Source organism: Hordeum vulgare, chromosome 3H (assembly GCF_904849725.1).
Source record: "Hordeum vulgare subsp. vulgare chromosome 3H, MorexV3_pseudomolecules_assembly, whole genome shotgun sequence".
Taxonomy (NCBI): Eukaryota; Viridiplantae; Streptophyta; class Magnoliopsida; order Poales; family Poaceae; genus Hordeum; species Hordeum vulgare.
Window position 1 is genome coordinate 43,999,334 of NC_058520.1, and position 72,089 is coordinate 44,071,422.

Genomic DNA, 72,089 nt, shown 5'->3' on the forward strand with positions numbered 1-72,089 from the left:
ATGAGTCACATCCGGCATAATCATCCATCATCGATCCAATGCCTACGAGTCTTTCCTACTTGTCCTTGCTACGTTACTTTGCCACTACCGATGTCACTTCTGCTACTGTTACTCTGTTGCTATTGATGTTACTTTGCTGCTACTGGTTACTGTTGCTACTGTTGCTATCATACTACCTTGCTACTGATACTTTGCTGCAGACACTAAATCTTTCAAGTGTGGTTGAATTGACAACTCAACTGCTAATACTTGAGAATATTCTTTCGCTTCCCCTTGAGTCGAATCAATAAATTTGGGTTGAGTACTCTACCCTCGAAAACTGTTGCGATCCCCTATACTTGTGGGTTATCAAGACCTTTTTCTGGCGCCGTTGCCGAGGAAGCACAACTATATTTTCTGAGTCACTTGTGATTTACGTATGTTGGTCACTATGAAGAATCGAAGAGATACAAGAACTGAAGTCTTGCCCTCAACTACGAGGATAGGTAAGGAACTGCCATCTAGCTCTGCACTTGATTCACCTTCAGTTATGAGTAAGTTTGTGACACCACCTCCTACTAGAAATCTTGATATGTCGCCTGTGCTTGATGATGTTACTTCTGCTGCCCATGATGCTTATGATGATGCTATGCTTTATACTGCTTTGCCTGATGATGTTATGCTTGATACTGCTTTGCCACTAGGTGCATTCCTTGATGCACAAATTGCTAGAGTTGCTGCTACATGTGATGATACTTCTGAAACTGCTGATACTATTGAAGTAGAACCTGCTATTTTGCCTGCTAGAACTAGCTCTCCTATGCGTGAATTGCCTGTTATACCTGATACGCGTTATGTTATGGAGGGATAGATAGCTGAGGATTTTCTTGCGTGTAAGGATAGCTATGATGTTGAGAAATTACTGCGCAAGTGGAAAGAAAAATCTCTGAACGCTAGGATGAAATATGACCCGAAGTTTGCACTTCGCCTATCTTTGTGACCGATAAGGATTATGAATTCTCTGTCGACCTTGAGTTAATCACTCTGGTCGAATCTGATCCTTTTCACGGTTATGAGTCTGAAACGGCTGTAGCCCATCTTACCAAACTACACGATATAGCCACCCTATTCATGAATGAGGAAAAGATCTGCCACTACTATATCCTCAAGTTGTTTCCTTTCTCACTAAAGGATGATGCTAAGACCTGGTTCACTTCTCTTGCTCCTGGATGTGTGCATAGCCCCCAGGATATGGTCTACTACTTCTCTGGAAAATATTTCCTTGCCCATAAGAAGCAAGCTACCTTGCAGGAAATATACAACTTTGCTCAAGCTGAAGAAGAGAGTCTCCCACAAGCTTGGGGGAGGCTCATCCAGCTGTTGAATGCTTTGCCTGGTCACCCTCTTGAGAAGAATGAAATACTTGATATCTTCTATAACGGACTTACCGATGCTTCTAAAGACCACCTACATAGTTGTGCTGGTTGTGTTTTTAGGGAACAAACTGTAGAACAAGCTGAGATCCTATTGAATAACATCTTGTGCAATGAGAATGCTTGGACTATTCCCGAACCACCTCCTAAGCCAACTCCAAAGAAAAGAGGTATTCTATTCCTCAGTCCTGAAGATATGCAAGAAGCTAAGAAATCTATGAAAGAGAAAGGCATTAAGTCCGAAGATGTCAAAAATCTACCACCTATCGAATAGATCCATGGTCTCGATAACCCGATACATGTAGTAGAAGTAAATTCTCTGCGTAGGTTTGATGAGAGTGATATTCCTTTTGATAAACCTGCTAGCCTATGCCTGGATGAATTTGATAACTTTGTTGGCAAACAATAGAGTTTCAACGATTATGTTAGCAGACAATCGGAACAAAATGCTTGTATGCTTAGTCATTTAAGTGCTTGTGTGGACAGAAATGTCAATGATCTTAAGCTCCTTAGTAAACATGCCTCTATGGCTACTACTCAAGTAGAACAAGTACTTAAAGATCAGAATGACTTGCTCAATGAGTTGAATGACAATTCTGTCAGAGTCGTTACTAGAGGCGGTAGAATGACCCAGGAACCTTTGTATCCTGAGGGTCATCTGAAGAGAATTGAACAAGATTCTCAAGGAGTTAGCACTGACGCACCTAGTCATCCTAGAAAGAAGAAGCAAGATGATAGGAACATGCACGCTAGCAACCCTGTTACTGCTACACCTGAGAGTCCAAATGATGCCTTTGTTTCTCATGATGAGACACAATCTGGTGATGAACATGAGCCTGATGATGATATCAATAGTGATGTTCATGTTGATGTGCTCAACCTAGCAATGATAAGGATGTGGAGATTGAACCTGTTGATCTTGATAACCCACAGCATAGGAATAGAAGATATGATAAGAATGACTACACTGCTAGTAAGCACAATAAAGAAAGGGAACCATGGGTTCAGAAACCCATGCCCTTTCCTCCCAAACCATCCAAGAAAAAGGATGATGAGGATTTTGAGCGCTTCGTTGAAATGATTAGACCTGTCTTTCTGCAAATGTGTTTGACAGATATGCTCAAAATGTCTCTGTATGCTAAGTACATGAAGGATATTGTGACTAATAAGAGGAGGATACATGAGGTTGAGATTTGCACCATGCTTGCGAACTATACCTTCAAGGGTGGACTCCTAAGAAACTAGGTGATCCCGGTGTGCCCACTATACCTTGCTCCATTAAAGGTAACTACGTTAGAACTGCTTTATGCGACCTTGGAGCCGGTGTTAGTGTTATGCCTCTCTCTCTTTATCGTAGACTTGAACTGGATAAGTTGACACCCACTGAAATCTCTCTGCAAATGGCCGACCAATGAACTGCTTTCCCTATCGGCATTTGCGAGGATGTTCCTGTCGTGGTTGCCAATGTCACTATCTTGACAGACTTTGTTATCTTCGATATTCCCGAGGATGATGCCATGGCGGTCATCCTTGGAAGACCCTTTTTAAACACTGCAGGGGCTGTTATAGATTGCAACAAAGGCAATGTCACTTTCCATGTCAACGATAATGAGCATACGGTGCACTTTCCGAAGAAACAATATCGAGTACATTGCATCAATGCTATCGAAAAAACTTCATCGATTCTTATTGGGAGCTTTGAATGCCCTATACCTCCTGTTAAGATGAAGTATGATTTGCTTGTTGGGGAGATACACATCCCCATTGAGGCGACCTAGTGACTATTCGAAAATTCTCCGTTCTCTTTTGCGATTCGAAAAGGTTTGTCGAGGAGACTTGATCAACCTAATTGACAGATTTCTTTCGATGACCATGAGATGGATGAATCGAGGAGTCACAAACCTCTGTTCCAAGCTTTCACCTTCGGTTGCTTAGAAGAAAAATGATAGGTTTAGTTTAGTTTTCCCTGTTTTCTGTTTTAGCGTCCCATAGAAAAGTACCCCGAAAATAAAAGTTCTCTAAACGTCCTGAAAATCAAGTATGATTTTTTCTGGAATTTTTGAAAAATACTGAGACGAATAGCTAGTCTGGGAGATGCGCCAATGGGTCACAAGCCCACCAGGCCCGGCCACCCCCCCTGGCTGGGGCTGGCAAGCTTGTGGGGCCCACATGCACCCCCTCCACTCATTCTTGCTCTCATCCACTTCTCCTACCTCCAGAAAAATTCATTTCGCGGCTCAAACCCGTGTTCTTGCTCCTCTTGCTGGGATTTTCGATCTCCTTGCTCAAAGCACCATTCTCCGAACTGTTTTGGGGAAATCACTCCTTGGTAAGTGAAAGTGCGTTATATCGACTAGAGGGGGGTGAATAGGAGATTTTTAGAATTTCATCACTGAGGAAATTCCTTTTGAGGAAATTCCTCACTGATGACTAACTTACAGCGAAAACAGTAAAGGATCAGAAGGGCAAAGTTTCACAATAGCAGTTTTTCAGAGTGAAGAATGTGAAAACAGATTGCATAGTGAGCAGGCACGCAGAATACAGATGAGAAATAACTAATGTGAAGAATTTGGGGTTGAGGAAATTCGGAGAAAGTCTTCAGCAAATTCTTCAAACAGTCAGAGTGAAAGTCATCAACACATAATACGGGAAAGTAAAGAGTTGAGGAATTAAAACCCGTTTCTCAGTGAAGACAGTCGTTGATGACCCAGTTCCAACTGTTGTGACAGTCGTACATCTGGTTTGGAGCGGCTTGGTATTGAAACCAAAGGACACCCAGTCCCGGGACACACAGTCCCTACCGTATTCTCCTTGAGCTAAGGACACACAGTCCTCGCCCAACACTTGTGGTAAGTCTTCAGGGCACACTTCCAAACCCTCACAAACTTGGTCACCCGGAGATCCACAATTGACTGCTGGAAAGCTCTAGACCATGACGCCTAACCGTCTGGAGGATGCAATGTCCTCAAAGGTAAAAGGCTTCAGTCCCACACAGGAACAACTTCTTCAGTGATGCTCAATCACTAGGTTTGGTTTGTGGTTTCGGTGGGTGGTGTATTTCCTCACTGATGAATTTATCTCGAAGGCTCTGAGGAATTGGGTTGCTCATATGACAAGTGTCAGTTTATAACGGAGCAACCAACCAGCTAGTTGTTGTGGGGGTGGCTATTTATAGCCTGGGAGCATCCCGACATGATTTGACACTAATGCCCTTAAATAATATGACCGTTGGAGTGGATAAGACCAGTCACTTGGCGTGGCTATCAAAGCGGTCGGAACCCTCAACTATGAGAGTCCTCATGTCACTCATATTCCTTACTCGAGGCTTTTGGTAGGATTAGGCTTGGGTTGAGCATCATGAGGAAATTCATTCCATAGTGTAACTTCGACCCCCTTTAACAGTACGGTGTTCCTATTAATCAAATGCGAAGAAAGTAAAACAGAAAGTGTAAATCTTCATGCTTCAAATTCTTCAGAATGATTTTCTTCAGGAACCACCGGTCTTCTCAATATCAGTATCTTCATGAGGAATATCAATTTCATCGCAGATTCCTCGCGATTCATTTCTTCAGCTTCAGACCAATTTCTTCAACTGAAGACATATATTTTTAGGGGTCGATATTCTTCAAATATCTCAAACTCCTTAATGACTTATAGATCCTGTGTATACTCATAAACACATTAGATACTTAACCTATAAGTCTTCAAACCACCAAAATCACTAAGGGGCACTAGATGCACTTACAATCTCCCCCTTTTTGGTGGTTGATGACAATTAGGTTAAGTCTTCAACAGGGGTAAAAAATATGAAGTGTAAATACTCATTTTGAGGAATTTGATATCAAGATTCAGAGAGACTCCCCCTGAAGATGTGCATATCTTGAGGATTTTGCTTTTCACAGCAAATGCACATTGATGATTTATATCATGGAGATCTCCCCCTGAGTCTTGTAAATCATGCATACATGTAACATATCATATGAAGAAAATGAAGATGCATGATGACAAATGGTATCTGACGAATTCCAGCATGCGTGCATTAAAACTTGAGGAATAAGCATGCGAAAAAAAACGTTCAAAAGCGTCAGAGTACCATCGGGCTTAAGTTACAACTCATTACATAAAAACTTCAGAAGAGCCAAGAGTTTGTAACTTAAATATAGTTTATAAGCCCCCAAAAAAATATCCCGCTTGAAGACTAACTCTCGAGTTTCTCGCCCTTCGTCATCAAGTGACAAAAAGGGACAAACTGAGGACTAACGCCTGTGAAGACTTCACTTCTTGGCGGTTGAGGAAGAGCCGTGATGCTTCTTGGGAGTAGTCTTCTTCCTTGGGCCGGTAGCAGTGTCAAGCTATTCTTCATCAGATTCAGCAGTGCGGAATGAAGAAAAGGAGCTGTCTTCAAGGTCTGGCACTGGAATGGGCCTGAACTTCTTCTTGGGAGGCCACGGCCAGTCAAAGTCTCGCTCAAAGTCCATTTCTTCAAGCTCAGTCTGAGTCTTCAGATGTGCAAGTGTAGCCCAGCTGCGATCAAAAATCTCATGCAGATAGTGATGGTTAATCTTCACAGAGTTCTGTGTTTCAGTGAGAGTTTTCACAATGGCACCGAACTGGCGTTTGACCCATTTGTGGTTGTGATCCACCTTCTGGTGAAGACTGAGGAGGAGCTCTCTGGTATTTAGCACGCGAGGAGGAACGAGGCTTGCTGGACGAGTCTCAGTATCGTCTCATGAAGAATAAGCTTCTGGCTCTCTGAACTGGCCATCAAGGGGCCTACTGCCTTCTTCAATCACAAATTTTCCTTTTCCTTCAATGGGCTCGAAGGTCTTCTTGTTGACCCGAATAGGAGGCATATAACCAACATGGTTTTGACAATCAGCGTGAAAGTTGATGCCTGTCCTTGTCCTGATGAATCTCATTATCCATGGGGCATATATTTTGTGATCAAAAGGACACATAGCATTGTTGGCCAAAGTCCTCAAGAAGAAGTCATGGATGTTGATAGGAATACCATGAATGATGTTGAAGAGGATATTCTTCATGAGGCCTACAACATCTTCTTCATCGTCATGGCCTTTTATTGGCGCGAGCGCACTGCAGAGGATTCTGTAGACATACCTGGTTGTGTACTTGAGCTCGTGGACGAGGAAGGTTGTTCTTGGAGATTTTCCTTCAGCCAAAGGCTTCATGAGGACTTCCATCATTCCATTTGGCACCTCACGCTCACCATAAAGTTTCACAGCCTCATCTGAGGGAATTGGTACGGGCAGTTCTCTGAGGAGTTCAGTAGCAGGAGCCTTATAGTGAGTGTTTTGGGTCATCCAATCAAACGCCCATGTGTTAATGTCTTCAGGGTTGCCAGATATGTGAAGAGTGGCATAGAACTGAAGAATTAACTCGTTGTTCCAGTCAGATATGTCGGAGCACATTGGGAGTAAGCCTGCATCATGAAGGACACTGAGGACTGACTCCAGGCAAGGTATTGCTTCAAGCTCAACATGAGGAATATGCCTGTGCTGGAATATCTTGTTTCGTCCACAGAGCACAGAGGCATAGTAGTTCATCTGAGTCCTAGTCCAAAACTTCAGATGCCTCATTTGAGGCTTGTCATAGGGGTTCTCTCCGATGAAGTACATGCGTTCTTCAAAGAAATTTTCCTTTTGAAACTTTGGACGCTTGGAGAACGGCTGACGCTGAACTGGCTGAAGATTTTGCTGAGGAATAGGAGGGGAGACAACAATAGCAGTCTCTGGGTTGAGCACAATGAATGCATTGTCTTGAGCAGGTGCATTCTCTTCAACATTTTCCTCAAGGTGAGGAATTTCAGCAGCTGGTACTTTAGTCTGAGGAGATGGTGCTTGCTCTGGCTGAGCTTCAGGCTGAGGAATTTCTGCTTCTTTCTCAGTTGGAGGAGTTGGATCAGCCTGTTCCTCATCTTGAGGAGTCTGCTCAGAGTGTTGAATTTCGTCAGCTTGAGGATTTTCAGCTTGTTTTTCCTCAGCTGGCTTTGTCGCAGAGGCAGTTTCATCAGCTGGTGCAGCTGATGCTTGAACATTTTCTGTCTGAGGAATGAGAGGTTGAGGACTGTCGTCTATCTGAATTTCCTCATCAGTGTGTTCCTCAGGGGCGACATCTTTCATTTCCTCATCTGCCTTTTTCGCTGGATCATCAATGATGACCATCTCATAGGAAGGAGCGACATTCAGGGGCACAGGGTCCAGAGGAGCAGATTCTTCAAGTGCTTTGAGGCGCTTCGCCTCTGTTTCTTCTTCTGCTGAGGAGACCTTTCTCTTTTTGGCTTCCTTTTCAGCAGCCCTTGTTTTCTTCACGTCTGATGCAGACGGAATCATCTTCTTCACCTTTGAAGCTTTTGGTGAAGGGGTTCTCTCTAGAGATTCTTCAGCTGGTATTGAGGAACCAGCTGGAACAGAGTCATCAACCTGCTTTGATGAAGCAGCTGGATCAGGAGCAGTCTCATCAGCGGCAGCAAATTCATCAGTTGGAGTTTCCATGATGATTTCTTCAATGGCCGGTTCATCAACACGACGCTCTTGGTGTACTTCCTCAGCTTGAGGAGTTTCTTCCTCATGAGGAGATTCATCTGCTGGCTCCTCAATCAAGGGATGGGGAGTTGGTGCTGGGGGTGCGGCCTTTTTGTTGTAGTCATCAACAACACTAGTGGCCAGCTTGATGAAATTGCTCTTTCGGCTTTTGCGATCTGACAACTTGGAGTACTTGTCAGTCAATTTCTTCAGCTCTGCGTGTGTTGACACCAGTGCATCATGAGTTAATTTGAGGAGATTCTGCTTGAGGAATTTCTCCTTTTTAATTTTTGCAACTTTGGCCTGTCTGGCCTGCTGTTCTTTCCACTTGGCTTCATTTATGAAAGTGGCCACCATGTGGCTGATGTCAGGGGGAAGTTTCAAGTCATCAATAGGAGTGTTTGGGTCCTCATACCAGATGTTGATGTAGTCAAGGAGGACCTCGGGGTCCATGGCCAGAGGAATGGCACTGCCTGATGCTTGAGCTACTCTTTCTTGCTTGTTTCTGATGATGGCTTGCAGGGTTTGATCATCATATTCATCATTGTCATCTGATGCAGATGGGACGGTGATGATTTTGCTGGGGCTTGGCAGAGTTGCATGTTCAGCAGTTACCAAAGTCTTCGCAGGAGGTGGTGAAGACTTTGTCTCCGAGCTGGTTGCAGCTGGGAGTGAGGAGCTGGAGCTGGCGGTTGTAGGCTTCATGACCTGCTTCTGTACTGGTTTCTCTTGAGGCTTTGGAGGTGGAGCTGAGGATTTTGGTACTGAGGAGATTGGCGCTGATGGTTTTGGCGCTGATGGTTTTGGTGTTGAAGGTTTTGGTACTGAGGGTTTTGGTGCAGAGTGTTTTGTGACTGAGGCCTGAGCAGACTTCTCTTGAGGCTTTGGAGCCCTTGGCCTTGATGGCACAGACTGCATTTGAGGAATTTCTGAGCCTGAGTTTTCTGCGGCAGAGGAAGTAGCAGCACCTGAGGCAACAACTGAGGATTCATTGAATTTCCTCACTGCAGCTTCTGCCTGTTTCTTGAGCTTGGCCAAATGCTTTTCTTTCTCATCTGGATAGTCATCAATAGTCATGAGGCTTGAGGGATGTGCTACTTTATGATCCTCAAGTGGGGCCCTTCTGCCAGGAGGCTTCAGAGTGAATTTCTTCGCATATTTGGGAGTCACAAACCTGTACTCCTTCCATTCCTTCGCCCATCGGCGTTCAATCTTCTGCAGCCGTATCTTTCTCTTGGCCATTGTCTCATTTTCATCAGGCGTGCAATAGTCCAAGTAAATATCCTCAGGGATATCAGCAGCTGTGTTTTGCTCAAGTTTCTTTCCTCCCTTCTGTTTTCTGTCTTCCTCCATTTTCTTCAGTTGAGGATTTTGCTGATGAGTTTGAACTCTTGAGGATTCTGATGAGCCTTGAAGAGTTTCTTCCAGAAACGCCTGGAAGGTGCGCACGAAGAGCACAGAAAGTTGTGTGTAGAGAGGTTCTTCGTTCGAGTGTCCAATGCACCCTAACTCGGCGACAGAGGACGTCTACGGCGGCGGCGGACGAAGATGGTCCGACTCCGGCGTGGTTCCGGCGACGGAGAAGTCGAGGCAGTGAAGCTCTTCCTCACCGGCGACAAGACTACCAGCGATGGTGCTAGGGTTCGGTGGTGTATGCAGTGGCAGGAGAGCGATGGAGCGAAGAAGAGTATGCTGAGAGTGATAAGGACATATTTATAGCCAAAAGTTACTGTTGGCATGAAAATTTCGGACCAAACCGCCCCTGCCTCTTCGTCTCCGCAGGACACGTGTAGCTCCCGTACGATGCGGTGGAGATAGTGGAGATCGTGGTTATCCGATCGTGGGAAGTGGGGGTTCAGTTACTGTGTCCTTAAAGAAACAATTTTTGAAGATTTGAGGATTTTCGTTATAAAATCATCAGCTGACAAGGACGCAGTGAGGGTTTTGAACAAAGTTTCAAGTAGAACGCATATGGAGAATTGAATAGACTGGATGAGTATAGCATAGAGGGAAAATAGGGTCCGATCACATTCACTTAGCAGAAACATCAACTTGAAGAAATAGCAATAAGTGAATGCTGTTGAGGACTAGAAATCACAGTCTATCTAGTCAAATGAAAGTCATCAAGTGTTTTTGAGGATTTTTGTAATAAATCATCACAATGAAGAACAACTGTTTTGAAGAAAAATGCATTGTGAGGAAATTTATCATTTGAAGAAAAACAACTTGAGGAATTTCACATTGGGCGGTGGCGTGACCCACCATATAAGAATGTTGATTACAGACGCCGCGTACAATTGTCGTAGGGCCCTGAGAATCAATTTCTTCGTTAATTTCTTCACATTCAGAGTGACATTCTTCATCAGTTGAAGAAAATCGATTCATCATGTGTTGCACATCTAAGTCATCAACTTTGCGTAAGTGTTAGGATGTGTGCATGTTTTTACAAAATATTTGAAGAGTCTAAGATATTTAGCTCACACCGCAACTTGCAAAACCTTTTCTCATCCAAGAGCTTAGTGAAGATATCTGCCAGTTGATCATCAGTCTTCACAGGGTCGATGAGGATATTGCCCTTGAGGACATGGTCCCGAAGAAAATGATGACGAATCTGGATGTGCTTGGTTTTCGAGTGCTGTACTGGGTTGTATGCAATCTTGATAGCACTCTCATTCTCACAGTAGAGAGGCACATTCTTCATGTTGATGCCGTAGTCCTTGAGGGTTTGCTTCATCCATAGCAATTGAGCACAGCAAGAACCAGCAGCAATGTACTCAGCTTCGAGAGTGGAGAGTGATACGCAGTTCTGCTTCTTTAAGGACCAGCAAACTAGTGATCTTCCGAGGAAATGGCATGTGCCAGAAGTTGACTTGCGATCCACACGGTCACCAGCATAGTCTGAGTCAGAATACCCTACCAGATGAAGATTGGAGCCCTTGGGATACCATAATCCTAGTGTTGGTGTGTGAGCTAAGTATCGAAGAATATGTTTCACAGCCTTATGGTGTGATTCCTTCGGTTTTGCTTGAAAACATGCACACATGCAAACACTAAGAATTATGTCTGGCCTAGATGCACATAGATACAATAAAGAGCCAATCATAGAACGATATACCTGCTGATCAAAATCTTTACCATTTTCATCAGTGCCGAGGTGGCCGTTGGTAGGCATTGGAGTCTTGGCACCTTTGCATTCGTGCATGTCGAATTTTCTCAGAACATCCTTGATGTATTTCTCCTGTGATATGAAGATTCCATTGCTTTGTTGACGAATTTGAAGACCTAAGAAGAATTTCAGCTCCCCCATCATGGACATCTGATATTCTTCACTCATCATGTAAGCAAATTCATCATTGTATCGTTTGTCAGTACAGCCAAATATGATATCATCGACATATATTTGACATACAAACAGCTCATTATCATAGGATTTTGTGAAAAGAGTTGGATCGAGTGAACCAGGTTTGAAGCCTTTCTTCATCAGGAATTCCTTCAATGTATCATACCATGCCCGAGGGGCTTGCTTGAGACCATAAAGAGCCTTTTTGAGTTTGAAGACTTTGCCTGGATTCTTTGGATCCTCAAAACCTGGGGGCTGAGCAACATATACTTCTTCCTCAAGCTTACCATTGAGGAATGCACTTTTCACATCCATTTGATATAAGATGATGTTATGATGATTAGCATAAGCAAGTAGTATTCGAATAGCTTCAAGTCTAGCAACAGGTGTAAAAGTTTCATCGAAATCTATTCCTTCAACCTGGGTGTAGCCTTGGGCTACAAGTCGTGCCTTGTTCCTCACCACTTGACCGTCCTCATCTTGCTTGTTTCGGAAAATCCACTTGGTGCCGATGATATTGTGCTTGCGAGGATCTGGTCGTTTGACAAGCTCCCATACGTCATTCAGCTTGAACTGAAGAAGTTCGTCTTGCATAGCTTGGATCCACTCCGGTTCCAGAAAAGCCTCAACAACTTTTGAGGGTTCTGTGATGGATAGAAAGGAAAAGTGCCCACAAAAGTTAACTAAGTGTGAAGCTTTTGAGCGAGTGAGAGGACCTGGCGCGTTGATGTCGTTGAGGATTTTGTCAAGTTCTACTTCGTTTGCAATCCTCGGATGAGCTGGTTGAGGATTTTGTCTGGGTTGAGGAAGTGGTGCTGGTGCAATTTCCTCAGGAGCATCTTCTTGGTTTTTATCAGCGATGGGGATCGTTTCTTCACCAAATTCCTCAGTGGGGACAATGTCTTCAGTAGGCTTAAGATTTATAGCTTCCTTAGGGGACAGTTTATCTGGATCAGAAGGCAATTGCTCTCTTTGCGAGCCATTAGTTTCATCGAACCGCACATCTACAGTCTCAACAACTTTGTTGTGATAGTTGTTGAAGACTCTGTAAGTGTGCAAGTCCTTTCCATAACCGAGCATAAAACCTTCATGTGCCTTAGGTGCAAATTTTGAGCTATGGTGAGGATCTCTAATCCAGCATTTTGCACCGAAGACTTTGAAATAACTTACATTCGGTTTCTTGTCAGTGAGGAGTTCATATGAGGTTTTCTTGAGGAATTTGTGGAGATATACCCTGTTGATGATATGGCATGCAGTGTTGATTGCTTCAGGCCAAAAGCGACGAGGAGTCTGATATTCTTCAAGCATAGTTCTTGCCATTTCAACCAGAGTCCTGTTCTTCCTTTTGACGACACCATTCTGCTGAGGAGTATAAGGAGCAGACAATTCGTGAGTAATACCAAGTTCATCAAGATAATCATCAAGACCAGTGTTTTTGAACTCGGTTCCATTATCACTCCTGATATGTTTGATCTTGATGCCAAAGTTCGTCGAGGCCCTTGAAGAAAATCGTTTGAAGATTTCCTGCACTTCAGTTTTATACACTATGATATGCACCCAAGTATATTTGGAATAATCATCAACTATGACGAAGCCATATAAAGATGCTGCATTGGTTAGTGTGGGATAGTGAGTAGGTCCAAATAGATCCATATGAAGCAATTCGAATGGACGTGTAGTGGTCATGATAGTCTTAGAGGGATGCTTGGATCTGGTCATTTTCCCAGATTCACAAGCACCGCAGAGATGATCCTTGAGGAATTTGACTGATTCGATGCCGATGACATGCTTCTTCTTCGCGAGCGTGTGCAAATTCCTCATGCCTGCATGACCTAGTCTTCGGTGCCACAACCATCCTTCTGAGGTTTTTGCTAGTAAGCAAGTGGCTGGTTGAGGACCTGTAGAGAAATCAACAATGTACAAATACCCTCTTCTTACACCTTCGAAGACTTTGGATCTGTCAGTTTCCATGATGACTACACATCTATATCTACCAAAGATAACAATCATATCAAGATCGCAAATCATCGAGACTGACATAAGGTTAAAACCAAGGGATTCAACAAGCATCACTTTGTCCATATGCCTATCCTTGGAAATAGCCACTTCTCCAAGTCCCAATACCTTGCTTTTACCTTTGTTAGCATATGTGATTTGCTTCAGAGGTGATGGAGTTAGTGGCATATTCATTAGTAAGCTTTTATCACGAGTCATGTGATGTGTGTAGCCACTATCAAGAACCCACTCAGTATTCTTGGGTTTGTCATCCTGCAGATGAATTAGTACAACTTACCATCTCATATGCTTCAGATTTGAAGAATATGATACTAATTTCATCAGATCAGTAATTTCATCATAACAGAAATGTAAGGACGTGTGAAATATTTCTATTTCATCAATCATTAGCTTGCGTCCTATCAAGCGTTTCCTCAGGTCTCCAGCAAATTCTTCAGATGATGATTTTCATCTAGAGACCTGACCTGCAGAGGTGATTAGTTCAATTTCCTCACCACCCACATCTGAAGGGGTGGCAAAGCATTCATCATCCTGCGAGCACCATATGAGAAAGGTGGCATTGAAGCCAATGCACTTCTCTTAAAAGTAGGGGGATTAAAGTACTCATATGAATATGCAGAGAACTGGTTTGAGGATTTATGAACATAATGATTTGAGGAGTAACGCTCACATTCATATTCCTTGTAGTTTCCCTGCATGTTAGACGCATTAGCATGGGTACGAGCATAGTTTTGACCAGTTGAGGACTTTGATCCTCTTGAAGACTTTCGTCCTCCTCAGGAATTTGATCTGGGGTTTAGATTCTTCAGTGGTGGTGTCATGAGGACATTCACCTGAAGATTTTCAAGACAGCTTTTGGGAACCCAGATTTTCCTCAAGGGAGGGCCATTCCTGCAGTTAGTTCCAACATATCGAGCAAATACTTCACCAGATTGATTTTTGAACAGTTTATAGTTGGAGTCAAATGACCATCTGAGGAATAGGATAATTCACATGAAAAGCCAGTTAGATTAGATGGATCAAAAGGAGGCCCAGTAGCAGCAACCCATGAGGTTTTGGGATACTGCTCAGGTTTCCAATAAGATCCATCAGCATTTAATTTCCTCTCAAAGGCAATTCCTTCTTTCCTCGGGTTCCTGTTCAAGATCTGCTTTCTGAGCACATCACAAAGGGTTTGATGTCCTTTGAGGCTTTTGTATATGCCTGTCACGTACAATTCCTTCAACCCTGCATTTTCATCAGTAACATTTGTGTTTTCCTCAAGTGAGGAAATAGACACAACCGGTGCAGTTGAAGAATTTGTAGCAATGGTAGCATTTGATGATTCTCGTGAGGAATTAGCAGTTTCACGTTCAATGCATTTAAGACATGGAGGAATAAATTAAACTTGACTAGCGCTGATCTGTTGAGCTAGTAATGAATCATTTTCCATACGAAGATCATCATGAGACATCCTCAGCTTCTCAAGATCAAGCTTCCTTTGAAGAAATTCATAGGAAAGCTTCTCATGATCAGTGAGGAGTGTATCATAACGATCCTGAAGATTATCAAATCTAGACTGAAGACTTTTCACATCTTCAGTGAGGATTTGGGTAAGGTTCATTTCATCATTCAACAGATCGTCACTTTTATCTAGAAGTTTCTGAAGCTTTTCCAGGGCAGTTTGTTGTTTAGTGGCAATGATAGCAAGTTTACTATAACTGGGTTTCTTATAATTATCAGGTTCACAGTCACTTGAATCAGAGGAGGAGGCATTATTTGGTACCTTTGAACCCTTTGCCATGAAGCAATAGGTTGGAGCGAAGTCATCAGCATAGTCATCAGTATGGATGGTGCAATCATTTTCTTCAAGGTTGAAGATTGAGTTGCTGAAGAAAGTGGTTGCCAGTGCAAGACTAGCCTGTCCAGATTCTGAGTCTTCATCAGAACCCTCTTCTTCATCACATTCCTCTGATTCTGCCTCGGAGTCCATTTCCTTGCCAATAAGTGCCCGAGCCTTTCTGAAACTAGTCTTCTTGTGCGATGAGGGCTTTGAAGATGAGGATTTTGAAGATTTCTTCTTCTCCTTCGAGTCATCAGAACTGTCATCCTTGTATTTCTTCTTCTTTGATTCCTTTCCCCAACGGGGACAATCAGCAATGTAATGACCTGATTTCTTGCACTTGTGATAGGTTCGTTTCTTGTAGTCCTCAGATGAAGATTCTGATTTCCTCATGTCTCTTCTTGAAGATTTACCGAACTGACCACATCGTGTATATCTCTGGAATTTCCTCACGAGCATTGCAAGCTCCTGTCCAAATTCTTCAGGGTCACAAATGTTGTCATCTGTGTCTTCGTCTTCAGATGAGGAAATTGCTCTAGCCTTCAGTGCACGTGGTCTGGAATAGCTTGGTCCATATAGATCTCTCTTTTCTTCTAGCTGGAATTCATGAGTATTTAGCCTTTCTAGTATATCAGCTAGATCAAGCATCTTGTAATCTGGTCTTTCTTTAATCATCAGAACTAAAGTATCAAATGAAGAATCCAAAGATCTCAGCAGTTTCTTCACAACTTCATGATCAGTGATGTCTCGAGCTCCCAGTGCTTGCAATTCATTTGATATGTCAGTGAGGTGATCAAAGGTGTCTTGGCAGCTTTCATTGTCATGTCTCTTGAAGCGATTGAAGAGATTGCGAAGAATATCAACACGAGAGTCACGCTGGGTTGATGCTCCTTCATTTACCATGCACAGTCTCTCCCAGATCAGTGTTGCAGAGCCCAAAGCACTTACTCTTCCAAACTGGCCTGGGCTCAGATGGCCACAGATGATGTTCTTTGCTTGAGAATCGAGTTGCTTGAATTTCTTCACATCAGCAGCAGAGACACTGGCAGAGATGATGGGGACGCCATGTTCCACAATATACCAGAGATCATTATCAATAGCTTGTAGATGCATTTGCATTTTGTTCTTCCAGAAGGGAAAGTTCTTTCCTTCGTAGGTAGGACATGCTGCAGTCACCTTAAATATGCCTGCAGTTGACATAACTAAAACTCCAGGTGGTTAAACCAAAATCACACAGAACAAGGGAGTACCTTGCTCTGATACCAATTGAAAGTGCGTTATATCGACTAGAGGGGGGTGAATAGGAGATTTTTAGAATTTCATCACTGAGGAAATTCCTTTTGAGGAAATTCCTCACTGATGACTAACTTACAGCAGAAACAGTAAAGGATCAAAAGTGCAAAGTTTCACAACAACAGTTTTTCAGAGTGAAGAATGTGAAAACAGATTGCACAGTGAGCAGGCACGCATAATACATATGAGAAATAACTAATGTGAAGAATTTGGGGTTGAGGAAATTCGGAGAAAGTCTTCAGCAAATTCTTCAAACAGTCACAGTGAAAGTCATCAACACATAATACGGGAAAGTAAAGAGTTGATGAATTAAAACCCGTTTCTGAGTGAAGACAGTCGTTGATGACCCAGTTCCAACTACTGTGACAGTCGTTCATCTGGTTTGGAGCGGCTTGGTATTGAAACCAAAGGACACCCAGTCCTGCGACACACAGTCCCTACCGTATTCTTCTTGAGCTAAGGACACACAGTCCTCGCCCAACACTCGTGGTAAGTCTTCAGGGCAGACTTCCAAACCCTCACAAACTTGGTCACCCGGCGATCCACAATTGACTGCTGGAAAGCTCTAGACCATGACGCCTAACCGTCTGGAGGATGCACAGTCCTCAAAGGTAAAAGGCTTCAGTCCCACACAGGAACAACTTCTTCAGTGATGCTCAATCACTAGGTTTGGTTTGTGGTTTCGGTGGGTGGTGTATTTCCTCACTGATGAATTTCTCTCGAAGGCTCTGAGGAATTGGGTTGCTCTTATGACAAGTGTCAGTTTATAACAGAGCAACCAACCAGCTAGTGGTTGTGGGGGTGGCTATTTATAGCTTGGGAGCATCCCGACATGATTTGACACTAATGCCCTTAAATAATATGACCGTTGGAGTGGATAAGACCAGTGACTTGGCGTGACTATCGAAACGGTCGGAACCCTCAACTATGAGAGTCCTCATGTCACTCATATTCCTCACTTGAGGCTTTTGGTAGGATTAGGCTTGGGTTGAGCATCATGAGGAAATTCATTCCATAGTGTAACTTCGACCCCCTTTAACAGTACGGTGTTCCTATTAATCAAATGCGAAGAAAGTAAAATAGAAAGTGTAAATCTTCATGCTTCAAATTCTTCAGAATGATTTTCTTCAGGAACCACCGGTCTTCTCAATATCAGCATCTTCATGAGGAATATCAATTTCATCGCAGATTCCTCGCGATTCATTTCTTCAGCTTCAGACCAATTTCTTCAACTGAAGACATATATTTTTAGGGGTCGATATTCTTCAAATATCTCAAACTCCTTAATGACTTATAGATCCTGTGTACACTCATAAACACATTAGATACTTAACCTATAAGTCTTCAAACCACCAAAATCACTAAGGGGCACTAGATGCACTTACAGTAAGTGACTCCTCCATTGGTCCAATTAGTTTTTGCTCTAGTGCCTTATACTCCGCGTATTTTTGTTGCGTTGGTGACCATGTTCTTGAGCTTTGCATGTTAATTTTAGCTGGTCCCAAGTAGTTTTGATGCGTAATATGGCCTCTAGGCACTTGTGGGAGTAGTTGCTATGAGTTTTGTTGAGGTTTATTCACTTTTCCTTAGAATCACTAAAAAATTCAGAAATTTTCAGAGATAGAAAAGGGAAAAGATGAGGAGGTTCTTAAGAGGCTCTTCAAGCCGTGACCCCAAGGATGATGGAAGTGAGAAGAAGCCCAAGTATCCAGTCCCTCGAGTCACAGAAGTTCGAGCGTGCGAATGGCCAAGTGATGTGTTCTTACGCGCTGCCGGACTTTATGAGGACTTTCACTACGTGGTGGAGAACGCATGCCTTACCGCCTTCGTTGAAGATAAGTGTCCGCAATACCTCCTCCTCACTACTATCTTTGTACAAAGCTTTAACTTCTATCCGAGGAAGAATCCTCCTATGGTTGAGATCAAACTTTATGATATCCCCCAGTGCGTGTCACTCTAGGATTTTTGCAATGTTTGCAAATTACCTTACGTTGGGGATATTCATGAACCTCGTCCACGGGACTTGGAGGCTTTCATCGATACAATTGCTGTAGGAGAGGAGAGAGGAGTGTCTTGCGCTAGAGCTGCTAGCATTCATTTTCCCGTGCTTCGGTACTTCTCACTATTTGTGGGAAAATGTTTGATTGGCCGTGGGAAAGCTGGGTCACTTAGCTCCCCAGATCTTGCAGTCTTGTGCGAAGCCCTTTATAACGATAAAACTTATAGCTTGGGTGCTATAGTAGCTCAACGGTTGAACACGAACCGTTCTAAAGGCATTGTCTATGGAGGTATCTATGCTACTCGTCTTGCTAGACACTTTGAGATACCTATTAGACTGGACGAGGAAGAAGAGATTCTTTTTCCCGAGAGATATCTAGATTACGATAGCATGGTTCTGCACGACTTTCTTGATAGAGATACAAATAGAAGGATGATTTATCACCTGGTATTTAGTCAGGGTACTCGTGAGACTATTACTTTGCCTGCTCCGTCTTTGTTCAATCTTCATGTAGGCAGGTACATTATCATGCCCTTGGACATCTACGCATATTGGGGCCTAGCCCAACCACAGGTTCCCGTGCCAGAGCCACCAGTCGAGTACCAGACGCCGGTTTATCAGTGGGAGCCAGAGGAGCTCACACAGTAGTGGCATCCTCAGTCCACTCCGGAGTACCCCGAAGCTGGTTATTTCCCTCCATGGGAGTAGACCAACTTAGGCCAAAATCCTAAGCTTGGGGGAGTACGTGTTTCTCACCGACTTTACATTCTTGCTTATGCTTTCACTTTGTTCGTCGGTGTTCACACTTTGCCACTATATCATCCATGCTAGTTTATTTTCTTTTTCTCGTTCTCTTTTTGTGTGTCTGTCTAGTTTGAGAAAACCCAAAAATATTTTTTTGTTCTTCTTTTGCTTGTTGGGAGCTTTCCCGTGTAAATAATTTTCTTTTTCTTTGGGTCAAGGTAGAAGATGATGGTTACAATGTTTAGTGCCTCTCGCATGCATATCTATTTATCTGTTAAAGAGCCATATTACTTTGTCTTCTCCTTTGTGTTTGCCTACAGATTCCAGTTTTAGTCCAATGCACGAGCACTCTTATTATTGTTCACATCATTCGATCGTGCAAGTGAAAGGCAATAATGACGATATATGATGAAGTGACTGAGCCTGGAAAAGCTGGTATGAACTCGATCTATTTTGTTTTTGTAAATATGACTAGCTCATCGTTCCTGATTCAGCTTTGTTGTGAGAGAAACATGTTTGCAATGACAACTTAGAGATCATAGTTGTTGATTCCATGCTTACTTAGCTAGGAGCTTATAATGGTTTGTCTTGGATGCCCACATGAATGTTGAGGTGACTGTGATGTAGTATGATAGGATGGTATCCTCCTTTGAATGATTCAAGTGGCTTGACTTGGCGCATGTTCACGCATGTAGTTGAAACAAATCAACATAGCCTCTACGATATTCATGTTCATGGTGATTTATGTCCTACTCATGCTTGCACTCAATGTTAGTTAATCTCAATGCATTTTGATGACTGTTGTCGCTCTCTAGTTGGTCGCTTCCCAGTCTTTTGGTAGCATTCACTTTCTACTAAAAGGGAATACTGCTTGTGCATCCACTCCCATAAACCCAAAGTTGTTCCATATCAGTCCATCATACCTACCTATATGCGGTATCTACCTGCCGTTCCAAGTAAATTTGCATGTGCCACTCTCTAAACCTTCAAGAAATAATCTGTTTTGCATGCCCGAACTGCTCATGTGGTGACAGGGGGCTATCAGCATATTCCATGCTAGGCGTGTTATCCTCGATATGTGTTTATTCACTATCATTCACGAGAAAGGGGCCCATAATTGGAATTCCCAGTTCCATGCTCAAATCGAAAAGATAATTGCAAACAAAACTCCCCCAGGATTGTTGTTGGTATGGACGGTACCCGAGGATTCGGCTAGCCGTGGAGTGTGATTGATTGGTTGTGTGGGAGTCAAAACTTTACTTTTCTGTTTGGGAACTGCCTATAGCATGTGTAGTGTGGAAGATGGTGAGAACTCTTAGTCATTGCGTTGACAATGAAAGCATGCCATCCAAAATTATTATCTCTGTTTTCAAAGCTTGAGTTGTGGCACCTCTGCAAATCAATGCTTCCCTCTGCGAAGGGCATGTCTATTTATTTTCCTGTTGAGTCATCCTCCTCTTGAAAAAAGCACCAAGTAGAGAGCACCTCTGTCATTTTTATGCTTTGCTTTTAACTGTGTTGAGTATGACTGTGACTGGATCTTCTTTGCCATGAATTACAATGTTTAGTCAGCCCTTGGTCTTTGAAGGTGCTCTGCATTTATGTTTTGCGGTCTCAGAAAGAGCTAGCGAGATACCATCTATTCACACTACTTCATGATTGTCTTGATTGAAGTGTTGACGTTTGAGACTTATTATTATTTGCTCGCTAGTTGATTATGCCATTGATATGAGTTTACCGTGAGACCTAGATGTCATTTGCTTATGTGGTTTACTTGTGATCTTGCTGAAATTCTGGATATGAGTTAGACATAGTTGCAACAACAAGATCAAACAGAGTTCGTCAAAGTTTTTCTTTTGTCTCTTTCAGTTTGTCAACTGAATTGCTTGAGGACAAGCAAGGATTTAACCTTGGGGGAGTTGATACGTCTCCGTCGTATCTACTTTTCCGAACTCTTTTGCCCTTGTTTTGGACTCTAATTTGCATGATTTGAATGGAACTAACCCGGACTGACGCTGTTTTCAGCAGAATTGCCATGGTGTTGTTTTTGCGTAGAAATAAAAGTTCTCGGAATGACCTGGAAATCTACGTGGAATTTTTCTGGAATATATAAAAAATACTGGCGCAAGAATCAACCAGAGGGACGGAGCCAGGAGCCCACAAGCCCACCAGGCTCGGCCCCCCTCGCCAGGGCTACCAGGCTTGTGAGCTCCTCGGAGCTCAGTCGCCCCCAATTCCAGCTCTATATAACCTCTTTCGTCCAGAAAAAAAATCAAGGAGAAGAGTTCATCGCGTTTTACGATACGGAGGCGCCGCCACCTCCTGTTCTTCCTCTAGAGGGCAGATCTGGAGTCCGTTTTGGGCTCGGAGAGGGGAAATTGTCGTCATCGTCATCATCAACCTTCCTTCATCGCCAATCCCATGATGCTCTTCACCGTTCGTGAGTAATCTATTCGTAGGCTTGCCGGACGGTGATGAGTTGGATGAGATCTATCATGTAATCGAGATAGTTTTGACGGGGATTGATCCCTAGTATCCACTATGTTCTGAGATTGATGTTCCTACTACTTTGCCATGCTTAATGCTTGTCACTAGGGCCCGAGTGCCATGATTTCAAATCTGAACCTATTATGTTGTCGCCAATATATGTGTGTTTTAGATCCTATCTTGCAAATTGTAGTCACCTACTATGTGTTATGACCCGGCAACCCCGGAGTGACAATAGCCGGAACCACTCCCGGAGATGACCATAGTATGAGGAGTTCATGTATTCACCAAGTGTTAATGCGTTGGTCTGGTTCTTTATTAAAAGGAGAACCTTAATATCCCGTAGTTTCCATTAGGACCCCGCTGCCACGGATGGGATGGACAATAGATGTCATGCAAGTTCTTTTCCCTAAGCACGTATGACTACATACAGAATACATGCCTACATTAGATTGACGAATGGGAGCTAGTTACATATCTCTCCGTGTTATAGCTGTTACATGATGAATCACATCTGGCATAATCATCCATCACCGATCCAATGCCTACGAGTTTTTCCTACTGGTCCTTACTACGTTACTTTGCCGCTACTGCTGTCACTGCTGCTACTGTTACTCTGTTGCTACTGATGTTACTTTGCTGCTACTGGTTACTGTTGCTACTGCTTCTATCATACTACGTTGCTACTGATACTTTGCTGCAGACACTAAATCTTTCAGGTGTGGTTGAATTGACAACTCAACTGCTAATACTTGAGAATATTCTTTCGCTTCCCCTTGCGTCGAATCAATAAATTTGGGTTGAATACTCTACCCTCGAAAACTGTTGCGATCCCCTATACTTGTGGGTTATCACTCCTTCAGCTCCAATTTCGGCCAAACCTTAAGGGTTTGAGGCTGCCTCCTCCCCTTCCTCCCTCCTATATATACTAGAGGTATTGAGGGTCAGAGACACAACAAATTCAGCCAAGTGCTGCCCTCTCTCTAGATCGTAGTTCCTCCTCTCTAGTTCTACGGTGCTTAGACGAAGCCGTGTTGGAATTGCTCCACCACCACCTCCACCGCACCGTCGCGCTATCGAGAACTCTTCTACCTCTCCTCCCCCTCTTGCTGGATGAAGAACACAGAGATCGTCATCGAGCTGTACGTGTGCTTGACGTGGAGGTGTCGTTCGTTGGGCACTAGATCGGGAAGAATCGTGATGGGATCGCGTGACGGATCGTGATGAGATCGCGGGACGAACTACGATTTGGATCACGAAGATGTTTCACTACATCAACCGCGTTATATACACTTCCGTTTAGCGATCTACAACGGTACGTAGATGCACTCTCCCCTATCGTAGATGATTATCACCATGGATAGGTATTGCGTGTGCGTAGGAAATTTTTTGTTTCTCATGCTACGTTCGCCAACACCGCCCGAGCCTGGCCGTGCCGGAGATGCCTAAGTATAGCTCGGAGTAAGCGAACGGCCGAAGTGTCGTTAAAGCGTCACCAGAGCAGGCGAAAGAGCTCGACAGTAGCCGCCAAGGCATGATCGAAGTAAGCGGGCAACCAGAGCGTCACTGGAGCAGGTCGTCGAAGCGTGACCAGAGTGAGCGGACAGCCGGAGCGTGACCAGAGTGAGCAGACAGCCGGAGCGTGACCGGAGTGAGCAGACAACCGGAGTGTGAGCGGAGTGAGCGGCCGGAGCGGCACCCAAAGCGAGGAAAAGAAGAGCGTCGTCTTTTGCAGTACAATTTTGCGTTTGGTATATATCGCAAAAACCATTTATGGTGCTCATAAACTAAGCTTATAGTACGGCGACACATGACATCTGCTAGAGTTGCTCTTACTCCTCATGTGTGACTACTTCTATTTCTAACACAAACCACGTCAAAGACCAAAAATACGATGAAACAGTTTTACTAAGTCTCAACTGAGACTTTGCAATGTCTTAGTTAATGTTATAGTCCTTTGATCTTGGAGATTCGTACAATTTTTTTTATTTTCAACTTCTTTTTTTAATACTACTCGTATATCATTTAATTGAGATTGATTAAGTCTAAGTTGACCGAGACCTGGTCACTGAGAGCAACTCTAATGCGTGGACCCAAACGGACGCGCGGTTTGTATGCTTTTCGTCTGTTTGGGTTGAGCGAGCTAGTGTCCGATTTTTCAAATGGATCGGCTAGTCCGTTCAACACAGGCTGGGACGTAAATCGTTAGCGCGGATTTAAAAAAAATGCACAAACAACGATATTGTACATAACTAAACATTAAAGGCCGGTCAAAGCCGGCCCAAGTCCACATAAAACTTAATTAAACATAAATAAAAAGATGTGACCGCCCTCGTCTACATCTGGCGCCGGCCCTACGCATCGTCTTCGTCGTCGTCGTCGGAGTTGACGAGGTCGACGAGCTCCCGCTCCGGCCAGCCCAAGGGACCTCCTCCGTGTGCGCGTGCGCAGACCGCGACACTGCTGGGATAGGGATGCAGTCGGGATCCAGATGCCAAACATGGGGAAGGTTGGTATCTGGGTAGGGCAGAGCTTGCCTGTACTGCCAGTGCCACCGAGCTTGGTGGACTGGGATGTACACGCGCTCCCGCGGTGGCGCGAAGCTGCGAGGTGGCAGCAACACCTTGGACGAGCTCGCGCCGGGGTGGAGCTTGCCCTTGCCCTTGCTGAAGAAAACCATGGCTAGGGTTTCGTGGGCCGCCGGGGGAGCAAGCGTGGCCAGATGTGGACGGGAGGGGAAGTGGATGAGGCCGACCCCACCGCATCTTCGAAATAAAAAAGGACGACCCACGAGCACCTTCCACCCACTTCCAGGCGGGCCCCGTAGGTAGGTGGTCGCATTTAATACGACCGGAGGGCGGTTAGCCGGCCGACGAGTGGGGCCGAGGCGGACATGAACGGGACGCGCGGTGCGTCCGCTTGGCGCCCGCGGCGACGCAAATCCGATCCAAATTTGAGTTTGAAATGGATCGGTGCGGACGCGATTTGGGATGGAGGACGTTTGTTTTCGTCCGCGGCAATCCAAACGGGTGCGGGGCAGATGAAATGGGTCGCTGTCTTGGAGTTGCTCCGATGGAAAACCATTTTTCTTCGAGGGTCACTTGGGTGAGACGCCTGGCATCGCACGTGGGCTCAACTCAAGACACGTGTCAGGCGTTGGAGCACATTGATTTTCAGCAGGGTCTTCTAGCCCGTTGTCGCACGTTAGTCATTGCAATCTCCTTTCTCCCCCAGTCCCACTGAACAGCACCCGTTTCATCTGTCCAATGGCGACCAACGCCGGCGACGCCAGCTTGTTTTCTCTTCGTCTTCGTCGGAACTAGGGGGCGTTCGGATCTTAGTGTCCGTCGCCCTGGTGAGAGGCCTAGGCGCCGTCGCTCGGTTTCTAGGTTTTCCGCCACCGTCGAATCTTCTCCGGCTGCTAGGTTTCCGTCCATCTGGTGCTTCGATCTCCGAAACCTCCTTCAACTCCCCTCTTCTCCCGACGGCGAGTTGGTGAACGTATTCACCACTCACAGTCTCGATCAGTTCCTGTTTCGGTTCACCATTATTTGTTTCGGTCTTGAGTCTTTACTGTGAGTCAAATGCCCCATCCGTGTAGTGCATATTAGGTTTTTAAGAAGTCAGACATGTCTACATTTGCCCAAGCTTTTAGAATAAATGCCGACGTCGAAAATGCTAAATAAATAAAACAGGAAAACACACTTCAACATGAATCTAACGATTCTAATTTTTGTATTGTGAATGTCGATGTTTTTTTCTCCATAAACAAACGTAAACATGTCTGACTTTTACAAATACTAATATGCACTACATTGTGGAACAGAAGGGCACTTTGGCCTTACCATTCCTTTTTGGGATTATGCAGAAATTTTACCTGTTTAATCAACCTGTGTTTGTTCTCCTATTACCAGGCTATCGCTCTGAACTCTGAAGCAATTGAAGAAACTATGCAATTACCCCAGGTTACATTGGGTAGTGTTTCGTCATTTCTCAGCACAATTTTTTATCTTCATGCATCAGTTAAATGATTTGTGTGTCACCCGTTAAATACTTGCCTATTCTTGCCCAGGATTGCTAAATGTTATTGTAGTTCTATGTAATGGTTATTTTATAATTATTTCAAAATCAAGTTCTGTGGGCTGAAAGTATTTCGATATCTGTCACGTATCAACTGATTGCATATTTGTGACTCAAACTGACAGGATAGAGAGACCCCAAAAAAATGCATGCCGGGGTTTAGCTGTAAAGTTATCTGTGCTTGCTATGCTAATCTAAAAAAGGGGAAGTTCCCTCCCTTAACTGTACGTTATTTAGGTAGAAATGAGACCTCTCTGAATGTGGGTTGGTGAGCTATCGGGTTCACTTTTCTTTTCATCTGATTGCTAATGCTAATGTAGGTTTATAATATTCCTATTACCTTCTTTCACAGCTTCTTGCTTCACTTTTGTTATGGTCTGATTTCTTTCTTTTTTGTGTAATATTTGTGTGCATCATTTAGTTCCGAAATATATGATCTACTCCATATGGTGAAGATGCCGTCAGAGAGGACTGAAGTTGATGCTGGGGTGCGGAGTTCTGTTGAACGTGCAGTTGGAAAGTTTACCTCGGCCACAGAGTCCATGGGGCCAAGTTCGTCAAGCCCCCAAGCTGAAACCTCCAACTCTTCTACTCATGTTAGTCTTATGTTCAGAACATTTTCGCTGGCTATCTTTTAATGCTTGTAGTCTAAGTCTTTGGTCAATCAGTTATGTTGGGTTCATAATTCAACTTTTTTGTTATATATATTTCTTATACTTCTTTTTCTTATTTAACCAGGTGCATTCTATTATCAATTCAATCGTAGAAAAGCATCGTGCTATCTTGGCCGAGGAATTTGAATTAATTCAACAGAAACGTTTCTCCTTATTGGCAGCCGACATTTCTGATGCTATTTCATCACTCATGCGCAACTGCCAGACTAATGTGGATGCTTCTTCCAGTCAAGTTCGAGATCCGCTACATCCTGTTGGTACAATTGGATATCAAGTTCCACATCCTGATCAAGCTCCTGTCGATCTGGTCCGAGATCAGCAGAATCCTCCTGTTGCATCTGAAGGTCAGGTTCCAGAGGCTGTTCTAAATTCAATGGATGCTCAAGAAAGTCAAGCCAGAGTGTCGGATGGTAATGTACATGTCTCTCCTGTTCTAAATTCAAAGGATGCTCAGGACACTCAAGTGAACTAGAATGTTGGCACCGAGGTTCTAGTCTCGGGTGATATCGTACGTGTCTCTCCTGATCCTATTGAAGATCAATCTCCCAACTTTTCAAGAGGCACATGTGCAACTATCAGCAATGATCCTTCTCGCTCGGAGAATGTTGCCGCTCCAACACCTACTGATGCTAATCTCATTGGTGAATCATCTGTAACACGAACCGTTGATAGAAACTCAAAACGGAAACATGATGAAACGGGAAACGGAAATGATGGCAAAGGGAAAAGAAACTGTTCAGCAATCCCACTTTGCAAACCGTCATCTGATCCCATCTTACCCGATACCTCCATGGCCCACATGTCAGAGGCTGGCGACCCGTTCAAATTTCTACCGCCATCAATCCTCGCGAACATCCTCGGCCGCGTCGCTCATACCAGAGACATCGCACCGTGCCGCCTTGCCTCGCGCGCGCTCCTCGCCGTGGTTTACCAGTGCCCTCGCATCCGCCTCGACGCCTCCGACCGCGCACCCGGCCTTCGGAAGGGTGGGGGAGGGGTCGAGGGCACCGCCTTCCACACACTCGCTGGAAACCTCGCGTCACGCGTTGGGTCGCACCTCCGCTCCCTTGTGATCATTGCGTCCGAAGGGCAGGGTTGCCCCGATGAAGCGACGTGGGTGGAGGAGGGGGAGTTCGACGAGGCTGATGATCTGCATGTTACCAGTGGAAACTCCGTGCGGGCATGGGCTGCAACTGCCGCAGGATCTGCCCTCCAGGAGCTGGAGATAGCTGACTTCTGGCCACAGTCATGCTGGCGGAAGGCGGAGGCGCTCCCTGTCATCTCGCACTTCTGTCAGTCTCTCTCTGGCAATATTTATGTTCTCTGCATTGAAATGTTGTTTCATTTCAAGGAATGTATTATCCTGCTAGAGTTAGCTTGTCACGTTCGAACAAGTTATTTGGCAGAAGTTATGCTTCTTCTTCACAAAGCTTACTGTTTCTTGGTTGAATTATATAATCTGTAATGCTCTGAAAAGGTTGTATTTTAACCTGTGTTGCTCTAGAAACTTACCATTTTGCTCGTTTATCAATTCTGGGCTCTAGAAATAACAATTCCATTAGGGGGCTTGGTTTTTGTTAAAACTCTAATGCTCATGGTTTGAAGTTCTGGGTCTCTTAGATGTCAGTTGTAGATTTTACATTTTTTAGAGGATCATGTTCATTTTGCTCTGTCTATAGCTTGAAACCGATATTTACATAGATTACAGTGGCTTAAGATTTGGCTTACTCTCGTCTTGGCAGAACGGCAGCAATGCAATTTGAATTAAAGAGAGCTTTCCAACCATTTCATTATCTTCTTGAATGAAGACACACAAGTAGAACATTTTGGGGTCATAGCTTTGCATATCAGATGAAAACATTTTTGGGTCATAGCGCTGCAATGTGGAGTCTCACTAACTAAATGCTCTTGTTAAGATAAATAGTGCATTTGTCCATATTGCTATTATCAGTTTATCACCATATTCAGATACAAGTCATTTGTCCAGTTAAGGCAGCATCTGTCATACTGAGTTTATGGCGGTCTATTTGGTTCCAGATATTTATCCGGTTAATTAAACCCTGCTTGTGATGATCTGAGATTAAAATTTGTGTATGCAGGTCATAATCTGCTCAAACTGGTGGTGAAAAATGCATGGCTGTGTGTTGATGGGCTCGAGATAATGCCTAATCTGACCCATCTGACGCTCGAGTTCATTAGACTCGATGACGAGGACCTGAGCAAGTTGAACGAATGCTTCTCTTGCCTTCAGATTCTCAATCTTATTGGAGTCGGGGGTCTCGAAAACCCCAAGATTCACCTTTCTCAAGTAAAGACTTTCCGTTGGGAGGTATCGAATGCTCCACATTCCTAAGCTATTCATGCACCTAACTTGGTTTACCTTGAGTTGAAGTGTGTTCGACCAGAAATCCTCATTTTAGACACCCCTTCCATGTCTACCCTGAAGCTGACCATTGATAAACTCAGTCCAACTGTCCAAGTTGACGGCCTAACGAGTTTGAGAAATCTTCGGATCGAGTCGTTGGATATATACTCTCTGTTGCAGCTGTTTACAAGTGATCGAGATATCAGGACGTTAGATCTTGAGCTACCGGTTGCTGCAGACCGCGTAGACCTTTACTACGCGGTGACGCCAGACTATCTTGTCCGACTGCTCGCCAAAATTACTGAAGTCAAGCTGTCACCCAGGTTTTCATGTGAACTGATGAGTCTGCTAGGGATCTGTAGGAATCATGAGTCTGCAGGCCGTTTGGAGAAACTTCTGGTCCATCTACCACCATCCGACATCACTGATTGCCCGTTCGTACCATTGCTCAGGGGCAGAGCGCCATCGTGCGAGGTGACTGTTCTTTTCCATGCTGATACCACTGATGCTGTTCGTCAGGCTGCTGCATCAGTTTGGCCACCCTTTGTTGGGAGACTACCAAGTTTTCCTGAGATCACATGGCAATGGGGCACTTGGCAGTAAATCTATGAACACTTCATTTGAAGACTATCAAGAATCACAGAACAAGGAGCATCACTCCATTTGAAGACTATCAATGTTGTGTATTACTACCTGCTCTATGGGTTCTGCATGCTTTTGTCCTAACAAAACAGTACATGTTTGCACTTCTCAATCCCTGTCAACAATGTACACTGCATCTCTGTATACCTTTTGTCCAGCTGGTTCCCTAATCACCTACTGTTCCCTTAACAACACCTATAATGTTTGAAAGATCAGCTCTGCGTTCTTTTTCCCGCCATTCCTAGTAGCCCGATCACCTCTCAGAGGCACCAGCTGCACTGGCAGCAGGTTGGCCAGGAGCATGAGCAAGAACAGCACCGCCACCGCCATTGGCAGCAGCAGGTGGGCCAGGAGCAGGCGAACCAGCAGCAGCCGCAGCACTCCCCGCACCAGCACCACCCGGTGTTGGGCGGCCGCCGCTCCTCCTCCGTCGTCATCTCCTCGAACTGCGACTTGCGGTTCGAGGGCGTCGGCGGCGACTGCTCCTGCTCCTTCTGCAGCTGCTGGTAGCCGCCCATGCTCTCCTTCGTCCCCGGCGACGGCTCGGCCAGTCTGCAGATACAAAGGTTTCGCATGTCGGAACCGAACGGACGGCGTCGATCAAGAACGGTCGGTCGGTCATGGTAATGGTGGAGAAAATCGTGCCTGCGGCGGGGCGTACGTACATTGGGAAGGCGAAGGAGAAGTTGCTGGAGCTGCCGATGGAGCCGCTCTCGTGCCGCCGGATCCCTCTCTTGGCCGAGGCGCTCCCCTCGCTCGCGTCCGACATCGCGCTGCCCGGCACCTCCGCGAGCGGCGGCAGCTTCCCGTCTTGGAACCCGCCGCCGCCGGCCGCCATGGCCTCGTCGTAGAAGTAGTCGAAGTGGGACCTGCTGGGGGCGTAGAAGTCGTCGGAGGTGCTCAGGCTGGCGCCGTGGATGCTGAAGAGCGACTCGTTGGAAGTGATGCTCCAGTCCGCCTGCGACCCCGCCTTGGGCTGGAAGACGGACGCCGGGATCCTGTCCGGGTTGAAGCCCTCGACCGCCGGCTTGGCCATCGTCTGGGCCTCCGGCGCCGCAGACACCGTGCCCCCGTCGGACGACGGCTCCGGCCATGACACCCAGTCGCCAGCGGGTAACTTCGCCTCCGCGGCCGTGCCGGCGTCGGCATGGTCGTCGTCGCCCTCTGCCGCTGCCACAACCAACGGGGTGTGCATCTCGGACGCGTCGACATGGAAAACGCACTCGGCCGAGGACGCCCTGGACGACGAAGACGACGACGACGATGTCCGCCGGTCGGGCTTTACCGCGGCATCCTCGTCCAACGACCGCATTTCGGAATAAGGCTCCGGCAGCTCCGGTGCCGACGGCTTGTCCGGAGAGGCCGGCGAGCCGGGCGACTGGGGCTCCATGAGCACGTCCTGCCGAGCCATGACGATTATGCGAATTGAGTTCTCTGCCTATAGCTAGGAGCAAACAAACAGGGAGGATTAAAAACAAAAATTCAAGACCTGAAGAAGATGCGGAGCCCCAATTCGAGATGAAGGTAGCCGGATGCAGCCGTTGCGGCTAAAGGAGAGGGCACTGCCGCCGTGGCCCGTGCCCGTCGTCTATTTTTGGTTGACTCGTGGTACACTGCAACAGGAAGCGCTAGAAGGCCGGGAGGCCACCCAAAAACCACACCAAATCTAGCCATAGTGGTGATTGGTGCGTGCGTGCCCAAGTGCAGATTACTAAGTGATTCAGCGCACGGCTGCAATGCTCGGATGCTAAAGCCGCGTTTTGCTAGCACGACCGTTTTTTGGGGTTAGGAATAGTTATTTCTCCCAACTTATTATTACCAATTCAAATATTCATTTCAGTGCCAAGAGAAAATTCAAAATGAAAGATAATTTCAGGCGTGCGGTGCGTTTCAAATTTCAGATCATTTGAACATATAAGTAGCTTTCAACAAAAAAAAAGGGTTTAAACAATACATCACTAGTAGGAAAAACCTTATAGGTAGGACCGTGTTATAGCACGCGCGGCTGCTACTTATCAGTAGCGCTGGATCTGTCAGACGCTATTGATAAGGCCTTAGCAGTAGCGCTAGAAATATAAAAAACCTACTGCTAAACGGGACCCAACAAACCCACCGACGGTAGCAGTAGTAGCAGCGTGCCCTTGTAAAAAGCGCTACTTCTAAGAGGAATAGCAGAAGCGCTTGGCGGGAATCAACGCTACTGCTACTGGGCCCCACTTAGTAGAAGCGCTGTTCCAAAAAAGCGCTACTATTAAGAACAATAGAAGTAGCGCCCTTTGAAAAGCAGCGCTACTGCCACGCGTGGCTGGTGGCAGCTTTTCACCCACACACCCTACTCTCCCCCTTCCTCCCCCTTTGCCCTTCTCCCTCCTTTCTCCTCTCCTCTCTCTAAGTTACTTCTTCATCATTGTTGCCCTTCTTCTCTCTTCCTTCTACCTCTCTTCTGTCCCCCATTAATGCCCCCTCCATCCTAATTCTCCTCCATAAATGACCTCTTCTAACTCTATCTTCCACATTTATTTGGCTCCCCTCATTCCATACATATAGATCTAGCTACATCATCTCTCCTCCTCTCCACTAGTTAGCTAGATCTAGCTATTTATTTAGCCGTGCACGATCTCTCTCGGGATATAGGTGAGTAAAAAAGTTGTGCATTTCAATAATGGAAATATGTGTGTTCGCGATATGAAGGGGTTTGTGTGAGTGACATGCCTCGTGAGTTGCTTATGTTTTGCCAAAATGTTAATTTATTTCCGTTTCGGCGAATTTCAAGCAAACTCGATATGTCCTATTTGTAGGCAAGGTCATGCCAAAATTTTTATATGACTTTGATGCATGCATGAATTTTGTTTATAACCTTTTTTCTTGTTATACCGTGCAGTCATTGTTGGAAATATGCCCTAGAGGCAATGATAAATAGTTATTATTATATTTCCAGTTTAAAGATAATCGTTTGTTATCCATTCTATAATTGTATTGAATGAAAACATAGATACATGTGTGGATACATAGATAAAACAATGTCCCTAGCAAGCCTCTAGTTGGCTAGCCAGTTGATCAATGATAGTCAAGGTTTTCTGGCTATATGCAAGTGTTGTCACTTGATAACTGGATCACATCATTAGGAGAATCATGTGATGGACTAGACCCAAACTATGAACGTAGCATATTGATCGTGTCGTTTTATTGCTATTGTTTTCTACGTGTCAAGTATTTGTTCCTATGACCATGAGATCATATAATTCACTGGCACTGGAGGAATACCTTGTGTGCATCAAACGTCATAACGTAATTGGGTGACTATAAAGGTGCTCTACAGGTATCTCCAAAGGTGTCCATTGAGTTAGTATGGATCGAGACTGGGATTTGTCACTCCATGTGACGGAGAGGTATCTCGGGGCCCACTCGGTAATACAACATCACACACAAGCCTTGCAAGCAATGTGACTAGGTGTAAGTCACGGGATCTTGTATTACAGAACGAGTAAAGAGACTTGCCGGTAACGAGATTGAAATAGGTATGCGGATACCGACGATCGAATCTCGCGCAAGTAACATACAGAAGGACAAAGGGAATGACATACGAGATTATATGAATCCTTGACACTGAGGTTCAACCGATAAGATCTTCGGAGAATATGTAGGATCCAATATGGGCATCGAGGTCCCGCTATTGGATATTGACCGAGGAGTGCCTCGGGGCATGTCTACATAATTCTCGAACCCCCAGGGTCTGCACACTTAAGGTTCGATGTTGTTTTAGTATAGTTGAGTTGTATGTGTGGTTACCGAATGTTGTTCGGAGTCCGGATGAGATCACGGATGTCACGAGGGTTTCCGGAATGGTCCGGAAACGAAGATTGATATATAGGATGGTTTCATTTGGTCATCGAAAAGTTTTGAGCAATTCCGGTAGTGTAGCGGGAGTGATGAATGGGTTCCGAGAGTTCACCGGAGGGGCCCACCCACCCGGGAGTGAGCCCAAGACACTAGGGTAGCGCCACAAGTACTTAGTGGGCCGGTGGAGTCAGCCCAAGGGGCCCATGGCGCCACATAAGTAAATAGTAAATACCAAAGGAAAATAAAAGAAAAAGGGAAAGAGGGAGGTGGGAAGGAAGAGGAGGACTCCTCCTTCCCAAACCGAATTGGAGGAATAGGAGTCCTCCACCCCTTGGCCTCCTCTCCACTAGTTAGCTAGATCTAGCTATTTATTTAGCCGTGCACGATCTCTCTCGGGATATAGGTGAGTAAAAAGTTGTGCATTTCAAAAATGGAAATATGTGTGTTTGCGATATGAAGGGGTTTGTGTGAGTGACATGCCCTGTGAGTTGCTTATGTTTTGCCAAAATGACAATTTATTTCCGTTTCGGCGAATTTCAAGCAAACTCGATATGTCCTATTTGTAGGCAAGGTCATGCCAAAAATTTTATATGACTTTGATGCATGCATGCATTTTGTTTATAACCTTTTTTCTTGTTATACCGTGCAGTCATTGTTGGAAATATGCCCTAGAGGCAATGATAAATAGTTATTATTATATTTCCTATTTAAAGATAATCGTTTATTATCCATGCTATAATTGTATTGAATGAAAACATAGATACATGTGTGGATACATAGATAAAACAATGTCCCTAGCAAGCCTCTAGTTGGCTAGCCAGTTGATCAATGATAGTCAAGGTTTTCTAGCTATATGCAAGTGTTGTCACTTGATAACTGGATCACATCATTAGGAGAATCATGTGATGGACTAGACCCAAACTATAAACGTAGCATATTAATCGTGTCGTTTTATTGCTATTGTTTTCTGCGTGTCAAGTATTTGTTCCTATGACCATGAGATCATATAACTCACTGGCACCGGAGGAATACCTTGTGAGCATCAAACGTCACAACGTAATTGGGTGACTATAAAGGTGCTCTACAGGTATCTCCAAAGGTGTCCATTGAGTTAGTATGGATCGAGACTGGGATTTGTCACTCCGTGTGACGGAGAGGTATCTCGGGGCCCACTCGGTAATACAACATCACACACAAGCCTTGCAAGCAATGTGACTAGGTGTAAGTCACGAGATCTTCTATTATAGAACGAGTAAAGAAACTTGCCGGTAACGAGATTGAAATAGGTATGCGGATACCGACGATCGAATCTCGGGCAAGTAACACACCGAAGGACAAAGGGAATGACATACGGGATTATATGAATCCTTGACACTGAGGTTCAACCGATAAGATCTTCGGAGAATATGTAGGATCCAATATGGGCATCTAGGTCCCGCTATTGGATATTGACCGAGGAGTGCCTCGGGTCATGTCTACATAATTCTCGAACCCGCAGGGTCTGCACACTTAAGGTTCGATGTTGTTTTAGTATAGTTGAGTTATATGTGTGGTTACCGAATGTTGTTCGGAGTCCCCGATGAGATCACAGACGTCACGAGGGTTTCCGGAATGGTCCGGAAAGGAAGATTGATATATAGGATGGTTTCATTTGGTCACCGGAAAGTTTTGAGCAATTCCAGCAGTGTAGCGGGAGTGACGGATGGGTTCCGGGAGTTCATCGGAGGGGCCCACACACCCGGGAGTGAGCCCAAGACACTAGGGTAGCGCCACAAGTACTTAGTGGGCTGGTGGAGTCAGCCCAAGGGGCCCATGGCGCCACATAAGTAAATAGCAAATACCAAAGGAAAATAAATGAAAAAGGGAAAGAGGGAGGTGGGAAGGAAGAGGAGGACTCCTCCTTCCCAAACCGAATTGGAGGAGGACTCCTCCTCCTCCCCTTGGCCTCCTCTCCACTAGTTATCTAGATCTAGCTATTTATTTAGCCGTGCACGATCTCTCTCGGGATATAGGTGAGTAAAAAGTTGTGCATTACAATAATGGAAATATGTGTGTTTGCGATATGAAGGGGTTTGTGTGAGTGACATGCCGTGTGAGTTGCTTATGTTTTGCCAAAATGACAATTTATGTCCGTTTCGGCGAATTTCAAGCAAACTCGATATGTCCTATTTTTAGGCAAGGTCATACCAAAATTTTTATATGACTTTGATGCATGCATGCATTTTGTTTATAACCTTTTTTCTTGTTATACCGTGTAGTCATTGTTGGAAATATGCCCTAGAGGCAATGATAAATAGTTATTATTATATTTCCTGTTTAAAGATAATCGTTTATTGTAACATCCCAAATTCCCAATTTTGGAATGTTTTACATTGTAGCTAAGCATCTATGCATATTGATTTAAATAAAGTTTGCATTTGAATTCTTTCGACTTTTGCTTTTGCATTTCTATTTTTTTTCTTCACACGAGAAATGCCGGGAAATAATCTCTTGCACGCAAGAGAGAGCGGAGGAAAATGTGAGGCATTTTTGAAATACTTTGAGCCCAGAAAGCCAAAGTTTTATTGTGAAAATAATTGCAAAAAAGAAAATATAGCATAAGGGATTTTTTTCTGAAAAACATTTTTTTAAAGTTTTTATTTTTGCCTTGGAAAAATGTTAATCGAGTAGAGGATATTTTTCTGATCATTTTGGTATATAATACCCTATATTAATTATTTTATTTGTTTCCTTTTATTTCGTTTTAGTTTCTGTTAAAAAAAAAGACACGGGAGATATTCTCGGGTGAGATCCCCATTGCTAAGAAGCAAATCCCTCGCAAACCGCAGCGCCACCCCTTCCTTTTTTTTTCTTTTCCCCTTTTTTTTCTTTTTTTTTCTTCTCTCTCTTTCCTTCCCTCTTCTTCTTCCTTACATCTTTCTGTCTCCCGTGACCTTCCTTTCTCCAGCGAGATTTCTCCTTCCATGGCAGCCCGATTCCTTTCCCCCTCGGCCACCCCCTCCCCCTATAAAAACGAGACCCCCGAGCCGCCCTCGCCCCGTTCCCCCACCCCCGCCGCCCCTGCCCAGCCACCACGCCGCGCCCGCACAGCTCGCCGGAGCTCGGCCCTTCGAGCTAGCAGCAGAAACTCCTGCTGCCTCCCCGTCGCCCCACGCCTCCCCTGCTGCCTCCCCGACGCCCGGAGCCGACCGCCCCCTCCTCCGCCGCCCCACCCTGTCGACGACCAGCCCCCTCGCCAGAGTGCCTCTCCACCCTCGCCGGAGCAGCCACCGGAGCTCCCAGCCTCCTGTGCCCACGGTGAGAACCTCTCCCTCCTCTAGTTTTTCTTTTGTTGTTTTTCTACCGTAGGATCTTAGATCAATGGGTTAGATTAGATTTGCATACCCCTTCGGGTCTTACAAAAAAACCGGATCGGTTTTTTTGTCACTTAAACTGAGCCGAGTAGTTTTCATTAGATTGCGGCCCTGTGTTAGTATTCCCTCGCAGCAAACACCCCGCAGCCAACCAGAGACTGCCACATGTACCCCTGCCCAATTAGTAGCAAATCTTTTTTTTCTGTTTAATTCAAAAACAGAGAAAGTTGTAATCTTGTTTCCCCTATAACTTTTGATCTAGAGATCCAATGAGGTTGATTCGTTTTCCAGTAGATCACAAGTTTTCTGTGGTTTTAAAAACATATAATTTGTCTATGTTTGAAATTTTCAAATTTGAATTAGATCAGATTTAGTTTAAACCTTGTTTTGCTTATTCCAGGAGTTTAAAAAATGATTTTGATTTGATTCTTTTTGCTACTGCTTCCTAGTGATTATATCTTACTGTGTTATAAGTTTCAATTTTTTTAAATATTTTCACTTGGGGTTTTAACAGAAACAAGTTTCTGCCTTAGTGATGTGTAGTGAATTCTTTCACTTAGGCCATAGCTACTTACTACTTGTGATGTTATTTTTACTTGTTGATTGATTGTAGTGCTTATGGTGTGTATTTGTTTGTATCGGTAGATCACCCGGAGTGCGAAGCTTGTTACTTAGAAGCGCTCGATCAAGACAACTATCATCAAGGCAAGTCATTTTGATCATACTATCTCCTATGTTTTTCGATGCATGGTAGTTTCACCTTTCTTTGCCCAATTGCATGCTGCTTAGGTACTTGGAAATTTTAGTATATGTTGTATTATCATGTGGTAGGCACACAACAACCCCGATACTTGGCCCCGGGACGACAGTTTCATATTGCTATGCTTGAGTAGACGAGACTTTGGTTGAGTGCATAACACGAGTGATGCGAGGATGATTAAATAGCCAAAACCGGTTAAGACAAGATTTTCAAGATCTCGTGATGCAATGCAACTCTGGGTGAAGGACGGTTGATCGGCTCCCTGGAGAAACCAGTGGATGACCCGGGATGCTGGAGACGGCCATGACATCTTGCGGAAAGCTTCACCCAGGCTCGAAGAGACGGACGGAGGCTTCAAGACCCAAGGCTTACCTGCACAGCCACAAGTCATTATGGGCTCTGGCTTGGTTGGACAACGAGGCAACTCTGGACAGGCGGTGCTAGCTGATGTAGAAGAACGGTAGGAATGGATGGGCACCGACAGGGATTTAGAGGGACCCGTTGAAAGACCATGTTTTGATCATCCGGTCTTCAAACACCCTGAAGTGCGAGGACATACTCGGAGGCGATCAAATATTATGGGGAATGTGTGCAAAACTCTGCAGAGTGCCCAACCTAATCAATTAGCCGTGTCCACGGTCATGGACAACTTGAGCCGAAGGCATTGAAATTCCCGTGAACTCTCGACACAACTTAATAATGATGTGGGTGTTAACAACAACTCGGGTACGAGAATTGGTTGGCGGAACCATCTCGTTAACAACAAACAATGTAGTAATATTTTTTTTCCAGCCCCTCTTGTTGTAGGAGAAAATTGGCTTTATGCAAAACTTATAGCCCCACCTGCCAAATATGCATGTAGAGATAGTTGTTTATTATTTTACCCCTCTCTTGATGACTTGCCGACATATTCCATATGCTGACCTACACGGCTGCAACGTATCATGTTGCAGAGTACTTTTCCGACCAGGAGTGAGGCTATGATCTATGCTCAGCGACATGCCCTGGAGTCGGATGGACTCGTCTACCTGATGCTTCCGCTAGTCTTCGTTAGATATCTCATGAGATGGCCTTCAACCACTTTATTGTAATCCATTATTGTAATAAAGTACTCGATATGAGATTTCGATTAATAAAGCTGTGTGATTGAACTCTTGATATATACATGGATGTACTGAGTGTGTACCAGCATGATCTTGGGATGGTACGGAAACACCAGAGGCTTGACTCGTTTTGAGTCGGGTCACTACAGAAATGGTATCAGAGCACACGCTGACCGTAGGACGTAACCTCTAGGAATGGAAAAGCCTTAGGAAGAAAACTATTTTCTTATGTCTATAAATTCTCTATTTCCTCTTCTGATCATTTCTGACTTCTCTCCGATTTTCCAATGTTTTAGATGGCCACCTTCATCCCTGTTAAGTTCATGGAGTTTTGCCAGCCCGACGCCACCATGCCTTTCGGAAAGGAGCTGATACAGATCACCAAGGACTTGAGGATTGCTCTCCCGACTATCACAGGGAAGCCGACTTCGTCTTACCCGGAGGATTCACGCTACAGGATTGAGGTGCACGTTCCTGGAAGGACATTCGAGCCGCGCACTGAGCCGGTGGATTTCAAGTTCATCGCACCCAACTGGATTCTCAGAAGGGACATGGCGGTCCATTGTGCACTCGGACGTATCAAGGAAGTGTACAGAGGCTGCCCTATTTCACCGGACCTATTCACGGTATCCCGGAGAAGAGAAGATGGAGAAATCATCTCAAGCAAGACCAAGGACGCTCTCCTGTCCTATGCCCAGACCTTGGAGAAGCACAACGGGACTCTGGAGCATCGTGTGATCAAGGACGCCAGGAAGATCAAGCAAGTGTCGCTCCACGAACTCGAACTCGAAGAAGCAGCCCAGGAAGCCCACTATGAGCACGAACTGGAGGTGAAGGACTTTCTGGAGAGGATCGAGAAGCTGAAGACTCGAGTTGCATACCTGGAGGAGGAACTGGACATGGGCAAGAACCTTCACCCCGAAGGTGACGTAGCCCCCTTGATCAGCAATGACGAGGACTATGAAGAAAGCTCCACCGAAGGACCCACCACCATGCTTTTCTGAGGAGGACACTTAGACTAGACCACCAAATTTATTTTATCGTTAAGCGCTTAGGCCGATGTTTAGGTTATCGAATTTTGTATCCCCGTGTGAACCTTTGTGATGGTATTGAATAAAATGTGTAGTGTGATACTTGTTTGTTGCATTTCATATGGGTAGTGTAATTACTCTTAGACCATTGTTCTATGCTAATCTCACCCCTCTACAAACATCAGATGCCTCCGAGACGTGCCCCTGCTTCCAACTTTCCGCCGGAACTCACCCAGTTGATTCAGCAACAGAATACCCTGATGCAGCTGATCATCCAGAACGAGAACAATAACAACAACCATCATCCACCCGAGGCCGACAATTTCACCCGTTTCCTGAGGTTGAACTCTCTGACTTTCTCCAGCAGCATTGAGCCCATTGTGGCAGATGATTGGCTCTGCAAGATGGAGCGGGAACTTATCACTGCTGGTTGTACTGAAGCTGAGAAGGTGCGCTTTGCCGCGCATCAACTTGAAGGCCCTGCAGCTGCATGGTGGGAGAACTACACCACCACATACCCCATTGCTGGAGTCACTTGGGAGCAGTTCAAGCAAGCCTTCCGTACCGCACATGTCTCAGCTGGTGCAATGAGTCTGAAGAAGCGTGAGTTTCGCAACTTACGCCAGGGAAGTCGCTCTGTGGCTCAGTATGTCAATGAATTCAGCATGCTCGCCCGTTATGCACCTGGAGATGTGGCCGATGATGCGGCCAAGCAGGAAAAGTTCTTGGAGGGACTCAATGATGAGCTGAGCATTCAGCTGACTGTAGCCACCTTCAACAACTACCAGGAGTTAGTAGATAAGGCCCTCATCCTGGAGGGGAAACACCAGCAGATGGAGAACCGCAAGCGGAAGTATGGCAATGGAAAGTTCAACTCCGGCACTCAGCAGAAGCCTCGCTACACCCCCTATTCAGGGAATACCGGGACTGGATCTGGTAAGTTTGGAGGACACGTCCATCATAACCACCCAGTGCACAACCATGGAGGCCACAACCATGGAGGAAATGGGAACCACCGCAACAACAGCAACTTCAAGAATGGCGGTACTGGCACTCAGCATCATTCAGCTCCAGCTCAGAAGGATCTGAATCACATCACCTGCTTCAAGTGTCAGAAGACGGGACACTATGCCACTGAATGTCACCAGAACAAGCAGGGAAATGGAAACGGCAACGACAACTCTACAGCAAAGAAGCCCAATCCTTTTCCTCAAGCTCAGGTGAATCACATTGATGTTGAAGAGGTCTATGATCACTCCGATACTGTGGTTGGTAAGTTTTTGCTAAATTCACGTCCAGTATTGGTACTTTTTGATTCTGGTGCAACGCATTCATTCATATCAAGGGTAGTTGTGGAAAAGTATAGTTTGCCAACTAGAACCCTCAGCCAGCCTATTAAGGTTAGTTCCCCAGGAGGCAAGATGACAACCGGGATAGGATGCCATGCTTTGAGTCTCAACATCGGGAACCATAATTTTCCCACCGACCTCATCGTATTAGAATCCCAGGGATTGGATGTAATCCTAGGCATGGATTGGTTGGCAAAGTATGAAGGGAATATTGATTGTGCCCTTAAGTCTATTTTGCTCACCACCCCGAGCAAAAGCGGATTAAGTATGTGTCTCAGCGCCCGACACGGAGTAAACGAGTAAACTCTCTCACGGAAGTAGTCCAGGAGGAAGTACCGATTGTACAGGAATACCCAGATGTATTTCCGGAGGAATTGTCGGGCATGCCACCTGATAGAGAGATTGAGTTCCTGATCGAGCTATTACCCGGAACAGCCCCGATATCCAAGAGACCCTATTGGATGCCCGCAAATGACTTGGTAGAAATCAAGAAGCAAATTAAGGAGTTGTTGGACAAAGGGTATATTCGCCCAAGTTCTTCACCTTGGGGAGCCCCAGTGCTCTTGGTTGAAAAGAAGGATAAGTCCTTGAGAATGGTTGTCGATTATCGTGCATTGAACGAGGTGACCATCAAGAACAAGTACCCCTTGCTGATGATCAATGATCTGTTTGACCAGTTTGGTGGAGCCCGAATATTCTCCAAGATCGATCTTCGATCCAGGTATCATCAGTTGAAGATTCGTGAACATGATATACCCAAGACAGCCGTCACCACTCGGTACGGCTTGTATGAGTACACGGTCATGTCATTTGGACTGACTAATGCTCCGGCATATTTTATGAATCTGATGAACAAGGTATTTATGGAATACTTGGACAAGTTTGTCGTGGTGTTCATCGATGACATACTGATATTCTCCAAGAACGAGGAGGAACACAAGGAACATCTGCATCTAGTTCTGGAGAAACTTCGAGAGCATAAGCTATATGCAAAGTTTAGCAAATGTGAGTTTTGGTTGAAGGAAGTCGGATTCCTCGAACACGTCATCTCAGGAGAAGGAATAGCAGTGGACCCTGCCAAGGTCGCGGCAGTCACCGAATGGGTAGCACCCACGTCCGTCAAGGAGATCCGCAGTTTCCTCGGACTTGCCGGATATTACTGGAGGTTCATTGAGAATTTCTCAAAGATCGCCAAGCCCATGACAGAGTTGTTGAAGAAGGAGTCTAGGTATGTTTGGACTGAGGAATGTGAAACCAGTTTTCAAGAGTTGAAGAAACGTCTGGTTACAGCCCCAGTGCTGATATTGCCGAACATTCGGAAGGATTTCCAGGTTTACTGTGACGCTTCTCGTCAAGGACTCGGAGGAGTGCTCATGCAAGAAGGTAAAGTTGTAGCCTATGCATCCAGACAGCTCAGACCCCATGAGTTGAATTATGCCACGCATGACTTGGAACTAGCAGCCGTAGTGCACGCTCTCAAGACCTGGAGACATTTCCTGATCGGAAATAGTTGTGATGTTTACACTGATCACAAGAGCCTGAAATATATCTTCACGCAGAAGGAGTTGAACCTCAGACAGAGGAGATGGCTACAATTGATCAAGGACTATGACATGAGATTGCATTATCACCCAGGCAAGGCAAATGTTGTAGCCGATGCGTTGAGCCGCAAGACTTATGTGAACACACTCATAGCAGGAGGGTTACCCCAGGAGTTAGCCGATGACCTCCGAGAGCTCAAATTGGAAATAGTTCCAAGAGGGCTTGTTGCCACACTAGAAATTCAGTCCACTTTGACAGAAAAGATCCGCGAGGCATAGAAATCAGACAAGGAGATAGCTGAGATTAAGCAGAAAATGAAAGACGAGAAGGCTAAAGGTTTTCGTGAGGATGAACACGGAACTTTATGGTTTGAGGATCGCATTTATGTGCCCAATGATCCCGAACTCAGGAAGTTGATACTTCAGGAGGCCCATGATTCCCCGTACTCGATACACCCCGGCAACACCAAGATGTATCTGGGTTTGAAAGAAAGTTTCTGGTGGACAGGAATGAAGAAAGACATTGCCGAGTTCGTAGCAATATGCGATGTTTGTTAGCGAGTAAAAGCCGAGCATCAGAAGCCAGCAGGCTTGCTCCAACCTCTGCCGATACCCGAGTGGAAATGGGAAAAGCTTGGTATGGACTTCATCACAGGATTACCCAGGACCTGTTCTGGCTATGATTCAATTTGGGTTGTGGTCGATAGTTTGACCAAGGTAGCTCACTTCATTCCTGTGAAGACTACTTACACGAGTGCCAAGCTGGCCAAGATATATATGACCAGGATCGTATGTCTGCACGGAGTACCGAAGAGTATTGTGTCAGATAGAGGGACTGAGTTCACATCAAAATTTTGGCACCAACTGCATGAAACCTTGGGAACGAGATTGGAGTTCAGTACAACTTTTCACCCACAGACAGATGGACAGACCGAGCGAGTCAATCAGATTCTGGAGGACATGTTGAGAGCTTGCGCACTAGACTATGGGTCTAGTTGGGATGACAATTTGCCTTATGCTGAGTTCTCATACAACAACAGCTACCAGACCAGTTTGAAGATGGCCCCTTTCGAAGCTCTATACGGAAGGAGGTGCAGAACACCGTTGATGTGGGATGGAGTCGGAGACCGACAACTTTTTGGTCCCGACCTTATCCGAGATTCTGAAGAGAAGGTCAAGCTGATTCGTGACCGACTCAAGATAGCTCAGTCCAGGCAGAAAAGTTATGTTGACAACAAACGCAAGGAAGTAACATACGAAGTGGGAGACCGAGCATATCTTCGGGTGTCTCCACTCCGAGGAATCAAGAGATTTGGTGTGAAAGGAAAGTTAGCACCCCGATTCATTGGCCCCTACAAAATTCTTGAACGTAGAGGCGAAGTTGCATATAAACTGGAACTGTCGGAAGGATTGTCCGGAGTTCATGATGTCTTCCATGTTTCCCAGTTGAAGAAATGCCACGCTGAGATGGCCGATGTTCCGTTGAGAGATACAGTGCCCCTAGAGGCCATACAGCTTGACAGTGATCTGACGTATGAGGAGAAACCCGTCAGGATTCTCGAGACTGCCAACAGAGTTACCCGCAGCAAGATCATCAAGTTCTGCAAGGTGTTGTGGAGCCACCACACCGAGGAAGAAGCCACCTGGGAACGAGAAGAGGATCTTCGTCCACACCACCCGCACCTATTTTCTAGCCAACCCGAATCTCGAGGGCGAGATTCATCTCAAGGTGGGTAGGTTTGTAACATCCCAAATTCCCTAATTTGGAATGTTTTACATTGTAGCTAAGCATCTATGCATATTGATTTAAATAAAGTTTGCATTTGAATTCTTTCGACTTTGGCTTTTGCATTTCTATTTTTTTTCTTCACACGAGAAATACCGGGAAATAATCTCTTGCATGCAAGAGAGAGCGGAGGAAAATGACCCTCCAAAATGTGAGGCATTTCTGAAATACTTTGAGCCAAGAAAGCCAAAGTTTTATTGTGAAAATAATTGCAAAAAAAGAAAATATAGCATAAGGGATTTTTTCTGAAAAACATTTTTTTAAAGTTTTTATTTTTGCCTTGGAAAAATGTTAATCGAGTAGAGGATATTTTTCTGATCATTTTGGTATATGATACCCTATATTAATTATTTTATTTGTTTCCTTTTATTTCGTTTTAGTTTCTGTTAAAAAAAAGACACGGGAGATATTCTCGGGTGAGATCCCCATCGCGAGGAAGCCAATCCCTCGCAAACCGCAGCGCCACCCCTTCCTTTTTTTTTCTTTTCCCCTTTTCTTTTATTTTCTTTCTTTTTTTCTTCTCTCTCTTTCGTTCCCTCTTCTTCTTCGTTCCATCTTTCTGTCTCCCGTGACCTTCCTTTCTCCAGTGAGATTTCTCCTTCCATGGCAGCCCGATTCCTTTCCCCCTCGGCCACCCCCTCCCCCTATAAAAACGAGACCTCCGAGCCGCCCTCGCCCCATTCCCCCACCCCCGCCGCCCCTGCCCAGCCACCACGCCGTGCCCGCACAACTCGCCGGAGCTCGGCCCTTCGAGCTAGCAGCAGAAACTGCTGCTGCCTCCCCGTCGCCCCACGCCTCCCCTGCTGCCTCCCCGTCGCCCCACGCCTCCCCTGCTGCCTCCCCGTCGCCCCACGCCTCCCCTGCTGCCTCCCCGATGCCCGGAGCCGACCGCCCCCTCCTCCGCCGCCCCACCCTGCCGGCGACCAGCCCCCTCGCCGGAGTGCCTCTCCACCCTCGCCGGAGCAGCCACCGGAGCTTCCAGCCTCCTGTGCCCACGGTGAGAACCTCTCCCTCCTCTAGTTTTTCTTTTGTTGTTTTTCCACCGTAGGATCTTAGATCAATGGGTTAGATTAGATGTGCATACCCCTTCGGGTCTTACAAAAAAAACCGGATCGGTTTTTCTGTCACTTAAAATGAGCCGAGTAGTTTTCATTAGATTGCGGCCGTGTGTTAGTATTCCCTTGCAGCAAAACACCCCGCAGCCAACCAGAGACTGCCACATGTACCCCTGCCCGATTAGTAGCAAATCTTTTTTTTCTGTTTAATTCAAAAACAGAGAAAGTTGTAATCTTGTTTCCCCTATAACTTTTGATCTAGAGACCCAATGAGGTTGATTCTTTTTCCAATAGATCACAATTGTTCTGTAGGTTTTAAAAACATATAATTTGTCTATGTTTGAAATTTTCAAATTTGAATTAGATCAGATTTAGTTTAAACCTTGTTTTGCATATTCCAGGAGTTTAAAAAATGATTTTGATTTGATTCTTTTTTCTACTGCTTCATAGTGATTATATCTTACTGTGGTATAAGTTTCAATTTTTTTTTAAGTATTTTTACTTGGGGTTTTAACAGAAACAAATTTCTGCCTTAGTGACGTGTAGTGAATTCTTTCACTTAGGCCATAGCTACTTACTACTTGTGATGTTATTTTTACTTGTTGATTGATTGTAGTGCTTATGGTGTGTATTTGTTTGTATTGGTAGATCACCCAGAGTGCAAAGCTTGTTACTTAGAAGCGCTCGATCAAGACAACTATCATCAAGGCAAGTCATTTTGATCATACTATCTCCTATGTTTTTCGATGCATGATAGTTTCACCTTTCTTTGCCCAATTGCATGCTGCTTAGGTACTTGGAAATTTTAGTATAGGTTGCAGTATCATGTGGTAGGCACACAACAACCCCGATACTTGGCCCCGGGACGACAGTTTCATATTGCTATGCTTGAGTAGACGGGACTTTGGTTGAGTGCATAACACGATGATGCGAGGATGATTAAATAGCCAAGACCGGTTAAGACAAGATTTTCAAGACCTCGTGATGCAATGCAACTCTGTGTGAAGGATGGTTGATCGGCTCCCTGGAGAAACCAGTGGATGACCCGGGATGCTGGAGACGGTCATGACATCTTGCGGAAAGCTTCACCCAGGCTCGAAGAGACGGACGGAGGCTTCAAGACCCAAGGCTTACCTGCACAGCCACAAGTCATTATGGGCTCTCGCTTGGTTGGACAACGTGGTGACTCTGGACAGGCGGTGCTAGCAGATGTAGAAGAACGGTAGGAATGGATGGGCACCGATAGGGATTCAGAGGGACCCGTTGAAAGACCATGTTTTGATCATCCAGTCTTCAAACACCCTGAAGTGCGAGGACATACTCGGAGGTGATCAAATCTTGTGGGGAACGTGTGCAAAACTCTGCAGAGTGCCCAACCTAATCGATTAGCCGTGTCCACGGTCATGGACAACTTGAGCCGAAGGCATTGAAATTCCCCTGAACTCTCGACACAACTTAATAATGATGTGGGTGTTAACAACAACTCGGGTACGAGAATTGGTTGGCGAAACCACCTCGTTAACAACAAACAATGTAGTAATATTTTGTTTCCAGCCCCTCTTGTTGTAGGAGAAAATTGGCTTTATGCAAAACTTATAGCCCCACCTGCCAAATATGCATGTAGAGATAGTTGTTTATTATTTTACCCCTCTCTTGATGACTTGCCGGCATATTCCATATGCTGACCTACACGGCTGCAACATATCATGTTGCAGAGTACTTTTCCGACCAGGAGTGAGGCTACGATCTACGCTCAGCCACATGCCCTGGAGTCGGATGGACTCGTCTACTTGATGCTTCCACTAGTCTTCATTAGATATCTCATGAGATGGCCTTCAGCCACTTTATTGTAATCCATTATTGTAATAAAGTACTCGATATGAGATTTCGATTAATAAAGTTGTGTGATTGAACTCTTGATATATACATTGATGTACAGAGTGTGTACCAGCATGATCTTGGGATGGTACGGAAACACCAGAGGCTTGACTCGTTTTGAGTCGGGTCGCTACATTTATTATCCATGCAATAATTGTATTGAATGAAAACATAGATACATGTGTGGATACATAGATAAAACAATGTCCCTAGCAAGCCTCTAGTTGGCTAGCCAGTTGATCAATGATAGTCAAGGTTTTCTGGCTATATGCAAGTGTTGTCACTTGATAACTGGATCACATCATTAGGAGAATCATGTGATGGACTAGACCCAAACTATAAACGTAGCATATTGATCGTGTCGTTTTATTGCTATTGTTTTCTACGTGTCAAGTATTTGTTCCTATGACAATGAGATCATATAACTCACTGGCACCAGAGGAATACCTTGTGTGTATCAAACGTCACAACGTAATTGGGTGACTATAAAGGTGCTCTACAGGTATCTCCAAAGGTGTCCATTGAGTTAGTATGGATCGAGACTGGGATTTGTCACTCCGTGTGACGGAGAGGTATCTCGGGGCCCACTCGGTAATACAACATCACACACAAGCCTTGCAAGCAATGTGACTAGGTGTAAGTCACGGGATCTTGTATTACAGAACGAGTAAAGAGACTTGCCGGTAACGAGATTGAAATAGGTATGCGGATACCGATGATCGAATCTCGGGCAAGTAACATACCGAAGGACAAAGGGAATGACATACGGGATTTTATGAATCCTTGACACTGAGGTTCAACCGATAAGATCTTCGGAGAATATGTAGGATCCAATATGGGCATCCAGGTCCCGCTATTGGATATTGACCGAGGAGTGCCTCGGGTCATGTCTACATAATTCTCGAACCCGCAGGGTCTGCACACTTAAGGTTCGATGTTGTTTTAGTATAGTTGAGTTATATGTGTGGTTACCGAATGTTGTTCGGAGTCCCGGATGAGATCACAGACGTCACGAGGGTTTCCGGAATGGTTCGGAAACGAAGATTGATGTATAGGATGGTTTCATTTGGTCAGCGGAAAGTTTTGGGCAATTCCTGCAGTGTAGCGGGAGTGATGAATGGGTTCCGGGAGTTCATCGGAGGGGCCCACCCACCTGGGAGTGAGCCCAGGACACTAGGGTAGCGCCACAAGTACTTAGTGGGCTGGTGGTGTCAGCCCAAGGGGCCCATGGCGCCACATAAGTAAATACCAAAGGAAAATAAAAGAAAAAAGGGAAAGAGGGAGGTGGGAAGGAAGAGGAGGACTCCTCCTTCCCAAACCGAATTGGAGGAGGAGTCCTCCTCCTCCCCTTGGCCGGCGCACCTTGAGGGCTTGTCCCTCAAGGCTAGCCCTCCCCGTCCCTCCTATATACAGTTGTGTTTTAGGGATGATTTGAGATAACTTTTGACATGTGCAACTCAAGCCTAGACCACATAGTTTTACCTCTAGATCGGATTTCTGCGGAGCTCGGGCGGTGCCCTGCAGGAGTAGATCATCACCACCACCGGAGCGCCGTCACGCTGTTGGAGAACTCATCTACTTCTCTGTCTTGCTTGCTGGATCAAGAAGGCCGAGATCATCGTCGAGCTGTACGTGTGCTGAACGCAGAGGTGTCGTCCGTTCGGTGCTAGATCGGAACAGATCATGGGACGGAAATACTTACTGCTCCTGTGCTGCATCCCCCTTTCCTATTCAAGGTAAAAACCAACACAAGCTCAAGGGGTGACAGAAAGGTTTCTGTCGCCGTAGCAGAAGAATTTCTGGCGCCGTTGTCGGGGAGGATCAAGTCAAGAACTCATCCAAGTAAGTGTCACAAACTCATCTCTTGTATTTACTTTTTTGCCTCTCGTTTTCCTCTCCCCCACTTCTGAAAAACAAAAATTTACAAAAAACAATATTTGCCCTTTTCTTCGTTTGCCTTTTTGTTCGCCCTCTTCTCTCGCTTGCTTGTGTGCTTGCTTGCTTGCTGAAGTCACCATCACTGAAAACACCCAACTTTGTGACTTTTCGAATACTAATAATAATTATTTTATTAGTACTCCGATAGCTCCCGCCACTAGTGCGTAGTCATACGAAATCAATGCCGCTTTGCTGAATCTTGTTATGAAAGAGAAATTTTCCGGCCTTCCTAGTGAAGATGCCGCATCCCATCTTAACACCTTCATTGAGCTTTGCGATATGCAAAAGAAGAAAGATGTGGATAATGATGTGATTAAATTGAAGCTTTTTCCTTTCTCGTTGCGAGATCGAGCAAAAACTTGGTTGTCGTCTTTGCCCAAAAATAGTATCGATTCTTGGGATAAGTGCAAAGATGCTTATATATCCAAGTATTTTCCGCCGGCTAAGATTATCTCTCTCCGTAATGATATCATGAATTTTAAGCAACTTGATCATGAACATGTTGCACAATCTTGGGAGAGAATGAAATTGATGATTAGAAATTGTCCCACTCATGGCTTGAGTCTTTGGATGATTATACAAATCTTCTACGCTGGCTTGAATTTCGCTTCTAGAAATATCTTAGACTCCGCCTCAGGTGGAACGTTCATGGAAATCACGTTAGGAGAAGCCACAAAACTCCTAGACAATATCATGACGAACTACTCTCAGTGGCACACTGAAAGGTCACCTACTAGTAAGAAGGTACACGCTATAGAAGAAATTAACTCGTTGAGTTTTAAGATGGATGAGTTAATGAATTTGGTTGCTAGTAGAAGTGCTCCTCTAGATCCTAATGATATGCCTTTTTCTTCCTTGATTGAGAGTAGCAACGCTAGCTTGGACGTTAATTTTGTTGGTCGGAATAATTTTGGCAACAACAATGGTTTTGAGGAAACTATGTTCCTAGGCCGTTTCCTAGTAACTCCTCTAATAACTTTGGCAACTCCTACAACAATACTCATGGAAATTACAATAGATTACCCTCTGATCTAGAGAGTAATATCAAAGAGTTTATCAACTCGCAAAAGATTTTCAATGCGTCCATAGAGGAAAAACTACTCAAAATTGACGATTTGGCTAAGAGCGTTGATAGAATGTCTAGTGATATTGATGCTTTGAAAGTTAGATGTGCTCCTCCCAAGATCAATATGGATGAAACTTTGAAATCTATGCGTGTTTCCATGAGTGAGAGCAAAGAAAGAACCGCCCAAATTCGTGCTAGACATGAATGGCTTAAAAAGGCGTGTTCTCGTGATAAGAATCACGAAGATCTTAACGTGCTTGGTGTGACTCCCATTGAATCTTTGTTTTCTTGTGTCAAACCCAATGATGATGGGGCTGGATATGAATCCACTTTGGTTAAAAAATGCCCCAATGATTCGGAGTCCATCTATCTTGATGCTAAAAGCATTGAAAGTGGAGTAGAAGATATTAAAACTTTGAGTAGTAATGAAATTACTACTTTGGATTTCAAGGAATTCAATTGTGATAGTTTCTCCTTGATTGAATGCATTTCCTTGATGCAATCCATGCTAAACTCTCCACACGCTTATAGCCAAAACAAGGCCTTTACCGATCATATCGTCGAAGCTATGATAAAATCTCTTGAAGAGAAAATTGAATTGGAAGTCTCTATCCCTAGAAAGATTCATGATGAGTGGTAACCTACTATCAAAATCAAAATCAAAAACTATGAATGCAATGCTTTGTGTGATTTGGGTGCTAGTGTTTCCGCGATTCCAAAGTCTTTATGTGATGTTCTGGGTTTTAATGAGATTGAAGAGTATTCTCTTAATTTGCATCTTGCGGATTCTACTATCAAGAAACTCATGGGAAGGATCAATGATGTTCCTATTATTGCAAATAGGAACTATGTACCCGTGGATTTCATTGTTCTTGACATTGATTGCAATCCTACATGCCCTATTATTCCTGGTAGACCTTTCCTAAGGACTATCGGTGCTATCATTGATATGAAGGAAGGGAATATTAGATTTCAATTTCCTTTAAAGAAGGGCATGGAGCACTTTCCTAGAAAGAAAATAAGATTGCCTTGTGAATCCATGATGAGGGCTACTTATGGTTTGAACACCAAAGACGACGATACGTGATTCTATTGCTTTTTGCCTAGCTAAGGGCGTTAAACAATAGCGCTTGTTGGGAGGCAACCCAATTAATTTATCTTTTTCTTTCTATTTTTTTGCGTCCACACCATTATAATTCTGTTGTGATTTTGTTTTTTGTGTTTCTTTTATTGTTTGAGCCAAGCAAGACCTTTATGACTAGTCTTGGTGTTGGTTCTTTAATCCTGTTGGAAAAAGACAAAAACTTTTCGCTCACGAGATGATTTTTCATTTTTTTTCAGGAAGAGATTTTGAGTTGATTCTTTTTTGCTGCTGGTTTATATGAATTTGTACCACGCATTCGTAATTTTTCAGAATTTTTGAGGTACCACAAGTATACGAATTATACAGATTGCTACAGACTGGTCTGTTTTTGACATATTCTGTTTTTGTTGAGTTGGTTGCTTGTTTTGATGAAACTATGGATAGTATCGGGGGGGTACTAGCCATGGAAAAGTGAGAATACAGTAGCCCAACACCAATATAAATAGAAATCAAGATTTCTACAGTACCAAATGAGGTGGTAGTTTGTTTTCATGTGCTAATGATATCACGAGTTTCTGTTTAAGTTTTGTGTTCTGAAATTTTCAAGTTTTGGGTGATGTTTTCATGGACAAAGAGATAAGGAGTGGAAAGAGCTCAAGCTTGGGGCATCCCAAGCCAAATTCAAGGACACCAAAAAGCCTAAGCTTGGGGATGCCCCGGGAAGGCATCCCCTCTTTCGTCTTCAATCCATCGGTAACATTACTTGGAGCTATATTTTTATTCACCACATGATATGTGTTTTGCTTGGAGCGTCTTGTATCGTAGGAGTCTTTTCTTTTTTGTTGTGTCACAATCATCCTTGCTTCACACCTTTCGAGAGAGACATGCACTCATCGTGATTTTGCTAGAATGCTCATCGTGCTTCACTTATATCTTTTGAGGTAGGTAATATTGCTCTATGTGCTTCACTTAGATCTTTTAGAGCACGACAAATTTTTATTAGTAATCGAAACAAAGTGCTAAAGGCATACTCCTAGGGGAAGGGCTGGTAGGTGTTAACCATCGTGCGATCCCGACCGCAACACAAAGGATGACAATCAATAAATCAATTATGCTCCGACTTCCTAACATAGAGGTTCACCATACGTGCATGCTACGGGAATCACTAACTTCAACACAAGTATTTCTAGATTCACAACACCCTACTAACATAACTCTAATATTACCAAATCCATGTCTCAAAACTAATTGTGAGGAATCAAACTTTTCTTACTAATCAATGCACTTGAATATGGAAGTTTTTATCATATCCTCTTTGGATGCCTATCATCTTTAGGACTACTTTCATAGCACACGCCAATTACCGAGTTACTCAGAGAGATCACTCTCAAAAAGATATAAGTGAAGATCGAGAGTTTTTTTATTTCTTCAAAATATGACACCGCCGTGCTCTAAAAAGATCTAAGTGAAGCACTAGAGCAAAATTATCTAGCTCAAAAGATATAAGTGAAGCTCAATGAGTATTCTAGCAAATTCACGATGAGTGCATGTCTCTCAAAAAGGTGTGCAGCAAGGATGATTGTGACAAAAAAAGACTCCTATAGTACACGACGCTCCAAGAAAAACACATATCATTTGGTGAATAAAAATATAGCTCCAAGTAACGATACCGATGGATTGAAGACGAAAGAGGGGATGCCTTCCCGGGGAATCCATAAGCTTTGGCTTTTTGGTGTCCTTGAATTTGGCTTGGGATGCCTTGGGCATCCCCAAGCTTGATCTCTTTCCACTCTTTATCCCATTGTCCATGAGAACATCACCCAAAACTTGAAAACTTCACAACACAAAACTTAAACAGAAACTCGTGATATCATTAGCACAAGAAAACAAATTACCAACTATTTAGGTACTGTAGCAAACTTGATTTCTATTTATATTGATGTTAGATTACTGTATTCTCACTTTTCCATGGCTAGTACCTGATACGTCTCAAACGTATCTATAATTTTTGATGGTTTCTTGCTGTTATCTTGTCAACTTTGGATGTTTTATATACCTTTTGTATCTTTTTTGGGACTAATTCAGTGCCAAGTGCCAATTCCTGTTTTTCTATGTTTTTGACTCTTTTCAGATCTGATTTTGGAACAGAGTCCAAATGGAATAAAATCCCCGAAATGAATTTTTCCAGAACGGAAGAAGATCGGGGACTTGAGGGCCAAGGCAGGAGGCCCACATGCCTTGTTGCCGCGGCCAGGGAGGGGGCCGCGGCAACCAGGCTTGTGGCTTCCCTCACGCTCCCCTGCCCTAGCTCTTTGGCCTATAAATTCCCTAAAATCGCAGAAAAAATCAGGGCATCCATGAAAACACTTCTCCGCCGCCGCAAGCTTCCGTTTCTGCGAGATCTCATCTCGAGACCCTTCCCGGTGCCTTGCCGAAGGGGACTTTGGAGCTGGAGGGCTTCTACATCAACATCATCGCCTCTCCAATGACTTGTGAGTAGTCCACTTCAGACCTACGGGTCCGTAGTTAGTAGCTAGATGGCTTCTTCTCTCTCTTGGATCTTCAATACAAAGTTCTCCATGATCTTCATGGAGATCTATCCGATGTAATCCTCTTTGGCGGTGTGTTTGTCGAGATCCGATGAATTGTGGATTGGTGATCAGATTATCTATGAATTATATTTGAGTCTTTGCTGATTTCTTATATGCATGATTTGATATCCTTGTAAGTCTCTCCGAGTCTTGGGTTTTGTTTGGCCAACTAGATCTATGATTCTTGCAATGGGAGAAGTGCTTGGTTTTGGGTTCATACCGTGCGGTGACCTTTCCCAGTGACAGAAGGGGCAGCAAGGCACGCATCGTGTTGTTGCCATCAAGGGTAACAAGATGGGCTTTCATCATAGATTTGAGATTGTCCATATACATCATGTCATCTTGCTTAAGGCGTTACTCTGTTCTTATGAACTTAATACACTATATGCATGCTGGATAGCGGTCGACGTGTGGAGTAATAGTAGTAGATGCAGAAAGTATCGTCTACTTGATTTGGACGTGATGCCTATAGATATGATCATTGCCATAGATAACGTCATGAGTTTGCGCGGTTCTATCAATTGCTGGACAGTAATTCGTTCACCCACCGTCTACTTGCTTTCATGAGAGAAGCCACTAGTGAACACTATGGCCCCCGGGTCTATTCACAACTATCGTCTCCACTTTTACTTTTACTTTGCTTTGTTTACTTTTTGCTTTCAGTTCTCACTTTGCAAACAATCTATAAGGGATTGACAACCCCTTCATAGCGTTGGGTGCAAGCTCTTTGTGTTTGTGCAGGTACTTGTGACTTGACTCGATCCTCCTACTGGATTGATACCTTGGTTCTCAAACTGAGGGAAATACTTACCGCCGCTGTGATACATCACCCTTTCCGCTTCAAGGGAACACCAACGCAAGGATCCAAGGCCGCGGGGGAATCCTTTGCATATTTGCCAAGGAAGTCCCTATAGGCGTAGCCCGTAGCAGAAGGATTCCTGTCGCCGTTGCCAGGGAAGGTCTTTTATTGCCGTAGCAGAAGTATTTCTGGCGCCGTTGCCGGGGAGGATCGCTTGCCGAGGAGTATCAAGACAAGAACAATCTCCCGTCATCACACCTATTTCTGGCGCCGTTGCCGGGGAGAGATCAAGTCAAGATCTATCCAAGTAGGTGTCACAAACTCATCTCTTGCATTTACTTTGTTTCCCAGTTGCCTCTCGTTTTCCTCTCCCCCACTTCACCAATTTTCCTTTTTCGTTCGCCTTTTCGTTCGCCCTTTCTTTCGCTTGCTTTTTGTTCGCTTGTGTGCTACGTGCCTTCAATATGCTTGCATCTTCGCTTGCTGAAAATCTATTGATATGAATCCTCATCCACTTACTAATCTCTTTAAGAGATCCAATTGCTAGTGAGTTGAGTGCACTTGCCTTTCTCTATGGAGTTTTGCTTGAGATGCGTGAATCTGAAAATCATGATGAAGAAATTTATGAAGTGATTCACGAGGGCTCCTTGGATGAAAAGCATGATTGCAATGGTTTAACTATAAATTCTATTAGTGACAATCATGCTAAAAATATGCAAAACCCTAAGCTTGGGGATGCTAGTTTTCCTATGTCCACTACTTGTTGCAATGATCATGAGTGGGGCGATGATTTTTTTTATGATCTTGAAAATTTGTTTAGGCCTCATGATGAATATGATATTTGCAATATTATTGAAAGTGTGTTTGGAGAAGTCATGACTTTAGTTGATGATAATCCCACTATTTTTAAAGGGCGTCAACTTTGCATGCATGTGGATCATGAAAAGAATATCCTATGCGATAGTTACATTGTTGAATTCGAATATGATCCCACATGTAATTATTATGAGAGAGGAAAATATGGTGGTAGAAACTTTCATATCACTAAATCACCACTCGCTATGTTGAGATTGTTATTGTCTCTTTCTTCTTCCTTGTATATGGCAACTATTGGTTGTCTTGACAATCTGTTTTCCTATAAAATGCCTATGCATAGGAAGTATGTTAGACTTAGATGTGATTTTCACATGCTTTATGATGCTCTCGTTGTGTTTCAATTCTTGTCTTTTCTGTGAGCATCATTGATTTATCAATGCCTAGCTAAGGGCGTTAAACAATAGCGCTTGTTGGGAGGCAACCCAATGAATTTATCTTTTTCTTTCTATTTTGTTGCATCCACACCATCACAATTCTGTTGTGATTGTGTTTTTTGTGTTTCTTTTTGTGTTTGAGCCAAGCAAAACCTTTATGACTAGTCTTGGTAATGGTTGTTTGATCCTGCTAGAAAAAGACAGAAACTTTTCGCTCACGACATGATTTTTCATTTTTATTCATAAAGAGCTTTTGAGTTGATTCTTTTTTCTGCTGATTAATGTTTCAGATTTTTTGAGGTATCAGAAGTATACGAAGTATACAGATTGCTACAGACTGGTCTGTTTTTGACAGATTCTGTTTTTGTTGAGTTGGTTGCTTGTTTTGATGAAACTATGCTTAGTATCGGGGGGTACTAGCCATGGAAAAGTGATAATATAGTATCCCATCATCAATATAGATGGAATTCAAGTTTTCTATAGTACCAAAAGAAGTGGTAGTTTGGTTTCTTGTACTAATGTTATCACAAGTTTCTGTTTAAGTTTTGTGTTGTGAAGTTTTCAAGTTTTGGGTGACGTTCTCATGGACAAAGAGATAAGGAGTGGAAAGAGCTCAAGCTTGGGGATTCCCAAGGCACCCCAATCCAAATTCAAGGACACCAAAAAGCCTAAGCTTGGGGATGCCCCGGGAAGGCATCCCCTCTTTCGTCTTCAATCCATCGGTAACATTACTTGGAGCTATATTTTTATTCACCACATGGTATGTCTTTTGCTTGGAGCGTCTTGTATCGTAAGAGTCTTTTATTTTTGTTGTGTCACAATCTTCCTTTCTGCACACCAAGAGAGAAAGATACATGCACTCACCGTGATTATGTCGAGCTTCACTTATATCCTTTGGTTAGACAATTCAGCTCACATGTGTTTCACTTATATCTTTTGAGCTAGTTGATTTTTCTCTATGTGCTTCACTTATATCTTTTAGAGCACAGCGGTGCGTGGCTTGGTAGTTGGTATATGCTATGAAAGTAGTCTCAAAAGGGGTAGTTATCCAAAGGGATATGAAAACTTCCACCTTCATGTGCATTGAATAGTTAGAGAAGTTTGATTCATCTCAATTAGTTTTGAGTTGTGGTTGTGGTAATATTGAAGTTATACCAGTAAGGTGTCGTGGATCTAGAAATACTTGTGTTGAAGTTAGTGATTCCCGTAGCATGCACGTATGTCGAACCGCTATGTGATGAAGTCTAAGCATGATTAGTTCATTGATTGTCATCCTTTGTGTGGCGGTCGGGATCGCGCGATGGTTTATACCTACCAACCCTTCCCCTAGGAGTATGCGTTGACTGCTTTGTTTTGATTACTACTAAATTTTTTGCAACAAGTATATGAGTTCTTCATGACTAATGTTGAGTCCATGGTTTAGATGCACTTTCACCTTCCACAATCACTATCTTCTTTAGTGCCGTGCAACTTTCACCGGTGCACAAAACCCACCATTAGCCTCCCTCAAAACAGCCACCATACCTACCTACTATGGCTTTTTCAAAGTCATTCCGAGATATATTGCCATGCAACTACCACCATGACATGTGCCACCACTTCTACATTGCCATTGCATGATCATAAGATAGCTAGCATGATGTTCCCGTTGATGTCTATGCCATGCTAGATCATTGTCACGGTACACTACCGAAGGCATTCCATATAGAGTCATCATTGCTCTAAGTTTTGAGTTGTAAGTGTGATGATCATCATTGATGGAGCATTGTCCCATGTGAGGAAATAAAAGAGGCCAGCGGATCCCATTTACAAAAAGAGGCCAAAGATGCCCACCAAAAAAAAGAGGCCAAAGAGCCCACCAAAAAATGAGAGAAAAAGAGAGAAGGGACAATGCTACTATCTTTCCACACTTGTGCCTATTACGCACCATGATCTTCATGATTGAGAGTCTCTTGTTTTGTCACCACCATATAGCTAGTTGGAAATTTTCATTATATAAGTTGGCTTGTATATTCCAATGATTGGCTTCCTCAAATTTTCCTTAGGTCTTCATGAGCAAGCAAGTTGGATGCACACCTACTAGTTTTCTTTAAGAGCTTTCACATACTCTTACCTCTAGTGCATCATTTGTATGACAATCCCTACTCATTCACGTTGATATCTATTGATGAGCATCTCCATAGCTTGTTGATATGCCTAGTCAATGTGACCATCTTCTCCTTGTTTGCCTTGCAACCTCAACCACACTCCTTTCCACTTATAGTGCTAAAACCATGGCTCACGCTCATGTATTGCATGAGAGTTGAAAAAGTTTGAGAAAGTACAGGTGTGAAAACAATTACTTGGCCAGTACCGAGGTTGTGCATCATTTAAATTCTTTGTGCAAGGATGATAGAGCATAGCCAGACTATATGATTTTGTAGGGATAACTTTCTTTTAGCCTTGTTATTTTGAAAGTTCATGATTACCTTGCTAGTTTGCTTGAAGTATTATTGTCTCCACTTCAATAGCAAACTATTGTTTTGAATCTAATGGATCTGAACATTCACGTCACATAAGAGGAGTTACAAAGGACATCTATGCTAGGTAGCATGAAAGCATCAAAAATTCATTCTTTATCACTTCCCTACTCGAGGACGAGCAGGAGTTAAGCTTGGGGGTGCTTGATACGTCTCAAACGTATCTATAATTTTTGATGGTTTCATGCTGTTATCTTTTCAACTTTGGATGTTTTATATACCTTTTGTATCTTTTTTGGGACTAACTTATTAATTCAGTGCCAAGTGTCAGTTCCTGTTTTTTCTGTGTTTTTGACTCTTTTCAGATCTGACTTTGGAACGGAGTCCAAACGGAATAAAATCCCCGAAATGAATTTTTCCAGAACGGAAGAAGATCGAGGGACTTGAGGGCCAAGGCAGGAGGCCCACAGGGAACCCACAAGCCTTGTTGCCGCGGCCAGGGGGGCCCGCGGCAACCAGGCTTGTGGCCTCCCTGGCGCTCCCCTGCCCTAGCTCTTTGGCCTATAAATTTCCTAAAATCGCAGAAAAAATCAGGGCATCCACGAAAACACTTCTCCGCCACCGCAAGCTTCCGTTTCTGCGAGATCTCATCTGGATACCCTTCCCGGTGCCTTGCCGGAGGGGACTTTGGAGCTGGAGGGCTTCTACATCAACATCATCGCCTCTCCAATGACTCGTGAGTAGTCCACTTCAGACCTACGGGTCCGTAGTTAGTAGCTAGATGGCTTCTTCTCTCTCTTGGATCTTCAATACAAAGTTCTCCATGATCTTCATGGAGATCTATCCGATGTAATCCTCTTTGGCGGTGTGTTTGTCGAGATCCGATGAGTTGTGGATTTGTGATCAGATTATCTATGAATTATATTTGAGTCTTTGCTGATTTCTTATATGCATGATTTGATATCCTTGTAAGTCTCTCCGAGTCTTGGGTTTTGTTTGGCCAACTAGATCTATGATTCTTGCAATGGGAGAAGTGCTTAGTTTTGGGTTCATACCGTGGGGTGACCTTTCCAAGTGATAGAAGGGGCAGCAAGGAACACATCATGTTGTTGCCATCAAGGGTAACAAGATGGGCTTTCATCATAGATTTGAGATTGTCCATCTACATCATGTCATCTTGCTTAAGGCGTTACTCTGTTCTTATGAACTTAATACACTAGATGCATGCTGGATAGCGGTCGACGTGTGGAGTAATAGTAGTAGATGCAGAAAGTATCGGTCTACTTGTTTTGTACGTGATGCCTATAGATATGATCATTGCCATAGATAACGTCATGACTTTGCGCGGTTCTATCAATTGCTCGACAGTAATTCGTTCACCCACCGTCTACTTGCTTTCATGAGAGAAGCCACTAGTGAACACTACGGCCCCCGGGTCTATTCACAACTATCGTCTCCACTTTTACCTTTACTTTGCTTTGTTTAGTTTTTGCTTTCAGTTCTCACTTTGCAAACAATCTATAAGGGATTGAAAACCCCTTCATAGCGTTGGGTGCAAGCTCTTTGTGTTTGTGCACGTACTTGTGACTTGACTCGATCCTCCTACTCGATTGATACCTTGGTTCTCAAAGTGAGGGAAATACTTACCGCCGCTGTGCTACATCACCCTTTCCGCTTCAAGGGAGCACCAACGCAAGGCTCCAAGGCCGCGGGGGAATCCTTTGCATATTTGCCAAGGAAGTCCCTATAGGTGTAGCCCGTAGCAGAAGGATTCCTGGCACCGTTGCCAGGGAAGGTCTTTTGTTGCCGTAGCAGTACCCCACGATACTATCCATAGTTTCATGAAAAAAGCAATCAACACAATAAAAACAGAATTTGTCAAAAACAGACGAGTCTATAGCAATATGTATACTTCATATACTTATGTTATCTCAAAAGTTCTGAAAACTTATGAAAATCAGAGAAATTGGCATATCAACCAGCAGCAAAAATAATCAACTCCAAATCTATTTCTGGATAGGAATTAAAAATAATTTCGTGAGCGCAAAGTTTCTGTCTTTTTCAGCAAAATCAAACGAACATCACGAAAACTAGTCATAAAGGTTTTACTTGGCACAAACACAAAAAGAAACACAAAAACAAAGTTATAACAAAATTATGATGGTGTGGACACAACAAAACAGAAGGAAAAAAAGAAAAGATAAATTCATTGGGTTGCCTCCCAACAAGCGCTATTGTTTAACGCCCTTAGCTAGGCATAAGGCGATAGAATCAAGTATCGTCGTCTTTGGTGCTCAAACCATAAGTAGCCCTCATCATGGATTCATAAGGCAATCCTATTTTCTTTCTAGGAAAATGTTCCATGCCCTTCTTTAATGGAAATTGAAATCTAATATTCCCTTCCTTCATATCGATGATAGAACCAATAGTCCTAAGGAAAGGTCTACCAAGAATGATGGGACATGTCGGATTGCAATCAATATCAAGCACAATGAAATCTACGGGTACATAGTTCCTATTTGCAATAATAAGAACGTCATTGATCCTTCCCATAGGTTTCTTAATAGTAGAATCCGCAAGATGCAAATTAAGAGAGCACTCATCAATCTCGTTGAAGCCTAGAACATCACATAAAGACTTTGGAATAGCGGAAACACTAGCACCCAAATCACACAAAGCATTGCATTCATAGTTTTTAATCTTGATTTTGATAGTAGGTTCCCACTCATCATGAAGTTTTCTAGGAATAGAAACTTCCAACTCAAGTTTCTCTGCAAGAGATTTCATCATAGCATCAACGATATGATCGGTAAAGGCCTTATTTTGGCTATAACCATGTGGAGATTTTAGCATGGATTGCATCAAGGAAATACATTCAATCAAAGAGCAAGTATAATAATTTAATTCCTTGAAATCCAAAGTGGTAATTTCATTACTACTCAAAGTTTTGATATCCTCTACTCCACTTTCAGTGCTTTTAGCATCAAGATAGATAGACTCCGGATCATTGGGGCGTTTCTCAACCAAAGTGGATTCATATCCAGCCCCATCATCATTAGGATTGACATTAGAAAACAAGGATTCAATAGGTGTCACACCAAGCACTTTAAGATCTTCGTGATTCTCATCATGAGAACACGCCTTTTTAAGCCATTCATGTCTAGCACTAATTTGGGCGGTTCTTTCTTTACTCTCATTCATGAAAACACGCATAGCTTTCAAAGTTTCATCCATATTAATCTTGGGAGGAGCACATCTCAATTTCAAATCATCAATATCAAGAGACATTCTATCAACGGTCCTAGCCAAGTCATCAATTTTGAGCAGTTTTTCTTCTATGGACGCATTGAAAATCTTTTGCGAGTTGATAAACTCTTTAATATTACTCTCAAGATCAGAGGGTAATTTATTGTAATTTCCATGAGCATTGTTGTAGGAATTGCCAAAGTTATTAGAGGGATTATTAGGAAAAGGCCTAGGAATAAAGTTACCTCTATAAGCATTGTTGTTGCCAAAATTATTCCTACCCACAAAATTAACATCCAAGCTCTCATTGCTATCCTCAATCAAGGAAGACAAAGGCATATCCTTTGGATCCAAAGGGGCACCTTTACTAGCAAACAATTTCATTAACTCATCCATCTTAGCACTCAAAGAGTTAATTTCTTCTATAGCATGCACTTTTTTACTAGTAGGTGACCTTTCAGTGTGCCATTGAGAATAGTTTGTCATGATATTGTCTAGAAGTTTTGTGGCTTCTCCCAATGTGATTTCCATGGAAGTTCCACTAGAGGCGGAATCCAAGATATTTCTAGAAGCAAAATTCAAACCAGCACAGAAGATTTGTATAATCATCCAAAGACTCAAGCCATGAGCGGGACAATTTCTAATCATCAATTTCATTCTCTCCTAAGATTGGGCATCATGTTCATGATCTAGTTGCTCAAAATTCATGATATCATTACGGAGAGGGATAATCTTAGCTGGTGGAAAATACTTGGATATATAAGCATCTTTACACTTGTTCCAAGAATCAATGCTATTTTTGGGTAAAGATGAAAACTAAGTTTTTGCTCCATCTCGCAATGAGAACGGAAATAGCTTCAATTTAATCACATAATTATCCACATGTTTCTTATTTTGCTTATCGCATAACTCAATGAAGGTATTAAGATGGGATGCGACATCTTCACTAGGAAGGCCGGAAAATTGCTCTTTCATAACAAGATTCAGCAAAGCAGCATTGATTTCATATGATTCCGCACTAGTGGCGGGAGCAATCGGAGTACTAATAAAATCGTTATTATTAGTATTCGAGAAGTCACACAATTTGGTGTTTTTAGTCATGGTGACTCGGCAAGCAGACAAGCACACAAGCGAACAGAAAGCAAGCCAAAGAGAAGGGCGAACGAAAAAGGCAAATATTTTTGTAATTTTTGTTTTTCAGAAGTGGGGGAGAGGAAAACGAGAGGCAAAAGGCAAAAAAGTAAATGGAAGAGATGAGTTTGCGAGAGTTAATTGGATAAGCTTCACTTAGAATAGTCCCCGGTGCCAGAAACTGACACGTTGAAGGGAGACCATTCTTGACTTGATACTCCCCGGCAACGGCGCGAGAAATTCTTCTTGCTACCTCTTGAACTTGCGTTGGTTTTTCCCTTGAAGAGGAAAGGGTGATGCAGCACAGTAGCAGTAAGTATTTCTCTCAGTTTGAGAACCAAGGTATCAATCCAGTAGGAGTATCAAGACAAGTCTCCAAAGTACCTGCGCAAAAACAAAAAAACTTGCACCCAACGCTATAAAGGGGTTGTCAATCCCTTCACGTTTAATTGCAAGGTGAGATCTGAAGGTGGAAAGTGCAAGAAAGTAAAAGTGTAGAGCTGAAAATATGATGTGAAGTAGACCGGGGGCCATAGTGTTCACTAGAGGCTTCTCTCATGATAGCAAGTATTACGATGGGTGAACGAATTACTGTTGAGCAATTGGTAGAACCGCGCAAAGTCATGATGATATCTAAGGCAATGATCATATATATAGGCATCACATCCGAGACAAGTAAACCGATAATTTCTACATCTACTACTATTACTCCACACATCGACCGCTATCCAGCATGCATCTAGTGTATTAAGTTCATAACAAACGGAGTAACGCCTTAAGCAAGATGACATGATGTAGAGGGATAAATTTGTGCAATAGTTGTTGGAATTATGCCCTAGAGGCAATAATAAATATGGTTATTATTATAATTCCTGTATCAAGATAATAGTTTATTATCCATGCTATAATTGTATTGAATAAAGACTCATTTACATGTGTGGATACATAGACAAAACACCGTCCCTAGCATGCCTCTAGTTGGCTAGCCAGTTGGTCAATGATAGTCAGTGTCTTCTGATTATGAACAAGGTGTTGTTGCTTGATAAATGGATCACGTCATTGGGAGAATCACGTGATGGACTAGACCCAAACTAATAGACGTAGCATGTTGATCGTGTCATTTTGTTGCTACTGTTTTCTGCGTGTCAAGTATTTATTCCTATGACCATGAGATCATATAACTCACTGACACCGGAGGAATGCTTTGTGCGTATCAAACGTCGCAACATAACTGGGTGACTATAAAGATGCTCTACAGGTATCTCCGAAGGTGTTAGTTGAGTTAGTATGGATCAAGACTGGGATTTGTCACTCCGTGTGACGGAGAGGTATCTCGGGGCCCACTCGGTAATACAACATCACACACAAGCCTTCCAAGCAATGTAACTTAGTATAAGTTGCGGGATCTTGTATTACGGAACGAGTAAAGAGACTTGCCGGTAAACGAGATTGAAATAGGTATGCGGATACTGACGATCGAATCTCGGGCAAGTAACATACTGAAGGACAAAGGGAATGACATACGGGATTATACGAATCCTTGGCACTGAGGTTCAAACGATAAGATCTTCGTAGAATATGTAGGATCCAGTATGGGCATCCAGGTCCCGCTATTGGATATTGACCGAGGAGTCTCTCGGGTCATGTCTACATAGTTCTCGAACCCGCAGGGTCTGCACACTTAAGGTTCGACGTTGTTTTATGCGTATTTGAGTTATATGGTTGGTTACCGAATGTTGTTCGGAGTCCCGGATGAGATCACGGACGTCACGAGGGTTTCCGGAATGGTCCGGAAATGAAGATTGATATATAGGATGACCTCATTTGATTACCGGAAGGTTTTCGGAGTTACCGGGAATGTACCGGGAATGACGAATGGGTTCCGGGAGTTCACCGGGGGGGGGGGGGGGGTGGGCAACCCACCCCGGGGAAGCCCATAGGCCTTTGGGGAGACACACCAGCCCTTAGTGGGCTGGTGGAACAGCCCACAAGTGCTCTATGCGCCAAGAGAAGAAAAATCAAGAGGAAAAGAAAACAAAAGGAGGAGGTGGGAAGGGAGGGGGACTCCCTCCCACCAAACCTAGTCCAACTCGGTTTGGGGGGGGAGAGTCCTCCCCCTTGGCTCGGCCGACCCCCTTGAGGGTCCTTGGACCCCAAGGCAAGGCCCCCTCCCTCCCACCTATATATACGGAGGTTTTAGGGCTGATTTGAGACGACTTTTCGACGGCAGCCCGACCACATACCTCCACGGTTTTTCCTCTAGATCGCGTTTCTGCGGAGCTCGGGCGGAGCCCTGCTGAGACAAGGTCATCACCAACCTCCGGAGCACCGTCACGCTGCCGGAGAACTATTCTACCTCTCCGTCTCTCTTGCTGGATCAAGAAGGCCGAGATCATCGTCGAGCTGTACGTGTGCTGAACGCGGAGGTGCCGTCCGTTCGGTACTAGATCGTGGGACTGATTTCGGGATTGTTCGCGGGGCGGATCGAGGGATGTGAGGACGTTCCACTACATCAACCGCGTTCTCTAACGCTTCTGCTATACGGTCTACAAGGGTACGTAGATCACTCATCCCCTCTCGTAGATGGACATCACCATGATAGGTCTTCGTGCGCGTAGGAAAATTTTTGTTTCCCATGCGACGTTCCCCATCAGTGGCATCATGAGCTAGGTTCATGCGTAGATGTCATTTCGAGTAGAACACAAAAGTTTTTGTGGGCAGTGATGTGCGTTTTGCTGCCCTCCTTAGTCTTTTCTTGATTCCGCGGTATTGTTGGATTGAAGCAGCTTGGACCGACATTACTCGTACGCTTACGAGAGACTGGTTTCATCGTTACGAGTAACCCCCTTTGCTCAAAGATGACTGGCAAGTGTCGGTTTCTCCAACTTTAGTTGAATCGGATTTGACCGAGGAGGTCCTTGGATGAGGTTAAATAGCAACTCATATATCTCCGTCGTGGTGTTTGCGTAAGTAAGATGCGATCCTACTAGATACCCTTGGTCACCACGTAAAACATGCAACAACAAAATTAGAGGACGTCTAACTTGTTTTTGCAGGGTATGATTGTGATGTGATATGGCCAACGATGTGATGTGATATATTGGATGTATGAGATGATCATGTTGTAATAGAAATATCGACTTGCACGTCGATGGTACGGCAACCGGCAGGAGCCATAGGGTTGTCTTTAAACTAACGTTTGTGCTTGCAGATGCGTTTACTATTTTGCTAGGATGTAGTTTTAGTAGTAATAGCATAAGTAGCACGACAACCCCGACGGCAACACGTTGATGGATGATCATGGTGTGGCGCCGGTGACAAGAAGATCGTGCCGGTGCTTTGGTGATGGAGATCAAGAAGCACGTGATGATGGCCATATCATGTCACTTATGAATTGCATGTGATGTTAATACTTTTATGCACCTTATTTTGCTTAGAACGACGGTAGCATTATGAGGTGATCTCTCACTAAAATTTCAAGATGAAATTGTGTTCTCCCCGACTGTGCACCGTTGCTACAATTCGTCGTTTCGAGACACCACGTGATGATCGGGTGTGATAGACTCAACGTTCACATACAACGGGTGCAAAACAGTTGCGCACACGGAACACTCGGGTTAAGCTTGACGAGCCTAGCATGTGCAGACATGGCCTCGGAACACATGAGACCGAAAGGTCGATCATGAATCATATAGTTGATATGATTAGCATAGGGATGCTTACCACTGAAACTATACTCGACTCACGTGATGATCGGACTTGGGATAGTGTAAGTGGATCATGAACCACTCAAATGACTAGAGAGATGTACTTTTTGAGTGGGAGTTTAGCATATAATTTGATTAAGTTGAACTCTAATTATCTTGAACATAGTCTAAGTCCACTTTGAATATATTTGTGTTGTAGATCATGGCTCACGCGACAGTCATCCTGAATTTTAATACGTTCCTAGAGAAAGCTAAGTTGAAAGATGATGGAAGCAACTTTGTAGACTGGGCTCGTAATCTTAAGCTAATCTTACAAGCTGGGAAGAAGGATTATGTCCTTAATGCTGCGCTAGGAGATGAACCACCCGCTACGGCTGATCAGGATGTTAAGAACGCTTGGCTAGCACGTAAGGAGGACTACTCAATAGTTCAATGTGCAGTCTTGTATGGCTTAGAACCGGGACTTCAACGTCGCTTTGAGCGTCATGGAGCATTTGAGATGTTCCAGGAGTTGAAGTTTATCTTTCAGAAGAACGCCCGGATCGAGAGGTATGAGACCTCCGATAAATTCTATGCTTGCAAGATGGAGGAAAACTCGTCTGTCAGTGAACATGTGCTCAAAATGTCTAGGTACTCAAACCGTCTAGCTGAGTTGGGGATTGAACTCCCGCAAGAAGCTATCACTGACAGAATCCTTCAATCACTGCCGCCAAGCTATAAAGGCTTTGTGTTGAAACTACAACATGCAAGGGATGAACAAGTCTCCCGGCGAGTTGTTTGCGATGCTGAAAGTCGCAGAGTCTGAACTCCGTAAAGAGCATCAAGTGTTGATGGTGAGCAAGACCACTAGTTTCAAGAGAAATGGCAAAGGCAAGAAGGGCAATTCGAAGAAGAGCGGCAAGCCTGTTGCCAATCCGCCGAAGAAACCCAAGGCTGGACCTAAGCCTGAAACTGAGTGCTTCTATTGCAAGGGTATGGGTCACTGGAAGCGCAATTGCCCCAAGTATCTGGCAGATAAGAAGGCGGGCAAAGAAAAATCAGGTATATTTGATATACATGTTATTGATGTGTACTTAACCGGCTCTCGTAGTAGGGCCTGGGTATTCGATACCGGTTCTGTTGCTCACATTTGCAACTTGAAGCAGGAACTACGGAATAGACGAAGGCTGGCAAAAGACGAAGTGACGATGCGCGTAGGAAATGGTTCCAAGGTTGATGCAATCGCCGTCGGCACAGTGTCACTTCAGCTACCATCGGGATTAGTGATGAACTTAAATCGTTGTTATTTAGTGTCTGCGTTGAGCATGAACATTATATCTGGATCTTGTTTATTGCGAGACGGTTACTCTTTTAAGTCTGAGAATAATGGTTGTTCTATTTCTACGAGTAACATCTTTTATGGTCATGCACCGAATGTGAGAGGATTGTTCATATTGAATCTTGATAGCGATACGCATATACATAACATTGAGACCAAAAGAGTTAGAGTAAACAATGATAGCGCCATATTTTTGTGGCACTGCCGCTTGGGTCATATTGGTGTAAAGCGCATGAAGAAAGTCCATGCTGATGGACTTTTGGAGTCACTTGACTTTGATTCACTTGACACGTGCGAACCATGCCTCATGGGCAAGATGACTAAAACTCCGTTCTCCGGAACAATGGAGCGAGCAAGTGACTTGTTGGAAATCATACACACCGATGTGTGTGGTCCAATGAGCGTAGAGGCACGCGGCGGATATCGTTATTTTCTCACCTTCACTGACGATTTAAGTAGATATGGTTATGTCTACTTGATGAAGCACAAGTCTGAAACATTTGAAAAGTTCAAGCAATTTCAGAGTGAAGTGGAAAATCATCGTAACAAGAAGATCAAGTTCCTACGGTCTGATCGTGGGGGTGAATATCTGAGTTTCGAGTTTGGTGCTCACTTAAGACAATGTGGAATTGTTTCGCAGTTAACACCGCCTGGAACACCACAGCGTAATGGTGTGTCCGAACGTCGTAATCGTACTTTGTTAGAGATGGTGCGATCTATGATGTCTCTTACTGATTTGCCGTTATCATTTTGGGGTTATGCATTAGAAACAGCTGCATTCACTTTAAATAGGGCACCATCAAAATCCGTTGAGACGACACCATACGAACTGTGGTATGGCAAAAGGCCAAAGTTGTCGTTTCTTAAAGTTTGGGGATGTGATGCTTATGTCAAAAAGCTTCAGCCTGAAAAGCTGGAACCCAAAGCGGAAAGGTGCGTCTTCATAGGTTACCCAAAATAGACAGTTGGGTACACCTTCTATCTCAAATCCGAGGGCAAAGTGTTTGTTGCTAAAAACGGAGCTTTTCTCGAGAAGGAGTTTCTCTCGAGAGAATTGAGTGGGAGGAAGATAGAACTTGACGAGGTTGTCGAACCTCTCATCCCTCTGGATGGTGGCGCAGGGCAAGGGGAACCTCTGTCATTGCGACGCCGGTTGAGGAGGAAGTTACTGATGATGATCATGAAACTCCAGTTCAAGTTTCTGTTGAACCACGCAGGTCGACGAGATCACGCGCTGCTCCAGAGTGGTACGGTAATCCCGTCTTATCAATCATGTTGTTAGACAACAATGAACCTGCAAATTATGAAGAAGCAATGGTGGGCCCAGATTCCAACAAATGGCTGGAAGCCATGAAATCCGAGATAGGATCCATGTATGAGAACAAAGTGTGGACTTTGGAGATACTACCTGAGGGCCGCAAGGCTATTCAGAACAAATGGATCTTTAAGAAGAAGACGGACGCTGACGGTAATGTGACCGTTTATAAAGCTCGACTTGTGGCAAAGGGTTTTTCACAAGTTCCAGGAGTTGACTACGATGAGACTTTCTCACCCGTAGCGATGCTTAAGTCCGTCAGAATCATGTTAGCAATAGCTGCATTTTTCGATTATGAAATCTAGCAAATGGATGTCAAAACAGCGTTCCTTAACGGTTTCCTTAAGGAAGAGTTGTATATGATGCAACCCAAAGGTTTTGTCGATCCTAAAAATGCTGACAAGGTGTGCAAGCTCCAGCGATCCATTTATGGACTGGTGCAAGCATCTCGGAGTTGGAACAAACGCTTTGATGAGGTGATCAAAGCATTTGGGTTTATACAAGTGGTTGGAGAATCTTGTATTTACAAGAAAGTGAGTGGGAGCTCTGTGGCGTTTCTAATATTATATGTGGATGACATATTACTGATTGGAAACAACGTAGAGCTTTTGGAGAGCATAAAAGGTTACTTGAATAAAAGTTTCTCTATGAAGGACCTAGGAGAAGTTGCTTACATTCTAGGCATTAAGATCTATAGGGATAGATCAAAACGCCTGATAGGACTTTCACAAAGCACATACCTTGATAAAGTTTTGAAGAGGTTCAAAATGGAACAGTCCAAGAAAGGGTTCTTGCCAGTTTTACAAGGTACGAGATTGAGTAAGACTCAGTGCCTAGCAACTGATGAAGATAGAGAGCATATGCGCTCCGTCCCCTATGCTTCAGCCATAGGTTCTATCATGTATGCGATGCTGTGCACTAGACCGTCTGTTAGCCTAGCCATAAGTATGGCAGGTAGGTTCCAGAGTAATCCAGGAGTGGATCACTGGACAGCGGTCAAGAATATCTTGAAGTACCTGAAAAGGACTAAGGAGATGTTTCTCGTGTATGGAGGTGACGAAGAGCTCGCCGTAAAAGGTTACGTCGATGCAAGCTTTGACACAGATCCGGACGACTCTAAGTCGCAAACCGGATACGTATTTATTCTTAATGGGGGTGCAGTAAGCTGGTGCAGTTCCAAGCAAAGCGTCGTAGCAGATTCTACATGTGAAGCGGAGTGCATGGCTGCCTCGGAGGCGGCTAAGGAGGGTGTCTGGATGAAGCAGTTCATGACGGATCTTGGAGTGGTGCCAAGCGCACTGAATCCAATAACCTTGTTCTGTGACAACACTGGTGCCATTGCCTTAGCAAAGGAACCACGGTTTCACAAGAAGACCAGACACATCAAACGACGCTTCAACCTCATCCGCGACTACGTCGAGGAAGAGGACGTAAATATATGCAAAGTGCACACGGATCTGAATGTAGCAGACCCGCTGACTAAACCTCTTCCACGGCCAAAACATGATCGACACCAGAACTGTATGGGTGTTAGATTTATTACAATGTAATTCACATGGTGATGTGAGGGCTATATTATTGACTCTAGTGCAAGTGAGAGACTGTTGGAATTATGCCCTAGAGGCAATAATAAATATAGTTATTATTATAATTCCTGTATCAAGATAATAGTTTATTATCCGTGCTATAATTGTATTGAATGAAGACTCATTTACATGTGTGGATACATAGACAAAACACCGTCCCTAGCATGCCTCTAGTTGGCTAGCCAGTTGATCGATGATAGTCAGTGTCTTCTGATTATGAACAAGGTGTTGTTGCTTGATAACTGGATCACGTCATTGGGAGAATCACGTGATGGACTAGACCCAAACTAATAGACGTAGCATGTTGATCGTGTCATTTTGTTGCTACTGTTTTCTGCGTGTCAAGTATTTATTCCTATGACCATGAGATCATATAACTCACTGACACCGGAGGAATGCTTTGTGTGTATCAAACGTCGCAACGTAACTGGGTGACTATAAAGATGCTCTACAGGTATCTCCGAAGGTGTTAGTTGAGTTAGTATGGATCAAGACTGGGATTTGTCACTCCGTGTGACGGAGAGGTATCTCGGGGCCCACTCGGTAATACAACATCACACATAAGCCTTGCAAGCAATGTAACTTAGTGTAAGTTGCGGGATCTTGTATTACGGAACGAGTAAAGAGACTTGCCGGTAAACGAGATTGAAATAGGTATGCGGATACTGACGATCGAATCTCGGGCAAGTAACATACCGAAGGACAAAGGGAATGACATACGGGATTATACGAATCCTTGGCACTGAGGTTCAAACGATAAGATCTTCGTAGAATATGTAGGATCCAATATGGGCATCCAGGTCCCGCTATTGGATATTGACCGAGGAGTCTCTCGGGTCATGTCTACATAGTTCTCGAAACCGCAGGGTCTGCACACTTAAGGTTCGACGTTGTTTTATGCGTATTTGAGTTATATGGTTGGTTACCGAATGTTGTTCGGAGTCCAGGATGAGATCACGGACGTCACGAGGGTTTCCGGAATGGTCCGGAAACGAAGATTGATATATAGGATGACCTCATTTGATTACCGGAAGGTTTTCGGAGTTACCGGGAATGTACCGGGAATGACGAATGGGTTCCGGGAGTTCACCGGGGGGGGGGGGGGGGAGGGAACCAACCCCGGGGAAGCCCATAGGCCTTTGGGGAGACATACCAGCCCTTAGTGGGCTGGTGGGACAGCCCACAAGTGCTCTATGCGCCAAGAGAAGAAAAATCAAGAGGAAAAAAAAAGGAGGAGGTGGGAAGGGAGGGGGACTCCCTCCCACCAAACCTAGTCCAACTCGGTTTGGGGGGGAGAGTCCTCCCCCTTGGCTCGGCCGACCCCCTTGAGGGTCCTTGGACCCCAAGGCAAGGCCCCCTCCCTCCCACCTATATATACGGAGGTTTTAGGGCTGATTTGAGACGACTTTTCGACGGCAGCCCGACCACATACCTCCATGGTTTTTCCTCCAGATCGCGTTTCTGCGGAGCTCGGGCGGAGCCCTGCT

The 72,089-nt window shown here is 44.2% G+C and overlaps 1 protein-coding gene and 1 pseudogene across 1 annotated transcript; one reads left to right on the forward strand and one right to left on the reverse strand.

The window, feature by feature from the left end:
• The first annotated feature begins 26,795 nt into the window (after positions 1-26,795).
• Positions 26,796-29,377, forward strand: LOC123439480 (annotated as a pseudogene).
• Positions 29,378-29,676: 299 nt separating this feature from the next.
• LOC123441458 lies at positions 29,677-30,827 on the reverse strand. The gene is made up of 2 exons (XM_045117886.1): positions 30,082-30,827; positions 29,677-29,968 (listed from the first exon to the last, which is right to left on the reverse strand). The coding sequence occupies exons 1-2, from the start codon at positions 30,825-30,827 to the stop codon at positions 29,677-29,679; spliced, it is 1,038 nt and encodes a 345-aa protein (XP_044973821.1).
• Between the last annotated feature and the right edge of the window lie 41,262 nt (positions 30,828-72,089).

What these genes read in the sequence shown, in the direction of transcription:
- LOC123441458 (XM_045117886.1), bottom strand. Translation starts at nt 30,827, where the DNA reads ATGGCTCGGCAGGACGTGCTCATGGAGCCCCAGTCGCCCGGCTCGCCG. An exon ending in TTCTCCTTCGCCTTCCCAAT is followed by an intron (nt 29,969 to 30,081) that starts GTACGTACGCCC and finishes TTGTATCTGCAG; the next exon opens with ACTGGCCGAGCCGTCGCCGG.